At 42.8% G+C, this 72,089-nt stretch overlaps 1 long non-coding RNA gene across 1 annotated transcript; it reads right to left on the bottom strand.

Annotated features, from left to right (window-relative positions):
* Positions 1-44,007: 44,007 nt before the first annotated feature.
* On the bottom strand, positions 44,008-70,807 carry LOC122701040. Its single transcript, XR_006342904.1, has 3 exons — positions 70,657-70,807; positions 45,750-45,906; positions 44,008-44,310 (listed from the first exon to the last, which is right to left on the bottom strand). It is a non-coding gene; the product is annotated as an uncharacterized LOC122701040 (long non-coding RNA).
* Positions 70,808-72,089: the final 1,282 nt, after the last annotated feature.

Raw genomic sequence — 72,089 nt, 5'->3', positions numbered from 1 at the left:
GTGGAACAATAGAGCCCTCGTTCACTGCTGATGTGAATGGAAAATGGTACAGCCACTTGGAAATCACTTGCATGGTTTCTAACAAAGAAACAAAACAAAACATACCCTTACCATAAGATCCTGCAATTATTTTTTTTTGGCATTTATCCAAAGAAATTGAAAATTCATGTCCACAAAAACCTGCACGCAGATGTTTGTAGCAGCTTATCCATAATTGCCAAAACTTGGAAGCAACCAAGATGTCCTCTGTCGGTGGATAGATAAATAAACTGTGCTGTGCCCAGACAATGGAGTATCACTCCATGCTAAACAGAACTGAGCTCTCAGGCCATAAAAAGGGGTGGAAGACACGTAAATGCATGTTACTAAAGTGAAGAAGGCGGCAGGGAAAGGGTCTCAAGATTTACACCAAGTCCAAATGCAGACCTCTGGATGCAACTGTTCTTAATCTAGAGATCTATGAACTAAAACACACAGGATGGCTGACGCCCACACATCTACACACAAGGTGAATACCATCTTTATATGGCATCAATAGCATTCCAACTCCCAGAGTCCAATTCATTCGAAGCTGAGAATGTTTTTCTTGGCATCCTTCGTGCAATAGTAGGAAAATAAAACAAGCAAGCAAAGCTCCATGGCACTCGACTAGCTTCTTTCATTCTACTTTGTTTACATGGGAATTTGCCCTGGTTGTATTGTTCACTGCTACGTGACGTGACAGAACTAAATGCATTTGATAATGCCTGATACCAAACTAGAAGGGCCCTGGGCTATAAATGAGAAAGGTAACATACCAGTTGCCACTTGCTCTGAGGCCCCCAAACAGACTTTCTTGGGAGAGTAATAAAGGTCATGAGAACAGGTATAGAGGTAGCTTTTGGTATTAAGCTAGGGAAGAAAAACTAAAACCTCAAACACTGACATGGATTCTAAATTTCTGGAGAGTAGTTGTGTTTATAAGGACTTTGTTGGACTTCTAAAACTCTGTTTTAACACGAATTTCTTTTAAGAGGAAAGAAAGTATATAGCACAATAGCACCATGGTATAGTTGTTATGTTTAATAGAGGTGCTGTTGCTTGATGTTAGTTGTGGGTTTATTGATCCTTTTCAGTTACTGGTGGTAGCTCTCTGTAAGAAGTTTAGAGTTATTTCCCAATGAAGCTTTGTTCATCCTTTTTTTTTTTTTTTTAACTGCTTCTCAATACAATATACTTTCTAGCAATGAGAATGGGAAATGCTCTTGGAAAAAGAAGACAAAAGCAAGCAGAACTAATTTATCTTCAATAATTATTGGCAAGCAATTGGGTAACAGAGTCAATAACTTCTGTTGAAATTTCTGGTCTTAACCTGGAATTACTTTCTTGCAAAGCTGAAATTCATAAGAATTGTCTTGAACACAAGCTCCATAGTAGTGCACAGGAGAGAAAACTAGTCCTTCTTCTGTAGCAGTCATTCATTCTCTGATGCATGTCTTAGACTGAAATGATCTCTTCTGGATCTCTTTTGTTCCAGAATTACAAGGACTTCTGCTAATAAGAATAAAACATTCTAGTTACAGGGAGAGTTGATGACATTAGAATGGTGAAAATTAAACTAATGCCCCCCCCAAAAAAAAACCTCACCAATCTCTGGACTTTAAAATAATCTAGGTTAATCAACAAAAACACTTTTCAAAATCACATTGAACAAAAAATGAATGACAGGGAATTCCATGGCAGTCCAGTGGTTAGGACTCCAAGCTTCCACTGCAGGGGGCCCACGTTCCATCCCTGACTGGGAACTAAGATCTCAAAAGCTGTACTGTGGAGCCAAAAAAAAATTAGAAAAATATATACCATATATTTATTTGTTAAAACACGTGAAGCTACACACCATTTGTGAATACATGTGCATGGAGATCACATACACCACTTTCAGCTGGGTAGCTATCTCTGAGCAGAGCATACAGCAGTTCTGGGAAGCAGTAAGAAATGGCCTCAACAGAATCGGCAAGATTTTACTTGGTGGGTATAATGGATGTCTGCAATATCATTCTCTATATGCCTCATATATTTCATAAGTTTAAAAACTTACAAAGATTCAGAATCTTTCCAAATAATATGTCAGTCCTGATAGAGGACCTGGCACTGGATATAAACTAACACAGAACCTAACAGAAAAGTTCACAAAAAGTAACGAAAGAAGAATGATGGGGAGAAAATGGGTAAGAATTGAAGAGAAAGTGACTCCCGTAAGCCTGACCCTCTAGGTTTCATCAATTTCTAGGAGTCTTTGCCCATGCTCACCCAAAAATCAGAGAGCAAAACAAGAACATATGTGCCATCATTTTACTTAGCTATTTCACTATTCATTCTGGATTGTCTTGCCTTTAATCAGCTCTCGATTGGATCAGCAGTTGATCTAATTTGCTTGCCTGGCAAGGTGACCCAGACCTTCAATCCTGAGGCTTCAGAGTCCTCGAGTGCTTTTTCCTGGTGTTATGATTGCTATGATTTTCAATGTGTGATTACCACTGAGTTTGAAGGCATCAAAAGATGACTTCGTGAGTCTCCTGCATTTTAAACCTACTTCTTTATCCATATTTGTGTAGTAATAATTCCAGATCCTCACTGGGACCTAATGATAAAGCTCACTGAAATTAAGATGAATTTCCTCTACCGGTTGGGTAATTCCTTTCTTTACTGGTTCAATAGCACGAGGATTCCAAAATGTCCAAATAGGAGTCATGGCCTCAAGTTTGATGGGTCCACTATTGCACCCCTTTATCAGAGCATTACTTCATCAGCCCTGGAAATGAGGGCCTTTAACCCAGCAGATCCTGAGGTTGCATAGATGAGAAACAGTGATGATTCAGGCTTGTCCAGCTGTTATATATGAACTCTGTTGGCTGATGAAGGAAACCACACTGAAACCATAAATGTTTCTTGACACAGGTGACATGGAAATTTGAACAACCTGTTCATGCAATTAACATATCCTGACTCTGCTTAAACATTTCTATCACTGAACAGGGATTCTTCTTCATGTGGTACATTGGGCCGTGCTCTCAGGAAAAGGGGAGTGATGGTAAAAGATGTATTTAGCTCTTAACTCCAGTGCATCAGACCTTATTTAGAAATAAGGTCTCTGCAAATGTAGTCCAGATGAGACTATTAGACTCTCACGCACTATGACCCATGTTCTTATAAAATAGGGAAATTAGGACACAGAGACACAGGCACAGAGAGGATGGCATGTGAAGATTAAGGCAGATATCAGGTGATTCATCTACAAACCAAAAACTCCCAAAGAATGCAGCAAGCCAACAGAAGCTAGGAGAGAGACAAGAAATGGGTTCTTCTTTACAAGCTTTAGAAGGAACCAACACTTCTAACCACCTTATCTCAGATTCCTAGCCACCAGAACTGCAAGACAATACATTTCAGGGTTTAAGTCACCCAGCTTGTAGAGCTTTGTTATGAAAATCCCAGCAAATTCACATGGACCCTGAGGGAAATGGAGGGTGTGGTAAAAACATTTCTTATCTTAATTAGTATGGGGACCCAATGAGTTAAAAACTCATTGAACGCCATACTTAAAATGGTTTCATTTTGTTGAGTATATTATTCTTCAGTAAAGTTGATTTTAGCAGGTAATATTAATGGATGAGTCAATATTTCAAATGTGATTACCGTTAGTCATTTTCAACTTCATGCCAATCACTACTCTGATTACTAATTGCAAATGAACTCTGTCACCAATGATGACTACACAGTGAGGTAGGGAAGAGTCTGTCTGGAGCTCAGTGATTCTCTGAGTGCCTGTTGGCGTTTCCACGTCAAGTGGCAATTCTAGCAAAACAGATCCACTCCCCATCAGTTCTTCATAGACAAACATTTCAGACACACAGAATTCTGGGTAACTACATTTAATTTTTTAAAAATCTCCAGGAATCAGATTGTTGTTCATAAGGTCTAGGATTAGGTTTGAAGGAGGTGATATGAGAGGGTTAGGACAAAGAAGGAATTAGAAATGTTACTTCTTAACTAAAGGCTGGGGATTTATATCTATTCTAAGTCAGGAGTCATAGGCTTTCTTTGAATATAGTAGGAAATCAGGTCTAGTCTTCTTATAAAACTGGGAATAGGGATAACACTGTCCTGCTCCTGAACTTAAAATGTATTTTTCTACCCCTCAGATGTGAGGCAATTACTAAATTACTCTTTATAAATCTTGATTCTTTTGAATTTCTAAAGAAATACTGGTAGAATAGTGAGTATAAATTCTAGTTGGCAGGATGAATAAGTTTCATTTGGGACGTACTGAGTCTAATGAGTGTTTGGGACACCTAAATGTCCCAAATGTCCAGCAGGTTTACCTAGAGCTCCATGAAGAAGAGTGTGGCCTAGAGAGATCCCTTGGGAGCCATGGAGGAGAGGGCTGGGACCGGGTGATATCACTAAAGGAAAACAAGCAGACTAACAGGGACACTGGGCAGAAGTCGGAAGCCTGGGCTTCAGCGACACTTGACAAATGAGGAGGAGCATAGATGGTCAGAGACAGAGGAAGGCGGGAGGGAACAGATGGTGTCACCAGCAGCAAGCACAGAGAGCAGTCTGCACAAGAGAAGTCTGGAAGCTGCAAACTGGAAAAGGTTACTGGGATTCACACCCGGATGCTAGTTCATAATCTTCAAGAGCAGCTTACACAGAGTATGGGAGGCTGAAAGCAAATCATAGCAAATTTAGGAGTAAACGGTGGATAAAAGAATACAGTTAATATTATAGGCAAAGAGAAGTAAGATGGAGTAAGAAATTCACATGAGAAGAGGGTTTGCATAGTGTCAGGTGGGAAACACAGTGTCAAGGTAGGTGGTTGGAGAACAGGATACATTTGGGTCTCTTGAAAGGTGAGGAAAGTGAGCCAGAAGATTAATGGTGTGGGAGACAGAAATGTTTGTAAATAGAATCTCTCTATGGATGAGCAATGAGAGGGATTCAAGGGAATAGATGAAGAAATAAGCTGGGATGAGAAGAGAGGTCCTGATTTTCAAGAATGGGATGAAGCTCTGTCCAAAGGATGTTAAGTACAATGAGCATCTTGGTAGCGAAAAGAGACGTTATCAAAAAAAGGTGTATTGTGTCACTGCAGTAATCAAAGATGGTTGAAAGGCATCAATCCCAAAAGAATGCTTTGCATGACAAAAGTCTATTCCTTTTGTATGAGAGTCATATTACCTCAACCATGCTAAAACCAGCACATTTAGAAAATAATTGTATATAAAATTGTATAATTGTATATAACAAAATAATTCTCAGGGATAAAATCAACCATCACTAAAAGGTCCACATAGGAATACAAAACATGATTTTCTGTCTTTCCCAAAGGGACCTATTTTGATAGAAGATAAAATGTTGGACTGTGGTGAGCCATGTAGCCTCTATCTTAGAAACTTGCTCTTACAGAATAATATCCTTCCTCTGGTTAAATATATCAGATAAGGAGGTGTGTATTCTATGCCAGGGAGCATGAAAGTTGCATGTTCGTGCATGTACACCTGTACAGAAGAAAGACAATGGTCAGAAAAAAGTCCTATCCTACTGTATGTCTGCGTTTCTTACTGCATGGATCACAGCAGAGAGATTCAACTAGAGTCACAGTCATTGCTACAGAAATGGACTCTCCGTTAACTCTTTAAAGAGCTAACTAAAATCCTTCTCTTTCTTGAACTTCTTTAAACCAGATACCTGGTTCCATCCCCTTCACTAGACTGCTCCTGTAATCCCTCTTATAGAGGATGGAGACTTCCTTGTCTGCCCACAGTTAAATATTGTTGCCTATTAATGTAGAATACATACACATTAAACTATATGCCATAAAGGGCAATGAAAACGGTTTATAATGGTTGTTTCTTTGTATTGGCAAGTAGCATTTTTAGTTAATAAAAATGTATTTCCTCACCTCCCTCCCTTTACCTAGTGTGTGACTATTTGACACATTGCTTTTGTTGTTGTTCACTCCGTCGTGTCTGACTCTGCGACTCCATGGACTGCAGCATGCCAGGCCTCCCTGTCCATCACCAACTCCCAGAGTTTACTCAAACTCATGTCCATTGAGTCAGTGATGCCATCCAACCATCTCATCCTGTCGTCCCCTTCTCCTCTTGCCCCCAATCCCTCCCAGCATCAGGGTCTTTTCCAACGAGTCGGCTGTTTGAATCAGGTGGACAAAGTATTGGACCATGTCAGTAAATCAGACAGTTTACTGACCTGATTACGATGTTGAGCCCATCAATTTTACTATTAAGCCCTTTACCCAGATGGGTTGTATATGATGGGGAAAGTTTTAACAGCTAATGTAAAATAAATGTTTCAGCAGGTTAAACACTTGATCCTTCAGTGAAACATCCGTTCCTGCTGTGATGATTGTCTGTAACAATCAACCGTTTAGGTGGGGATCTGGGGAGGCTCTCGTCACCTAACAAGAATGGTACCCAGCTGGTCAAGTCACACTCTGAGTCCCAGCCTGCACGTCTGGGGTTTTCTAGAGCACAGTCTCATATCGCCTTCTGTACCTCCACACACCCAGAGGCAGAAGTTCATTCACACTGGACACCGTTTCCCACAACTCACTGCGGTGAGGGAACCAGGTCTGAAGCCAGTCTCCTGGCCAAGAGTAAAGGCCGCAGCTGCCCACAGAGGGCGGTGAGTCTGCATCGCGGCGCCCTGCCAGAGGGGGCGGAGCCAGCGGCCTTCTCAGAAACGGCGCCCCCCGCCGGCCGGAACCGGCCTCCCGGCGGCCCCTGCGGCCCGGAACCCACCTCCCGGCGCCCCCAGCGGCCCGAACCGGCCTCCCGGAGTCCCCCGCGGCCGGCTGACGTCACCACGAAGGCCAGCTCCAGAGGACTCAGCAGAGTGCAGGAGACGGAATCTGAGTTCTGAAACGTCCAGAGGTAAGCGAAGGCCCCTTTTTTCCATCTCTGGAGCATTTCTAATCACGTTTTTCTTACCTAGATGCTGAAGATGAACCTAACTGAAACTCTAAAAATAGTATCCTTTGAGCTACTTCTCTGTCTTGTGAGGTTCCCAAAGGAAAGTTATGAGTGATTTGCAGCTCACTGCAACCAAATTCTCCACACACGGGGAACTGTTGGGGCTTAAAAAACAACGACAACAACAACCCTGGAAGATGCAGATGGACAGTGTCTGTGGCTGGGGTCTTTGGAGGCAGGCTGCAATGACAGTGAGTCGCTCGGCCTCTGCCTTGTTCAAAGCACTAGAGAAGCGTTTTCTCAGTGTAAGCTGAGAAGGGTAGTGTTCACATTTGTGATCTGGCCCCCTTCCCAGGGGCCGAACAGACTCGCCAGATGAGATAATTAGGGCGGAGCCAACATCTCTGCCTGCTGGAAAGCGAAGCCTCCGAAGGCTTAACCAAAACTGAGGAGCAAGTCGTCCGTTCTACAGTGTTTCCTCTGTCACCATTCATAAAACTGAACCATTTTATTATTCCTGGACTATAATTTATGGGCCATTTATTTCGGAAATAACATATGGGGGCATTAAAGGAGGGGAGAAGGATCTTGTTTCCTTCCCTGTCCTAACTAATTAGCTCTTGGCTTTCCCATTCCTGAAACAAACGAGCATGAGCATGAGAAATCCTTAAATCCACGTTCACTGCTCATTCTTTCCACTGCTCACAGGAACTAGCAAACTGTTAATCGTGTAGCAGTTAGAACGGCATGAACAGAATTTCTAGAGAGTGAGGTCTAGCAGTTTCTGGAGAGGTTGCTAATTATTTTTTAGGGATGGTTTTAAGAAGAACCCTACTACTAACAACATTAAAACTGGATGGGAAATCAACTTCAAGAAGGAGAAAACGGTACTTGTGAAACTTTTAATTAAGAAATCTCCTTATATCAGGAAAGTTAAAAAATGAATATTCTCCTACTGATAGGAATGCAACTTCTCAGAGCATGTGAATGCTTCCTGTGGAACCAGCTTAGCAAGTCTGTCGCTCTACACACTGCTGGCTGTGCTGAGCTGTCTTCAGGCACCATGGATTTGGCACCTTCTCCTCCTCAGCCCACTAGTTCAAAAACAAACAAAAAAAATGGAAACAAACAATGCTTTCCTCATCCACTGTACTGTCCACTATATTTCCCTGCATAGGATATCAACATTTCATTTTCCCAATTAAAAGGATACCCAGTCCAATACCTTTGCAAGGTGGACATCAGGACCATACCTGAGATCTGGTTTCGATAGGCCAAAGGACCAGATGGCATAAGGGTAACTGTTTGGGAAGCACAGATGCCAGACTGTGGGGAAAATGAGAAATAGACAGGAAGTTAAAGAATACTTAAGACAGAGTCTGAGCATCCCTTAAAGTAATCCAAGGCCAGATTTCATGCTAAGGGGAGCTTCTTAGAGAAGTTCTTGGAGCCTAGGCATTTTAGGACTGATCAATCAATCAAACAATCAATCCTAAAGGAAATCAACCCTGAGTATTCATTGGAAGGACTGATGCTGAAGCTGAAGTTCCAGTACTGTGGCCACCTAATGCGAAGAGCTGACTCAAAGGAGAAGACCCTGATGCTGGGAAAGCCTGAAGGCCAAAGGACAAGGGGACAGCAGAGGATGAGATGGTTGGATAGCACCACTGACTCAATGGACGTGAATCTGAGCAAACTCTGGGAAACAGTGAAAGACGGGGAAGCCTGGTGTGCTGCAGTCCACAGGATCAGAGTTGGACATGACTTAGCGACTGAACAGCAAAGGCATTTGTAGTCAGACACATTTTGGTCTAAATCCCATCTTTGTTGTACAGATCTTTAAAATTTGAAGCAATTCATCTAATGTCTCTAATTTTCCTCTTCTGTAGAATGCATATCAGCTACCTGGCCTTTACCGGGTATTTCAGTAAATGATACTCAGTGTAGATACATCACTGGGTCAGAGATGCATAGTTGGGACCTAGAGAAACATTCATATGACATTGACTATTCATTCCTAGAAACAGAGCTTTTTCCCTAAAATTCTTAAAACATTTTGGAATAGTTATTAAAATATCAAACTGAAGTATCCTTCTCTCTGATAGTCATTATGTGAGGAAGATGTCTAGCTTAGGCGGCCCTGTGCAGAAGTATCTAATAGGGTGTTTTGCTTATGGACAGCTTGATCAAGATGGTCTTAACCATCCCCTTAGCCTGACTAAACTTCAGACAGTCATCTTCCTCCCTCTAGGCATCTGACTTTTCTTAGAGCATTTATTTTCAAAAACTGGCCATTGTAAACCCTTTCTCGTCCACTTTGAATTGTATGTAAATCTTTTTCCAGCCTCTTGCCAATTTTACAACCCAGGAAATGCTTTTTTCAAGGACTTATGAAGCATTTTGAAAAGTCAACATTGAAGGATAAAGTGCCCTACTCTCGCAGTTTCTGTGAAGGGTAGCAGTCAACTTTCACGGGTGCCAGTTGGCAAACACAGGCGGCCTAGTCACAGAAAAAAACCTTTGCAAACTCAGGAGTAACTAAGTGTGCTCCGGTACTTTTCCACTGGCTCATCCTCAGGGTTTAAAACCTTCTGCCATTTGTGTCAGTGAGGCTAAGGATCCAGACTTGCTCCGGGCACTCTGCCCTGCTCCTGGCAATAGTGTCAGAATGAAATCAACTTCTGTCTGCTCATCTTATCCTGTGCCCATTTTTTTCTTTATTAAGCTCCACTCTTGCTTTGGAGCACCGTCCCCCCCCCCACCTCCCCCTGGCCATGAGTTCCTCTGTCAACATCTGGTCTTAGTATAGTTTCTAAAAGCTTCAAGGAGTGAGGAAGTGCAGAATGAAGAAACTTGCAGTGGAGGTGAGCTTCAAGGAAATCCATCCACTCTAGGCACCCTTCAAGGTACAGGAGGAAATGTACCATTTTAATGCTCAAAGCCCTTCAAGCGAGGCTTCAACAGTATGTGAACCAAGAACTTCCAGATGTTCAAGCTGAATTTAGAAAAGGCAGAAGAACCAGGGATCAAATTGCCAACATCTGTTGGATCTTAGAGAAAGCAAAGAGGTTCCAGAAAAACATCTACTTCTGCTTCATTGACTACACTGAAGACTTTGACTGTGTGGATCACAACAGACTGTGGAAAATTTTTTAAATGATGGGGATACCAGACCACCTGACCTGACTCCTGAGAAATCTGTATGAAGGTCAAGAAGCAACAGTTAGAACCGCACATGGAAAAATGGACTGGTTTCCATGTTGGGAAGGAGTACGTCAAGGCTGTATATTGTCACCCTGCTTATTTAACTTATATGCAGAGTACATCAGGAGAAATGCCAGGCTGGATGAAGTACAAGCTGGAATCAAGAGAAATATCAATAACCTCAGATATGCAGATGACACCACCCTTATGGCACAAAACGAAGAGAAGCTAAAGAGGCTCTTGATGAAAGTGAAAAAGCTGACTAATTCTCAACATTCACCAAACTAAGATCATGGCATTTGGTCCCATCACTTCATGGCAAATAGATGGGGAAAAAGTAGAAACAGTGACAGGTTTTATTTTCTTGGACTCCAAAATCTCTGGGGATAGTGACTGAAGCCACGAAATTAAAGGATGCTTGCTCTTTGAAAGGAAAGCTATGACAAACCTAGACAGAATATTAAAAAGCAGAGACATTACTTTGCCAACAAAAGTCCATCTAGTCAATGCTATGGTTTTTCCAGTGGTCATGTATGGATGTGAGAGTTGGATCATAAAGAAGACTGAGTGCTGAATAATTGATGCTTTCAAATTGCAGCACTGGAGAAGACCCTTGAGAGTCCCTTGGACTGCAGGGAGATTAAACCAGTCGATGCCAAAGGATATCAACCCTGAATATTCATTGGAAGGACTGATGCTGTAGCTGAAGCTCCAATGCTTTGGGCACCTGATGTGAAAAGTCATCTCATTGGAAAAGATCTGGAGCTGGCAAAGATTGAGGGCAAGAGGAGAAGGGGGCAAAAGAGGATGAGACAGTTGGATGGCATCATCGACACAAGGGACGTGAGTTTGAGGAAACTCCAGGAGATCGGGAAAGGCAGGGAAAGCTGGTTTGCTGCAGTCTGTGGGGTCGCAGTGAGTCAGACACGACTTCGTGACTGAATCACAGCAACAACAAGATACAGGAAGGTCCCTCCCCTAACACCATCCTCTGTGAGGCCCCCTCCTGCCGGCCTCTCAGCTGAACTGGTGAGGCAGAGGATGGTGGTGGCAGCCTCGTCCTGCCTCCTTGTATACACGGCCATTTGCAGCGTGACTGCCGTCTCCCCTGCCGAGTGATGCCACCTTCTCCAGCTCTCGAATTGAATACGGTCTCTTGCCTTGCTTCAGTTAAGGGGACACCAGCCAGTGAACTGGGGGGAGAATCTTGATAAGTGTGCATTCAGGATTGCCCTTTCTTGCATGCTATGGGACCAACCCAAACTGCCTCCAAAACATGAGAAGCCACAGGGAGAGACCCCAGCCCTCCCAGCTCCCCAGCAGAATTCGCAAGCATCTGAATGAGGCCAGTTTAGCCTCAGATGATCAATTACATGCCAGAATGTGTAGCCAGCCTACAGAATCATGATACATACTTATGGTTTTAAGCATCTGAGTTGCACTTAAAATATATATATATATAGCAAAAGTTGATAACAGTAAGATGTTACATTTACCAAGAAAGCATGAATGAGTTCCCAACCAAGAGCAATGATGAGAAATTGGTGGGAATGGAGGGGTATCCAAGGAAACATTCCTTCATATGGTGAGTTGCAAACTTGAAATGTTAGCTGGAGTTTAAAAGAAGTTTTTTTTTTTTAAGTCAATTCGGGATCTCATGGAAAATCAATCTCTCTGTCAGACTAAAAATATCTCCAGCTTTGAACACTTTTCCTTCATTCTTATTAGACTTGAAAGCATGCCCATTGATCTAGCAAGAGCAATTTGCTAATAATTAGACTGGCAAGGCAGGTTCAGGATTGTTACCAAAAGGATGGGTGAGGGGCCCCTTCAGTTCACAAAAGTCATGGTCCTAATGAGAGAGAAAGGATGAAGCAGCAGTAGCCACCACAAATGCCTGTTTGCTAAAGTTCAGGTGAGATTAAACTCTAATGCAGAAAAAGTCACCTCGTGCAGCATCCAGTGGTGTCTGCAGAGGAGAACCAGTCAAGCTCCCCTCCCAGGGGCCCCCCAGCTCTCTCACACGCCTTTCACTGCCTCAGCTCTCCTCCCCCTCCCTCGTCCTCATCTGTCCTTCTCCTCTTCCTCCTTCCTCTCTGCTTCTCTGAGGATAAACAGTGCATGGGTCCACATCTCCCATAGACCTCAAGCTCACTGCGGGCAGGGTCTGTGCTTCACGCACGTTTTCATCTCCTGCAGTACAAGATACCCAGAAGGTGTTCAACACACACATTACAGAAGTGGACGGAAGAGGACGAGCTCTGGGGAACACAGGGAGTCATGTCCTGATAACCCTCTTTCCATTCCCAAAGCCTGAATGGGGAGCTTGGCAAAGAGTGGCCACCTTCTTCACATGAAATAAGCTCATATTACAGAACGCCGTAAGGGCTTCCCTGGTGGCTCAGAGGGTAAAGCGTCTGCCTGCAATGCGGGAGACCCGGGTTTGATCCCTGGATCGGGAAGATCCCCTGGAGAAGGAAATGGCAGCCCACTCCAGTACTCTTCCCTGGAGAATCACATGGACAGAGGAGCCTGGTGGGCTGCAGTCCACGGGGTCGCACAGAGTCGAACGCAGCCGAGTGGCTTCACTTTCACAGAAAGCTGCATAATGCGTGAAATGTGTTGTTTTTCTCCAGATAAGGGTGCCTGGCTTCCACCAGCAATCATGCCATGATCCACCTGTGATTTGTCCCTTTGAACGAATCCCTTTGAGGGCATTCCAGACCCTCTGTGCTGCTATGCCCCGACCTCTTGTTTGGGAGGACAGAGGCCTGAGCAGTGGACAGACTTCACAGTGTGCCAGGGCAGAACCCCCTGAGATAGCACCTGCCGAACAGGTTACATCCTGAGCTAAGTATTTTTTGGAAGCCCAGACTAAAAACAGCATTGTTTGCTTTCAACTGTTTAATAGGGTGAGATTATTTTTACTGCTTCAGTTTGCTTATACCCCAAAAAAGAGAAAAAATCTATCCCTTCCCTTATAAAATATTTATTGTTTTATATTTTAAAAGAAAGAACCAAATCAATTCTGTTTTGAAAGGCACATTAAAAATGTAAGCACAAAGCATGGGGCACATTTCACAGAAGATTGGAACTGCTAACGGTTTTTTTTTTATTTTTTTTTCATCTACAAGAAGAAATCAAATGAAGCCAGCTTGCCTCTGGGGTTTTAAACATCGTTACAATTCATCTTAATAATGAAGTTAAAATTAACTGAAAAAAGACAAAATGGAAAAAAAAACCCTCATATCACTTATATGAGTTTATTCATGGGAAAATGAATAAAAGTAATATCCTTTGGGTACAGTTAAGAAAACAATCAAAATTACCAGTACATAGGTGACCCATGATTGAAGCACACCTCATTTTGTATTTATGGAAACATAAACTAATTCATAACACACACACTTTATACCCACATAAAAACATATGTTCAGAAACACACATACAAACCCAACAAAACCAACAGCTCTTTAAATTATACTCAAAAATGTTACACTCATTATGATCTACTGACCACGGAATTCTGTTCCTGATATCACATATAACTAACCTGGAAGCTCAAGTCAACTCTGCTTTGTGTAATCTTCCCAACTTCTGCATTTGTGGAATCTTTCTGTTGAAGAACAAAAGAGGGGTAGAAAGGTCAGAGGGGACACCTCCACTCCATCAGTTCAGTCGATCAGTTGTGTCTAACTCTTTGCGACCTCATGGACCACAGCACGTCAGGCTTCCTGTCCATCACCAGCTCCTGGAGTCCACCCAAATCCATGTCCATTGAGTTGGTGATGCCATCCAACCATCTCATCCTCTGTCGTCCCCTTCTCCTCCCGCCTTCAATCTTTCCCAGCATCAGGGTCTTTTCTAATGAGTCAGCTCTTCACATCAGGTGGCCAAAGTATTGGAGTTTCAGTTTCAGCATCCTTCCAATGAACACCCAGGACTGATCTCCTTTAAGATGGACTGGTTGGATCTCCTTGCAGTCCAAGGGACTCTCAAGAGTCTTCTCCAACCACAGTTCAAAAGCATCAACACTTCGGCGCTCAGCTTTCTTTATAATCCAACTCTCACACCCATACATGACTACTGGAAAAACCATAGCCTTGACCAGACGGACCTTTGCTGGCAAAGTAACGTCTCTGCTTTTTAATATGCTGTCTAGGTTGGTCATAACTTTTCTTCCAAGGAGCAAGCGTCTTGACTGCAGTCACCATCTACAGTGATTTTGGAGCCCCAAAAAATAAAGTTTGACACTGTTTCCCCATCTATTTGCCATGAAGTGATGGGACCAGATGCCATGATCTTCATTTTCTGAATGTTGAGCTTTAAGCCAACTTTTTCACTCTCCTCTTTCACTTTCACCAAGAGGCTCTTTAGTTCTTCTTCACTTTCTGCCATTAGGGTGGTGTCATCTGCATATCTGAGGTTATTGATATTTCTCCTGGCTATCTTGATTCCAGCTTGTACTTCTTCCAGCCCAGCGTTTCTCATGATGTACTCTGCATATAAGTTAAATAAGCAGGGTAACAATATACAGCCTTGACGTACTCCTTTTCCTACTTGGAACCAGTCTGTTGTTCCACGTCCAGTTCTAAATGTTTCTTCTTGACCTGCATACAGGTTTCTCAGGAGGCAGGTCAGGTGGTCTGGTATTCCCATCTCTTTCAGAATTTTCCAGAGTTTGATGTGATCCACACAGTCAAAGGCTTTGGCATAGTCAATAAAGCAGAAGTAGATGTTTTTCTGGATGTTTTACTTTCCTGCTTTTTCAATGATCCAGTGGATGTTAGCAATTTGATTTCTGGTTCCTCTGCCTTTTCTAAATCCAGCTTGAACATCTGGAAGTTCACTCCATAGGGCCCTTAAAAAATCTCCAGGAGCACTCCTGCTTTGACTTCCATCCTGCTCCTCTGAGAGGAAGAACAAAATAGGTACTTGCTTTTTGGAAATGAACATGGATTCGTTGTAACAAATGAAAACCTTTTCAGAAAACTACAGTTGTCACATTGGGGGTATAATGATGGTAACAATAAGGAAAGGCAGAGGCAATTTATACAGTAGAAGATACAGGGTTTCCTTGGCCTTCAGGTGGGAACTCTGCCAAGTCATTCATTCTTTTCTATGGTCAAGTTTGGAATTCAGTCATTTCTCTTCAAACTAATTAAGTTATTTTTATTTTAATTGAAAAAAAAATACCCTGTAAGTTTCCTGAGTAAGTATGCAAAGCTATAAATTATAGGAATGAGACCATATTTTTTATGTATGGTTTGTTTTTTTTTTTATTCTTTGTTGTTATTCTTGAAACTGGAAGAGGTAATTGATATAACTCAATATATCTTAATATTAAGCTCAGTATTTCTTCAATATTTTGGAAAAATCAAAGATAAATGGCAATGAGCATTAGGAAATGGAGGAAGCCTAAATTCTCTAGTTTTTACCTTTTCAACTAAACAGTTCCAGAAAGGTTGAGGATGAAATCAAGAGTATTTGTTCCTAACACAGAGGGATCATCCTTGCTGTCTGTTAATAACCATCACCTTCAGTTAATCTGAGTTTTCACCCTGTCATTCTGATTCTTTTAAATATTTAGCATCTTCTCACATTATAAATGCAAAATAATAATAATAAGACATTAAAAAGTCACAATTAACACATTATCTATGTTCCAAGATTTTACCATTGGTGACCTGATTATATGGTTAATTCTAAGTATGATTTGAGCAAATGCTCAAAAAGTTACATGCCACCTGTATAACTATGTAATATATATGTAGAAAATAATTACATGCACAGAAAATTTTTCCACAGAGTATTTATTTGCATAATAAAACCACAGATAACTTAGGCAGAGAAATTAACATGATTAGGGGGCTTGATATCTAAGTCAAGATTTTAAATGATTTAATAATACCGTTCCACTGAACAGATAAAGAATCATAGCAAGTGAGCAATTCAGAATATATGTGATGAAAAGCTATAGAATCATAGAGTTCTAACATATATACATAATGGCTTAGATGTCAGCCCCACGTTGAAAAGTGAAAGCATTAGTCACCAGGTCATATCCGACTCTGCAACCCCATGGACTGTAGCCCTCCAGACTCCTCTGTCCGTGGAATTCTCCAGGCAAGAATATTGGAGTGGATTACCATTCCCTTCTCCAGGGGATCTTCCCAACCCAGGGATCAAACCTGTGTCTCCTGCATTATAGGTGAATTCTTTACCCTCCCCCCGCCCCCAACTTAAGAACAAATTTTAAAAGTGCTTTATATTGCTCAGTTGGTTACTTCATAGAACACAATATATTCATTATATTTTCCTGTGGAAGGCAGTTTGCACAGTGGTTATATGCATAGGCTCTGAATTCACACTGCTTATATCTAGATCCTCGTGGCCTGCTAGCTGTCTGATCTTGCACAAATTAACACTGCCTCCTGACATCAGTTTCATTTGTGAATTGGAGAGAATTCTCTCAGCTAGTGTCCAATCAGGAGAGAGGAATTACATAATAATCTGAATGGGAAACGTTTAAAAAAGAAGTGACGATAGCAGGGTACTGGAGTAAGGAAGGAATGACTAATAGAAAGCATAAGGACTCTAAAGGACAGAGGAACAGCACATTTAAGGGGCAGCCTTCAGGCAGAGGTTGAACACCCAAGGAAGCAGTTGCCCTCGGGCTGAGATCCAGACCTCAGGAGAGAGGACACACCGGCGGCTCATGGGATCAAAGAGAAGTCGCTGGATTTGTTACTAGTGTGACTTGCTCAAAATCCGCCATCTGCAACTTATCAAAAACTTAACCTTCTCAGGTTCCAAGGAAAGCTGTTTGTGAAGAGGTGTCTCAATGAAATCAATCCACTAGAAGTTTTCTTTTACATTTTGATCCCACCACTGCATTGAAATTTCTTTAGTTGTAGTCATAATAACTGCATCTTGACAAATCTGCCTTGATCACTTCTGCCTTGATTTTTCTGCTCCTTCAGTACAACTGTTGTGTTTTTCAGTTGCTAAGTCAGGTCTGACTCTCTGGGGGACTGCAGCACACCAGGCTTCCCTGTCCTTCACTATCTCCCCGAGTTTGCTCAAATTCATGTCCATTGAGTCAGTGATGCTATCTAACCATCTCATCCTCTGCCACCCTTTTCTCCTTTTGCCTTCAATCTTTCCCAGCATCAGGGTCTTTTCCAATGAGTCAGCTCTTTGCATCAGCTGGCCAAAGTATTGGAGCTTCAGTATCAGTTCTTCCAATGAATATTCAGGGTTGATCTCCTTTAGGATTGAGTGGTTTGATCCCCTTGCTGTCCAAAGGATACTCAAGAGTCTTTTCCCAGCAACACAGTCCGAAGGCATCAATTCGATACAATGATACCGAACAAAGTGAACACATTTTCTTTCTTGAAAAACGTTCTTCAGTCAGCTTCAAAAATATCAGATTTATATGGACATTTCTCTATTCACTGATTATATTTGATGATGACTCTTTGTCCTAATGTTACAGTGCCCTAACCCTTAATCCTAAAATGGTTATTTCCTACCTAAATAATCTGATCCAATTTCACTATATATACTGATGACCTCCACATGGATATCACCATCATTTACTTCTTCTTTTACTTTCAGACTCATCTATACAGCCCTCTTCTTAGTATTGAAATATTTGGTAGGAAATTCAAAAGGAATTTCTGATTTCTCATACCCCAAACACAAATCTCTGCCTATCCCTGTGTCTGTCTCATCTCAAACACTGGCGCTGCCCTTTAACCACCTGCTGATGTCAAAACTCAGTAATCTTTGAGTTTTCTATTTTCTTATAATCCCATGTCTAATCCATCAGCAAGACAAGGTCCTCTGGACCCTGAACCCACGGCTTCTTCCCACTTCTGCTCTGAGCTCTCTGGCCCCAGAAGCCATCATTCTCTGGCTGTCCTACTTTCTCCCAGCTTCTGTTTTTTCCTTCCACAGTTTCTGGTCCACATGAAGGCTAACAGGAACTTTTCAGTCACCCCACATTCCATAGCAGAGAACAGCTAGTTTGAAAATGTAGCTTTTCTTCTCCCCGCCTTCACAACTGGAGCACATTGTACAGCCTCCCTTGCAGATAGGTTTAGTCGTTAAGGCCTTTTTAGCCAATGAAATACAGAGAGAAGTGATGCTTAGCACGGCCACGTCTAAACCCCAAACCCTTCTCTGTGTGATTCCCCATGCTTATTTTCCTTCCTCCAGCTCGATGCAGTAAGCATGCAACTTGCCTGCATGTGAATGTTACAGGGAACAGCTAAGAATTAATTCTTGTGTCCTACCATTCTCAGCCATCCTGGGTGCAGGGCCTGGGACCGTCAGAACAGACCATCAGAGCCGCACCAAACCACATCCTCCCTTTATCCACACAGCTGCGTCTCTAGGAACACAAGCATTAAGGCTCTCTCTCTTCGCTCATATTGCTTATATCCTTCCCAGGTTTGTAAGGAAGCTTTAGGGGGAGACGTAATGTGGAAATCTCAGGTTTTGTTTCAAACATATTGATGATGTGTGGTCTGGTTGTGAACTTCCAAAGCACTTTGTACCATTTAATAATATTTGAGAGGTACAAGTAAAAATTCTCGATTCAAAATGTTTTATTCTATGTCAGAATACTCCAAAGATGAAAATGAATCTCTACTCTAGGAAGAGAATGATACCAAAAATTGAATTAAATGGGAAAGTAGTGACACGTTTTCACTCTGAAAAAAATGTGTGAGACGAGCTGACAACAGGAGAGCCAGTTCAGATTCTCAGCCCTCCAGTGTTATGACTTAAACTCGGAGTCTAAAATAGGCCTTTAGCTGGCGAACAGGGCAGGAAGAAGGGTCTGCGGCCCCTAATGCCTGCATCTGAGGATGGACCGACATCACTAAAATTAACACTGAACACGAGGTTACCACCAAATTTGGGGATTCTTTTCTTCTTTCAAAGTGAGTAGGCCAGACAAGCAGAAAATTGTGTCTCAGTGGCCCAGAGGCTAAGTGTTGGAAACTTAAAATTACCTCTGATAACGTGAATGTGAGCTTCCCTGATAGCTCGGTTGGTAAAGAATCTGCCTAGAGGGCAGGAGACCCCGGTTCGATTCCTGGGTCGGGAACGTCCCCTGGAGAGGGGACAGGCTCCCCACTCCAGTGTTCTTGGGCTTCCCTGGTGGCCCAGCTGGTAAAGAATCTGCCTGCAATGCGGGAGACCTGGGTTTGATGCCTGGCTTGGGAAGATCCCCTGGAGAAGGGACAGGCTGCCCACCCCAGTGTTCTTGGGCTTCCCTGGTGGCCCAGCTGGTAAAGAATCTGCCTGCAATGCGGGAGACCTGGGTTCGATCCCTGGGTTGGGAAGAGCCCCTGGAGAAGGGACAGGCTGCCCACTGCAGTGTTCTGGCCTGGAGAAGCCCGTGGACTGTATAGTTCACAGGGTCGCAAGGTGTCAGATTCGACTGAGTGCCTTTCACAACATGAATATAAATTATCAAAATTGCTGTGTCTGCACAAAACGTGGAAATTCTCATTTCTCACAATCAAGTGTCCATTGGAGATTGTAAAGCATTTTCATTTTGCTATTAGAAGAAAAATGGAGTCTGACACCTGCCTTCAAGGAAGCCACTAGACAGTGACTGAGGTCTAGAAAACATAATGTTACATCGGCACACTGCAGAAGTAATACCAGGCCTCCAGTGTCTGGAGGGGAGCAGAGTACTACAGCAAAGAAAAAAAAAAAGAAATGTACATTACTTTTGATTTTTGATTTGATTTGGTACTTGGATTTTTTACTCTTTCCACAATTGATTGCAAATGCAGCCAAAGGGGGAGAACGCATCACCTAAGTGGGTGTTTTAGCTGTGCTATAGTATTTGTGTAGGTGAAAAGGAATTGCCAATTAATCAGACAGTAAAAGTTAAACTTTCTCCTCAAGGAAAGAAAATCTATGGACATAAGTCATGATCCAGATCCATGAAAATGAGAAGGAAAGTTAGGCATTAGGGCCTGTTTAAACACATTCTATCTGCAGGGTGAGAGCAAGGCTAGAAAGAGTGTTCCACCTAATAAAAGATTGATGTGCGAACTCTCCTGACTGATAACCACATTAGTTCCTCTCAGAGCTAATTATGTCTTTGAATCATATCCAAAAAGGAAGACAAAAGTTATCTTCGGCAAATGCTTATTCTAATTGTTTAATAGTGAATACTTTTTTGAGCTAATTGACTTATTTTTTCTGAGAGGTATAAAAGCCCATCTGTCCTCAGTAGAATATTGAAGATGAACAATGTTATTCCTTTAGAAGAAAGGTTTAGAATATTGTAAATACCTACATCAAATTGTTTCTGTCAAGAGATCATTTTAAATTGAATTTATTTTGGCCACGAAATTATTCTGTGGAGTTTGTGAATGTACCAAAGCTCAGGAACTAACCTGCTGTTGGGGTCTGTGTCTTCACATGAAAAGAAATGAGGTCTTCTGTAACCTGATTTCTATACACCCATACAGATCAATGGAAAGCTCGGGCTGAGACTGTCCTATCATCTGTTCTTTCTTGGACCGTCAGGAAAATATATACACACGTCAATACCGTTTATAAGAGAGGCTGACATTTTCTAACTACTCTGTGGTATGCCGGGGTGCAACTGATGGCAGTGGGGTATCCGGCAGGGTGGAGTCCTTCGTTACTGAAATGGTCTAGAATTTATGCACGGTGATATTAAACTACAGTCCCGCTTTTAGTAGGTGGTGTTATTTTTACATCCTCCTCGGGCACTGCACCCCCACAAGTGTGCACGGCGACCTACGACCCCCATCTGGGTGTACCATTTAGAGGAACCCCCTGATGTGCAGGATCACTGAGTTCTCTCAGCCAGGGAAAGGAAACTCAGAGGCAAGCAAATGGCCTTACATAGTTACTCAACTAGTAAGCAGATTGTCACAGCTACTCAACATTTTAATCAAGTTACTTGACTAGTAATGGAGAGTCAGGATTAACATGGATTAAAAATCCAGAACTTCCCGATGCCGAGGCCTTTACATCAGCCATAGTTGGGCCCCTCAAATCTGAATCTCCGATCATCTCCTTCTTCATTCCTTACATGTCGCTTTTCCAGTAGAGAAATCCTCAGTCTGACGCAACACTAGCCAAAATGACATTTGCACCCCAGTGTTCCTAGTGATGAGGGAAATGTTTTCTCCTACGAATCTTGTTGCAGGAAATGCTTGTTAGACAGGGAGTGCGCCGCCCTTCCTCCCTCTGCCGAGGTCAGAGCGGCGAGGCAGTGGGCCTGCAGGGACACTGCGAATCCTCAGCCTGTGGCCCCCCACGAAGAGCGCAGCCTCCCCTAATCGAAGGCAGCACAGACCCCTCATTACCGAACCGTCTCAGGCTCAGCCTACTCTCCCTGAAGCGGGGAGGAAAATGCCAGATAAAAGGATACAGTGAATTTTCTCCTTCTCGTACTGTTCACTGGCTTCAAAATTCATTAAAAGATTTTCATACCACAACAAGGATGAGATTCAATAACCACATTTTAAGAAACACGCTTCTGAAGACTTCTATAAATTCTTCATCAGGCTATCTACTAACCAGACCATTCCCAAGTGGGTGGTTTACCTAAAAGGGGACGGGTATGTCTTTGCAGCCTACATGGTGGGAAAGACACGAGGGCTGACGTCTTAGACCGAGGTGGGGAGAAGGCTGCTTCTTTCTCGGGGAGGGGGTGGGTCCAGTCTGCACTCCTCGCTGTGAAAGTGCAAGGCGTGCTCACGGCGCTGGTTAGCGAGCTGCCCGCAGCCCTGCAGGGCTGAGTCAGGAAGGCAGCCCTCTGAGGCCCCTCGCCGAGGCGTGGGCTGCAGTCTGCTGTAGCGGAGTCAGTTAACACACCACACAGCTAATTAGGCCAAGGCACTGCCCGCAGGCGCGCTCCCCTGCAGCCCGTGTCCTTATCACGGATGCGGGCTTCGGGAGGCCGCTTCCTCCTGCTTCTCCTCAGCTAGATTTCCCTGGTGCCCTCGGTGGAGCTCTTCCCCGCACAGCACGCCTGTGTGATAACCGGCTTTAACACCTGCGCTTCTGATCCCGAGACACTGAACAAGCCTTCGTGCACGGCCTTTCTTTGGGTCTCCATTTTCTCTGCTATAAGCTGCAGAAGATTCCCTTTCAAACACTGGAGACCTAAACAGCCTCTCTGGAGAGAGAGTTGACAGTATCAACATAAACAAATACAACCTATAATCCAAACATCTCACTCCTAGCTACAAACTCAAGAGAAATGTGCACTTAGGTTCACCAAAAAGCCTTCACAATAATGTTCATAGCAACACTATTTGTAATCACCAAAAGCTACTGGAAACAATCCAGAGTGAATGGATATATAAAAAGGGTTATATAAAAGTAACGGATTGCTACATAGAAGAATGAGCAAACTACAGCATACAATAACATGGGTGGATCCCATGAATATAAACAGCAAAATTAATAAAGGCAGAAACAAAAGAGTGTATATTGTATGATTTCATTCTTATAATGTATAAATACAGCAAAACTGTTTTTCATGATGTTAGATATCATGGAGATGGTGGTTACCTCGATGGAGAAGGATAAATATTGACTAGAAAGGGGATTAAAAAGGATTTCCTGGTGTGCCGGTAACACTCTGCTGAGAGGGAGGTCTTTTCCATGGGTTTGTTCAGTGTGTGAGCATGTTGTTTTTGTTCAGTCGCTCAGTCGTGTCCAACTCTTTGTGACCTCATGGATTCCAGACCTCCCTGTCCTTCACCATCTTCCAGAGTTTGCTCACACTCATGTCTATTCAGTTCATGACGCCATCCAACTATCTCATCCTCTGTCATCCCCTTCTCCTCCTGCCCTCAGTCTTTCCCAGCATCAGGGTCTTTTCCAATGAGTCAGCTCTTTGCATCAGGTGAATTGTGAATATTCATGGAACTATATGTTTAAGACATGTACACTTTTCTTAAAGTTACTATATGGTGCTACAATACCTGAATTTTAAAAATATACTTAAAACTAATACAATATTATAAATTGACCATATACCAATAAAAATTAAAAATAAATAAAAAAGTACACTTAAGAATGGCAAGATTGGAATCTTACTTACTCTTGCCAATATCCTCCTCCCCACCCCGGTCCTCACCACCTTTCTTTGTTTCTTTTTGTGAGAGTCATAAAAACCCTATGAATAGAGGAGCCTGGCTGACTGCAGTCTGTGGTCTTGCAAGATAACTTAGCGTCTAAGCTGCCACCACCAGGAGACCGAAGGACAGATCCTCTGGAGTGAGGCTTGCTAACCTCCCTGCATGTATAAATCCTGTCCTTAACCAAACTCAGATCCACAGCTGGAATCAGGATATGTCTCACTTTTACTATAGTGAAACATCAGATTCCATGGAGACCACATCTCACTTCCTCAGCTGGAAGTCTAAAGTCAGCTCAACATACCTCCATCCTTAGTCTTTCATTTATTCCTAAGGTTCTTATTAAATTATCCTTTAATTATTTCGGCTATGTTGGGCCTTGCGCACAACTATGGAGACGACACTGGCAGATGCATGCATGGTCCATGTAACATTCCTCCGCCTCCGTTGGTCCCTGAAGCCTCACCGTGCGGGACAGAAGCTGCCCTCACACTGACCCCGGCGTGGCGGGCATCGCTCCGTCCACCACGGCTCCTGACAGGAGGCACAGAGGGGCAGGTGGTCCACAGTGGCCCCGGGGCCTGCAGCGGTCGGTGAAACCCATTTGGAAAGAGGTGAGACAAGCGTGTGAATTGTGTGAGTCCATTATATTATTCTAGGGTGTGTAAATAAAATTCCCTTTAAAAAAGTTAGACCCAGAGATGTACACTTAGTGTCTGCTTGTAATTTATTTTTTCTTATTTAGGAACCATTATGTCCTAAATGCCCAAGCAGTTTTTAAATGTTTTTTTCATCTCATTTCCATGAAGTAGGGAGTCCATTTAAGTGGAATGTAGACTCCAGGAAGCATATTTTTAAGACCTAAAAAAAAGGAGTCCGTAACATTTTTCTGTAGCTTTATCAGCTTCATTAATTAAAAACTTACTCACTGAGTTCAATAATGTCAAGTAATAATACAGCCCATTAACTATGACTTCAGCTTTTCAGAATGACATGCGTAGCTATATATGTACCAATCTTGTGGGCAGAACTCATAAAAGTGATATAATATTGCCCTGTTGCCAGCTTCATTCTCATTCCCAACAAACCTAACAATTGAAAACTTTAAAGATACTTCATATTTGTTGAAAATTTGGACAGTATGTGGCATATCAAGCGTCAAAGCGAATTATAGACATCCTTTTGAACCTAGCACTTTTCAGGCCAGTCTTGGTGATGTCTCTCACTTACATTATAAATAATGTTAGCACAAAAGAATAACCAGACGCAAGACTACAAATTATCTACATTTTTTCCTCCAAGATGCTTTGACATTTCCAGTTAAATACATATTAACTGATGCACTTCTGCCCTTTGCTTAGAAAAGATGCATTTCCAGACATACAAGCCCAGATGACAAAGATGTTACTGCACCTCCGACCTGATCTTTATTTTAAATTCTCTTTATTTAATTAGTGTGAGGAATTTTTAGGCAACCTTACCAAAAATGGTCCCCTCCGCCATCGGTTTCCTTTCCGCCTACTCTGCGTGTTTCCTGTGTCTCAGGCATAGGTGATACAAAGACAGACATGACTCTCTGGCTCCTACCACTGGAAGATTTCTACCCATCTCCCGATTCCAGAACACACGTGTTCCCTTAGCGCTCTGGACCCTGGCTGAGTACTTTCTAATAAGGAATCGGAGCTTCTTTTAGAATGCAGCTTTGTGACAGACCTTGCGTGTTCTTACACGCTGCAGTGAAGCAGTGGGTGAGCGCCCCTCCATCACCTCCTTTCTTTGACCTCCATCTTCTCGTCACTCACCCAAGGACATGCAAGGTCAGGCTACCAAGGCCATTTCACTAGGAATCCCGAACTGCTGCAAAAAGCTATACAGCCTCCTGGAATTCACAGAGTAATTTTTGTGCCAGGATTCTTCAGACAGTTTTCCACAGGTGAAGGCTGGGGATGAGGTGCAAAGCACAGATGACTGATGCTGACACGGGGTGAACCACGCACCCCACTTTGGCGCTTCTCTGCTTAGCCCAAGAACATTTCTGGGGGTCTGTCAGTTTAGAGATATAGTTATGATAGAAACGGCCTCTAATTTCTTACGAATGATAAAATCATGAATATGTTATAACTATCCCGTCTGATTTTTCCCCAATCAATTTTCAACTTGATTTAATTTCAGGGTCAATACTAAGGGTCATTTTATATGCAGCAAATGTCCCTGAACTGAATTTACTGCTCCCAGGCTCTCAGCCAGCTCACTGCTCCTGGATCAGAATGTTAATTGCACTAACATTAAGGGCTATTTTTTGTTTTTTTTTCTTCTGGTTAGGTGGCTGGCAATTAACACTAATAATATGTGAGTTGTGGCATAGCTTTAAATTCTTTGAGTAGATTGATAGCTACCTTAAGGAAAACACAGTAATTCTCTTTTCTTTTTTTGGCTTAAACAAAAGACACTTAGTTTGTCACAGTTCTGTTGGATACAAGTCTAAGATCAAGGCGTCCGCAGTAACGATTCCTCCCGAGGCCTCTCTCCCTGGCCTGTAGGTGACCATCTCCTCCCAGAGTTCTTCCTTCACACGGTCTTCCCTCTGGGCATGTCTATGTCCTAATCCCTCCTTTTTCCTTTCAGCTGAGACCTAACTGACATGTAACACTGTATTAGTTTCAGATGTACAGCATGCTTCAATATTTGTATACACTGCAAGATGGTCACCACAATAAATCTAGCTAACATTCATCACCATACAGAATTACACAGACATCTACTGCTTGTGATGAGAACTTTTAAGATATTCTCTCTTCGGTTCAGTTCAGTTCAGTCGCTCAGTCGTGTCCGACTCTTTGCAACCCCATGAACCGCAGCACGCCAGGCCTCCCTGTCCATCACCAGCTCCCAGAGTTTACTCAAACTCATGTCCATCGAGTCGGTGATGCCATCCAGCCAGCTCATCCTCTGTCATCCCCTTCTCCTCCTGCCCCCAATCCCTCCCAGCATCAGTGTCTTTTCCAATGAGTCAACTCTTCACATGAGGTGGCCAAAGTATTGGAGTTTCAGCTTCAGCATCAGTCCTTCCAATGAACATCCAGGACTTATCTCCTTTAGGATGGACTGGTTGGATCTCCTTGCAGTCCAAGGGATGCTCAGGAGTCTTCTCCAACACCACAGTTCAAAAGTATCAATTTTTCGGCGCTCAGCTTTCTTCACAGTCAAACAAACGGGATCGTCAACTGTCACCACCATGCTGTATCTTATATCTGCGGGACTTAATTACTTTTTAACTGGCTGTTTGTACCTTCTGATCACCTCCATGCATTTCACTAGCTCTCCCCATCCTCCACCCCATCCTTCTGGTAACCACCAATTTGTCTATTGTTATCTACAAGTTCATTTTTGTCTGTAGTTTTTGGTTCAGTAAATCACACAGTATCTGCCTTTCTCTGACGTGTTTCACTCAATGTCTATCCATGTTGTCACCAATGGCAAGGTTTCATTCTGTTTTATAACTGAATAATATTCCATTTTATACACACACACACATCTTCTTTATCCACTCATCCATCAAAGGACACAGGTTGTTTCTATATCTTGGCTATTTTAAATAATGCTGTAGTGAACATGGGGTGGGGAGGGTGGGTGCATATATCTTTTTGAGTGTGTCTTTTCCCTTTCTTCAGATAAATACCCAGAGTGCTATTTATTACCCAGTACAGGGTAATACAGTAGTTTTATTTTTTAATTTTTGGAGGAAACTCCATATTCTTTTCCACAGTGCTTGCACCAATTTACATTCCTACCATCAGTGCACAAGAGTTCCCTTTTCTCCACATCCTCATCAGTATTTGTGATCCCTCATCTGTTTAGTAGCAGCCATTTAACAGACGTGAGTGGATAGCACACTGTGGGCTTGATGGACCTTTCTCTGATGATTAGTGGTGCTGAACATCACTACATGTACCTGTCGGCCACATGTGTGTCTTCTTTGGAAAAATGTCCACTCAGGGCCTTTGCCCTTTTTTAATCAGACCATTTGGGTTTTTTTAATATGAAGGTACATAAGTTCCTTGTGTACTTTGGGTATTAACCCCTTATCAGACACATGGTTTGCAACGGTTATGCTAGCTAACTATACTGTGGTAATCAGTTCTCAATATTTAAATACATCAAATCATAATGTCCACCTTAAACTTATATAAAGTTATATGTTAATTATATCTCAATAAAGCTATAGAAAAGAAAAAAGAAATAGGCATATAGGACAAACAAGGCAAAGTGAATGTACTTGAGAAGCTGTTGCCGTTGTTGTTCAGTCGCTCAGTCGTGTCTGACTCTCTGCGACCCCATGAACCGCCGCACGCCAGGCCTCCCTGTCCTTCACCAACTCCCACAGTTTACTCAAACTCATCTGCACTGAGTCAGTGATGCCATCCAGCCATCTCATCCTCTGTCGTCCCCTTCTCCTCCTGCCCTCAATCTTTCCTAGCATCAGGGTCTTTTATAATTAGTTGGCTCTTCGCATCTGGTGGCCAAAGTATTGTAGCTTCAGCATCAGTCCTTCCAATGAATATTCAGGACTGATTTCCTTTAGGATGGACTGGTTTGATCTCCTTGCAGTCCAAGGGACTCGCAAGAGTCTTCTCCAACACCACAGTTCAAAAGCATCAATTCTTCAGTACTCAGCTTTCTTTATGGTCCAACTCTCACATCCATACATGAGTCCTGGAAAAACCAAAGCTTTGACTATGAGGACTTTTGTCAGTAAAGTAATGTCTCTGCTTTTTAATACACTGACTAGGTTTGTAATAGCTTTTCTTCCAAGGAGCAAGCGTCTTTTAATTTCGTGACTTCAGTAACCAACTGCAGTGATTTTGGAGCCCAAGAAAAGAAAGTCTATCACTGTTCCATTGTTTCCCCATCTATTTGCCATGAAGTCATGGGACTGGATGCCATAATCCTAGTTTGTTGAATGTTGAGTTTTAAGCCAGCTTTTTCACTCTCCTCTTTCACTTTCATCAAGAGGCTCATTAATTCCTCTTCACTTTCTGCCATAAGTGTGGCATCATCTGCATATCTGAGGTTATTGATATTTCTCCCGGCAATCTTGATTCTAGTTTGTGCTTCATCCAGCCCGGCATTTCTCATGATGTACTCTGCATATAAGTTAAATAAGCAGGGTGACAATATACAGCCTTGGTGTACTCCTTTCCCAATTTTGAACCCTCTGTTGTTCCATGTCCAGTTCTAACTGATGATTATCGACCTGCATACAGGTTTCTCAGGAGGCAGTTCTGGTGGTCTGGTATTCCCATCTCTTGAAGAATTTTCTAGAGTTTGTTGTGATCCACACAGTCAAAGGCTTTAGTGTAGTCAATGAAACAGAAGTAGATATTTTTCTGGAACTCTCTTGTTTTCTCTATGATCCAATGTATGTTGGCAATTTGATCTCTGGTTTCTCTGCCTTTTCTAAATCCAGATTGAACATCTGAAAGTTTTTGGTTCACGTACTGTTGTAGCCTCGCTTGGAGAATTTTGAGCATTACTTTGCTAGCATGTGAGATGAATGCAATTGTGCGGTAGTTTAAGCATTCTTTGGCATTGCCTTTCTTTGGGATTGGAATGACAACTGACCTTTTGCAGTCCTGTGACCACTGCTGAGTTTTCCAAATTTGCTGGCATATTGAGAACAGCACTTTCACAACATCATCTTTCAGGATTTGAAATAGCTCAACTGGAATTCCATCACCTCCACTAGCTTTGTTCATAGTGATACTTCCTAAGGTCCACTCATCTTCACACTCCAGGATGTCTGGCTCTAGAGTTATCACACCATGGTGATTATCTGGGTCATTAAGATCTTTTTTGTATATTTCTGTGTATTCTTGTCACCTCTTCTTAATATCTTCTGCTTCAATTAAGTCCATAACATTTCTGTCCTTTATTGAGCCCATCTTTGCATGAAATGTTCCCTTGGTATCTCTAATTTTCTTGAAGAGATCTCTAGTCTTTCCCATTCTATTGTTTTCCTCTATTTCTTTGCATTGTTCACTTAGGAGGGTTTTCTTATCTCTCCTTGCTGTTCTTTGAAAAATGGTAGATTTCAATATAAATAGCAATTATATTACATATAAATGGACTAAGTGCTTCAAACTATAATTTTCAAGTTATAAGAAAAATATGAAAAAAAAAGAAGAAAAAAAAAAAAAAGAAAAATATGACCAGATTACATAAAGAAAATTATAACCCCATGCTATTACAAGACATATCTAAAACATACAGAAAATTGAAAAGAAAAAAATAAGGCCCTATAAATACTAATTGAAAGAAATAGATATAGCTAGATTGATACCAGAGAAATTAGACTATTAAGAGTAAGCATTATTAGGAATACAGAGAAAGATTTCAAAATAATACATTCAATTCTACCAGGAAACTATTTATCTAAAATTATGTCTCCAAAATATACAAATCAAGAATTAACAGTACTAATAAAATGTTTTCTAAAGAAACGGAGAGAGAAAATGTTTTATAGATTGAAGTTCTCAGTATTGTAAAGCTGATGATTTTTTTCCAAGCTGATTTTAAGAATTTATGCATTTATAATCAAAATTCCAACAAGTATTTTCCAGAACTTTACAAGTGGATTTTAAATTTTATGTAGAAATGCATCCATTATCTATAAATGACAAATTTTATTTTTTTCAACGCCATCTTTTATTTATGCACCCATGCCTTAATTTACTGATTTTAATCTTCAAAATGATATTGAATAGAGTTCTACTATACCTCCCTGTTTTGAAACTGACCTCAAAATCAATAACATTAAACAGATGCTTTTAAAAAATTATTTTTTTAAATCAGAGTTAAGGGAGTTATTTTGTGGTCATTGTTTCCCACACTTCCCTATAAATGTATAATCACTTTTTCAAAAGTGTTTCCTCTATCTCTTTAGATTATATGTGATCTTTCTTTTTTACCCTGTTATTGTAATTAATTACATTGATTGGGTTTCTTGTATTATACCAAGGGCTTCCCTGGTGGCTCAGTGGTAAAGAATCCATCTGCCAATGCAGGTCATCCCTGGGTCGGGAAGACCCCCTGGAGAAGGAAATGGCAACCCATTCCAGTAACCTTGCCTGGGAAATCCCATGGATGGGAGCCTGGCCAACTATAGTTCATGGGGTCACAAAAGAGTCAAACATGACTTAGCAATGAAATAACATATTGTATCAACCTTGTTTTCCTAAAGCCAATTCAGTCATGGCATGTCATCATTTTTATGTATTGCTTGATGGGATTTGATAACATGTCATTTTAAAACTTTTACATCCATGTCTAAGGGTGAAATTGATCTATAATTTTTCTTTTAATATCACTGTCAGGTGTTGATATGAAGATTTGCTAGCTTCATAAACTGAGTTGGCAAGTATTTTCTCCCCTTCCTTCACTTTTGTCGTCTCAGAGGTTTTTTTTTTTTTGGCGGCGGGGCAGGGCGGGGGCGGGTGCTGCTGTTATTTCTTAAATATATATTAGAAGAAAAGTGTGTTAAAATATCTCACTGTGAATGTGATTTGTTTATTTTTCCTTTTAGTTTTGTCCACATTTGCTTTATGCAACATATGCATTTAGAATTATTACCCCTTACTAATGAAATTAATATGATATCATTATAAAACTACCTGACTTGTCTTTAATAATGTTTCTTGCCTTTGATATTCATCTAGTAAGATCAGCTTTCTTGTTAGCATTTGTGTTATATATCTTTCCATCCTGTTTGCTTTCAAATGTTCCATGTCTTGTATTTTATGTGCATCACTTGCAAGCAGTATATACTTGCTATCTCTCAATCTAGTCTCACAGTCTTTCTTTCTTGGTTGTATCAGGTAGCTCATTTACATTTAGTATCATGACAGATACATTTATAATTAAATCTACATTTTATTGGATTTTTTTCTATTTATCTTGACCACACTGCATTCCTTCTTCCTTCCTTGCCTAACTTTGGGTTGATTGATTATCTTTTAGTATTCCATTTTTCTCTCTATTAACTCAATAGTCATACACTTTTTTATTCTTTTGTCAGTGATTTCACTAGATTAAACATGCCTCCTAACGTTACCAAAGTCTAATGCTCTTTGCTACTCTCCCTCTTTTCCACAATTGAGGAACCATACAACAGCCACTGTATTTCTTTCTTCTCTTGAGTTACATGTTTTTCTGGCTGTGTTCTATATCTATTGTCAGTGATAGCTGACTTGATTTCATTGCTTTATATAGCAATATTAATTGGATATACCCTTATAGCTACTAGTGGGTAAAGAGGAAACATATCTCAATATAACAAGGGACATATAGGATAAACCCACAACTAACTTAATACTCAACAGTGAAAAGCTGAAAACACTTCCTGTAAAATAAGAAACAAGACAAGGATGCCTACTCCTAGCACATTTATCCAGCATTGTATTGGGTATTCTAGTCATAGCAATAGAACAAGAAAAAAGAATAAAAGGAGTCAAAATTGAAAAGAAAGAAGTAAAACAGTCACCATTTGCAGATGACATGATGCTATCTATAGAAAATCCTAAAAACAGCACAAAAAAAACTACTAGAATAAATGAATTCAGTAAAGTTTCAGGATAAAAAATTAATATATAGAAATCTTATATTTTTATATACTAATAATGAATAGTCAGAAAAAGAAATGAAGAAAACTATCCTACTTAAAATTACAACAAAAAGAATAAAATACCTAGTAATACATCTAACTAAAGAGCTTGAACTCTAAAAACTGTAAGATATTAGTAAAAGAAGTTAAAGATGACACAAATAGAAAGAGACATCGTGATGAGGGAGAAATAACAAACCCTGGAGAGGAGGTGGAGAGAAGGGAGCCCTTCTGCTCTCCTGGTAGGAATGTCAATTGGCACAACCACTATGGACAACAGTGGGGATTTTTAAACAAACTAGGACTAAAACTGCCATATGACTCAGCAGTCCCAGCACTGGGTGTGTACCCCGAGAAAACCATAGTTCAAGAAGACATATGTGCTCCAGTGTTCACTGCAGCACCGCTTACAAGAGTCAGGACATGGAAGCAACCTGGATGTCCATAGACAGATGAATGGATAAAGAAAATACGGTGCATAAATACAGCAGAATATTACACAGCCATAACAGGAACGGATTTTAGTCAGTTGTGGTGAAGTGGATGAACCTAGAGCCTCTTACCCAGAGTGAAGTAAGTCAGAAAAACAAATATCGTTTCTGTGTATGGAATGTGGAGAAATAGAACTGATGAGTCTATTTATAGAGAAGGAGTGGAGACACAGATATAGAGAATAAACCTGTGGGTACAGCAGCGGAAGGAGAAGCGAGGACAAACTGAGAAAGTAGGACTGACGCAAACACACTATCGTGTGTAAAACAGGGAACTAGCGGGAAGCTGTTACATAACAAAGGGAGGTCAGCCTGGTGCTCTGTGACAACCTAGAGAAATGGGGTGGGAAGGGAGGCTTATGAGGGAGGGGAGATAGATACATATACACACATATACATATACACACATATATATAATTATACTGATTTGCACTGATGTTCAGCAGAGAAGGGGGTGACAGAGGATGAGATGGTTGGATGGCATCCACTGACTCTAGACATGAGTCTGAGCAAGCTCCAGGGAATAGTGAAAGACAGGGAAGTCTGACATGATGCAGTCCATGGGGCCACAAAGAGTCAAGACACAACTAAATGACTGAACGACAACAGCAGAGACCACCACAACATTGTAAAGCAATTGTCCTCCAATAAAAAAAAATCATAATGTGAAAATGACCATAGTATTCAAGGTAATCTACAGATTCAATGCAATCTTAATGGTATTTTTCACAGAACTAGAAAAATTAATTCTAAGATTGTATGAAAACACAAAATGTCTCAAATAGCCAAAAGCATCTTGAGTGAAAAGAATAAAGCTGGAGGTATCACATTCCCTGATTTCAAGCTAAACTACAAAGCTACAGTAATCAAAGAAGTATGTGCGTACCAAGTCTCTTTAGTCGTGTCCAGCTCTTTGTAGCCCACCAGCCTCCTCTATGCATGGGGTTCTCCGGGCAAGAATACTGGAGTGGGTTGCCATGCATTTCTCCAGGGGGTCTCGCTGGCCCAGGGATCAAACCCAAGTCTCCTGTGTCTCCTTCACTGGCAGGAAGGTTCTTTACTGCTAGTGCCGCCTGGGAAACCCGAAGGAGAATGGTGCTGGCGCAAAACCAGACAGGTGTGTCAACGGAACAGATAGAGAGTCCAGAAATAAAGCGACACTTAAATGGTCAGCTTATCTAGGACAAATGAAGCAAGAATACACAGTGGGGAAAAGACAAGCTTCTCAGTGAATGGTGTTGGGAAAACCGGACAACTGCGTGCAAAATAATCCATTCAGACTGCTCTCTCATGCCATGTACAAAAATAAACCCACAATGGGGGGGGGGAGGGGGATGAGACCTGAAACCACAGAGCTTGTAGGAGAAAACATAGGCTGAATGTTCTTTGACACCGGCTTAGCAATTATTTCTTTGAATCTATCTCCTCAGGTAAGGGGAACAAAAGCAAAAATAAGCAAATGGGACTCTGTCAAACGAAAAAGCTTTTTTGCAGTGAAGGAAACTATCAACAAACTGTAAAGGCCACCTACTTAATGGGAGAAGACATTTGCAAATGATATATCTGATAAGGAATTAATGTCAAAAATATATATGGTGGATTGAAAAAATATACAAAGAACTTACATGACTCAACATCAGAAAAGCAAACAATCTGTTTTTAAAAATGGGCTGAGGATCTAAATAGACATTTTTCCAAAGAATACATTCATATGGCCAATAGACAAGAAAAAATGCTCAGTATCACTAAGTATTAGGGAAATGCTAATCAAAACCACAGTAATATTACCTCACAGCTGTTAGAAAGGCTGTTAGCAAAATGATAACAAATAACTATTATTGGCAAGGATGTGGAGAAAAGGGAACCCTCATGCACTCTTGGTGGGATTATAAATTGATGAAGCTACTATGGAAAACAGTATGGAAGTTCCTCAAAAAGTTAAAAAATAGAACTCCACATGACCCAACAATTTCACTGCTGGCTATTTATTGAAAGGGGAAAAAAAAAACACTAAAAAATATGCATTCTCATGTTCATTGCAGCATTATTGACAATAGTCAAGACATGGAAGCAATAAGTGCCAATCAGTAAATGAATGGATAAAGATGATGTCACACACACACACACACACACACAGATATGCATACACACAGAGTTGCCTTTTACAATATCATGAATGGATCTGGAGAGCATATGCTAAGTAAAATAAGCCAGATAGAGAAAGACAAACACTGTATGATTTCACTTATATGTGGAATCTGAAAGATACAATGAACAAGGAAAACAGTCATAGTATCTTGAATCTGTGGCTAGGTGTCTTTCATCTTTTCTAGAAAATCCCAAACTATTTTTTCTTTGCTATTGTTCCTGCCTCCATTCTGTCTTCTCTCCTTCTGGAACCTCAGAAATATAAACCTATATGAGAATTTTTTTACACATGTCCATTTCTTTCATACTATTTTCTGTATTTTCCCTCTTTCTGCCTCTGCATGCTTCATTAGGGACACTTCTTTCTGCAATTCCTTATTGTCCACTCAACTCTGAATATTTTTAATTCATCCTTTAAATTCCTAAACTTAAGATGGTGTATTTTTAGTTACAGAAAAATAATTTATAATTTGTGCCTTTTATGTTTCTAGCCCTCTTTCAAAATTACCACTCTTATTTCCTTAAGCATATTGAACAGTTACTTTAGTCTATATCTTATTTTTCCATTATTTGTATCACCTATGTTTCTGTGCATCACCTAAGTTATAGTATGTTAATACTCTTGGATTTTGGGCCACATTTTTTTCTCCTCTCGTGTGTTAGGACATTTTCTGTTTAATGTCACCCACTATATATCCAAAACTGTAGGCACAATTTGAGGCTTAGGATAATGATATTTTTTTTTTTTTATGGAGAAAATAATTTTCCCTGTGGCACAATGGTAGTGGCACGAGCAAATCAAAAACACTCTGAAAAAATTAAAGACTAGAAGGATTCACAACAAGTTTCCAACCCTGAGAGGACAGGACTGTTTACAACTCACTTTGACCCTCAAGGCATAAATGTTGAGTTCTAACCTATGGAGTTCACCAAGATCCAACCATCTTGGAAGGTCTCAAAGCCTCATGAGCCTGTCAAAAAGTCTTCTTAAATGAAAGGGAAATAAGGATACAATGAGGAAAGGAAGAAATAAAAACGCCCCTACTCAAGGACTGCAAGCTGTGTATTAATAGAAAAGCCTGAGGAATCTATAAGAAAGCTCTTATAAAAATCATAAGATAACAGGTAAGCACATAAAAAGCAATGATATACACTAGCTATGTACAATTGGAAAGGTAAAAGTGATACTAATTATAGTTGTAAAAAAAAAATATTAATACTATAAACCTAAAAAAAAATGTATAGGAGCTCTACATGGAAATCTTTAAATCCCCCAATTCATCTATAGACTTAATGGAATAGTTATAAAAATCTTAGAATAATTTTTTATAGATATGAACAAATGGATTCTAAAATTTATATGAAAAGGCAAAGAAAATAGAATAGCTAAAACAATTTTGAAAATAAAAACAGTTGGAGGAAGTGAATTTAACCAAGTACCAAAGACAGTATAGTATTGATAAAGGGATAGTATACAAATCAATGGAATAGAAGAGAAAATCCAGAAATATTTCTACTCAAATATGGCAATACAATTTTTAAAAAGACACAAAAACATAATGATTAAGTATAGTCTTTTCAATAAATGGTGTGGGAGCAACTGCATATCAATGTGCTTGAAAATCTGTGAACTTTGACTGGAACCTCTCATTTTATACAAAAACTAATTCAAAATAGGTTACAAATCTAAATATAGATATAAAATTATAAAACTTTTAGAAGAAAACAGGAAATATATGTATGACCTAGAGTCTGGCTAAGAGCCCATAGACAATATACTAAAAACAAGACTTGTAAAGGAAAAAAATTTTAAATTAGATTTCATCAAAGTTAAAAGCCTTGCCATGAGCAACTGTTGAGAGACTGGGGAGGCAAATCACACTGAGAGAAAGCAGGCAAATCACACTGAGAGAAAGCAAGCAAATCCTGGATGAGACAGAGGACTTGTCTCTAAAGCTCACAGCAAACTCTGCCTTCTCTGCCAGGAGGTGGAGTGAGCAAAGGAGAAAGACTACAAATAGCCCTATTTGGGTTTCCTCCCTGAGGAAGAAGTATCTGCTGCTGACTTTCTCCAGCTTTTTCTTCTCTTGACCACTGAGCTTCATCATTAAGCCCGGGGCCAAAGGAGGCTGGGACTTTCTCTTTCGGGGGAAAAAGCAAACTCTCAGGTCAGAGCCCTGCTCCCACCTTCACAGAACCTCTCTCCTCAGACCAACGCTGAGCTTTTGTGTCTCATCCTAGGACAATCCACAGACAGTTTAAACCCGGCTCCGGCATATCCTGAAATTGACCAGAAAGGGGCATTAAATAAATCAATTCTACTCTGTACACAAGAATGAAAATAAAACTCACTCTCTTTGCTATTTTGGTTCCCAAACTATATCCAGCAACAGTATCCTAGACAGAACATCAGAAATCCAGCAATGAGATTAACTGACAAGACAGAGATACTCCACTAATAAAATGCCAGCATAGAGATGCACCAAAATTGAACACAAACTCCTTCCTATTATTAAATTCCCAGAGAGAAGAGATCAGAGATTAAATTTCCTTGCAAGTTTAAGTCCCCAAAACATTCAAGTCCAAAGGAACTGAGCTCCACAATGAAATTCTCTTGTTCTTGAAAATTAAAAGCTCAAAGTCCGAAGAGCTTCTCCCCTGCTCTCCATTCTGCTCAGTCTCAGTCAGGGGCATCTCAGTGCCCGGGTGCAATTACACGTCATCTTGCATATTCCAGGCAAGATTAGGTGCGCAAAACAGCACTCAGTTCGCCAGACCTCTCTGGAACACAAGGTTATGTAAAAAAAGAAGGTGGAGGGAGAAGGATGTTCATCACTTATAAACACAAACTCAGCCGAGAAAAATCTTGCATCAAATGGTTAATATTGCCACTGTGCCTTTACTGGGCTTCCCTGAGGCTCAGCGGTAAGAATCCTCCTGGCAACGCAGGAGACACGGGTTCGATCCCTGGGTCAAGAAGATCTCCTGGAGGAGGAAACGGCTACCCACTCCAGTATTCTTGCCTGGGAAATCTCGTGGACAGACAAGCCTTGTGGGCTACAGTCCATGGGGTCGCAAAGAGTTGGACACGACTGAGCAACTAAATAATAACAATGCCTTTACCATTATCTGCAGGAGGGGAAGGCATCTATCTATGCATGCATATTGCCTCGCTTCCCAAAGAGTGGCACTTGAGATGTGCTCGCCTTCTGTAAATTTTAATTTACGATACCGAGGTATGTGCATGTGGTAAAGCCCAAGCACTGTCACCGAAGCACGGAGTGGAAAGTTCTCGCCGGACAGAGCATCAGCGTTCCAGAGACAGCCTGCTTGTGTTACTCACGATAGGCTGCTCCCATCAAGAGACGACCAAGTCAGTGGGAGAGAAAACGGGGTGCACAGGCACGCAGAGGTTCCTAAGCTCGCGGGCTGAGAACCGCCTTATTGGAAACAAAGCCTAAATGTCTTTTCTCCTTTGTCAGATCCCTTGAAACTGCACAAACTTTCCTCAACTCTCCAAGCCGTCATCTCCAAGATGAAGCTCCTAAAGGACAAGTTGATTTGCCCTTAATTAACCTCTGCTTTCTTTGCCCGGGTCTCCTTCTTATTCTGGAATCAGTGACACCGGAAAGGGGCCCGCAGTGGAGGCAGCCAGGGCCGGGGCCTGCGGCCAGCAGTCGGCCGGACTCCGCCCAGCCGCTGCGGGTGGCCGGCGCGCACTCTGCACCTGCCGTCTCAGCCCCGCTGCTCCGCTTCGCCAGCCTCTTGGAATGTATGCTGTCCTTCTAGTTTCACTAGCTTAATGTGTTCAGTCTCTCCTAATGAAAACTAATGTATTTTTCTCCTCCATTATATTACATTTTCATTCCGCTAAAAACTATATAATATTGTCAAGTGAAAAGAAATAAGGATTTTAAAAACTGTACAAACCATCAATTTTAATTTAAAAAAATCATTGATTTGTATTGTATTAAATACATGAAACTATGTTATATATATACATATATATTTTTAGTATTTTTCTTCTAATTCAAAAATGTGGTGACTAATTTGTTTTTGAAAATATATTCATGTCTATGTTAAGCTGTAATCAGCCAGTTAAAGAAATCCATAGAATCTGACTGCAAACATTTTGACATAATTTTATAAGTCTTACAATGTATTATCCTAATGCAATTTTATCAAAAGAGAATTCCAGGTATCTCAGTAAAAAAATTACTTTGGTTCTGGATGCCTCTTTACAAAGATCTCTTATGTATACAAATTCTCTTCAGCCTTACAGCAACTCTATGAGCTAGTCTATTATTGTTCCCATTTTATAAATGAGTCAACTGGGATTCAGGGGTAGATTTTCCACACTCTAAGTATTTAATATATGATCAATTTGGACCTAAAAACTAGTCTGAGGACTCCATTCTTTTAGGACTAAAACAACTTTTAGTGCTTTCCTGCAGCAGCAGTAAGACTTAGGGAATTTTAGGGAATCATCATTACCAGTGTATTATTCAACTAACGCCTTAATCATGCCAAGTAACAAGTTCCGGCCGAGGCCTTCTCAGACGCCAACCTGCTGACGCCTCTCTGTTGTGGTGCCCGTTGTCTTTCTGGCACGACGTTTAGCAGCAGCCGAGGCTCCCGTGCCCTGGGGCCATCTGAGGCGGGGAGAAGAGTAGCCACCCAAACACGTCCACCTCCTAATCCCCAGAACCTATGACCACGTTACCTTTGCAGATATGACAAAAGTGTCGGAACGTCACTCTCAGGATCATCTTTCATCTTATAACATTCATCTTAACAGACTGGAGGCAGAGATTCTCCTACTGGCCTTGAAAAGTAATTAGCCAAATGTTGAACCGCCATAGAGTGGGTCACAAAGTAAGGAACCTCATGTGACCTCTAGGACCTGAGATCACTCTCCAGATGACAGCCAGTAAAGCTAAATGAGTTTGGAAGCGGATTCCTCCTTAACCGAGCCTCCAGATGAGAACACGGCCTGACGATACTTTGCAGCCTTGCTGAGATGGCGGAGAACTAAGATAAGCAATGCCTACAGTCTTGCTCCATGGAAATTGTGAGATAAATGTGTGCTGTTTAGTCAAAAACTTTTGTGGCAATTTGTTCCACAACATTAAAAACTAACGCCCCATGACCATGAGTGAGACGGGACTTCGGGCTATTAATGGTGACTCTGTCAGGGAAAGGAAATCAGAGTTAGGTGGTTAGAATAGAAAAAGGAGTCCAAAGTAGAGGCGGCTAGAAGACAGACAAAGAAGGGAAAAGTCCTCGAAAAGGGAGCAAAGGGAGAATCTGCAGACGGGGCCTGGGAACCTCTTGGGAAACACAGGCCCCTTCCTGACTGATGATGGGTGCTAGCCCTGATTTTCTAGGATAGGCTTGGGGGAGGAGACAAAAAATATAAAAGAGGGGCCCATGAGGGTTCGAGGCCACTCCTTCAGGGTCGGCCAGACCTCATGCCTTGGGGGTGTACCATCCTTTGCTTACCAAATAAAACTATGAGGTGTAACCAAGCTGTAAGGCTGGGACCTCATTTGAAATCCTGTGTCAGCGAGACTGAACCGTGGAAATTACGCCCTCTCCCGACATGACATCAGTGTCCGGAGTGTCTACTGCAATGCAAACAACGCACTGCTCGATGACAGAAATGGTCCTGTGCAGCCAGCTGACTGGCTCCCCAGGAGAACAGTGCCCTAACAGGGCTTTCCCTGGTAGCTCAGTCGGTAAAGAGACCGCCTGCAATGCGGGAGAGCCAGGTTCGACCCCTGGAGGAGGGCATGGCTACCCACACCAGTATCCTTGCCTGGAGAATCCCCATGGACAGAGGAGCCTGGCAGGCTACAGCCCACGGGGTCAGAAAGAGTCAGACATGATTCTTTCAACTTCCCGTATATAGAAGAGAAAAGCACTAAATTCCTTAACTTGAGACATCTGGTTTTCTTTAACAGTAACCTTCTGAAGTTCTGACTGCCTTGTCTTTGCTACAAAAATCACTATAGAGCATGATTCCTCCCTTACCTCTTTGGAGCAGTCTCTTAGAGTTATCTGAGATGCTGTGTCCTGGGCTTAAGATCACAGTTTTGTCTCCCAAATAAAATACAATTCTCAGCTTATAGGCTGTGCATTTATTTTTTCCATAGACAGTCTCATCTCCCATTTGTGTAGAAGCCCCCTGAGGTGGTGACTATGTCTCGAATATTCTCCACAGTGCCCAGCACAGCATGCTGTTACTAATGTGTGTGCAAAATTTTATTTTGCATATTAGACTTTACTTCAAGAATTAATTCACATCTTTGCAGTAAACTGACATTCATCTTCAGTGTGAAAATCACAACAATGCTAAATATTTGTATTCCCCTGAAAGTAAACATTACATGAGACTTTCTTTTTTCCTCTTTCACTTGGCTTTGAAACACTTTTTTTCCTTTTTTGTGTTAGAAACAAGAATGCATATTTAGCTTTCTGACGCTATTTAATGCCTGAAGCATTTTAGTTGAATTACAATAGTCCTGGAAGGAACTTTAAAGGGTGAAGTAAAGCACAGCTCTAAATAAGACTGTAATTAACTCTCCCTGGAAAAGTGAATACATTTAGTCTCTTAAGAATTTGCTTTAGAAAAGAACTGGATTAGAAAGGGGAGGTAGAGTAGAAAAACTCAATCTTTTCTTCCCTGATTACTTCCTCCTGTTCCAATAGTTCCAACAGGCTTTATACTGATCAACTCTGTAAGACCTTTTGTTGTTCTCAAGGCAAATATGCTTGAGGAGAATACAATTTATTTTTATTTTTTCTGATCATTTTGGTTGCGGTCTCCCCTCCTCAAAATTTAGAGAATGACATTCTCTTTATATTCTTTTAAAAAGTTCCCTGGATCAATACATTTATCTCTAATAAGCATCAATGATTAGGTGGCAGCAATTTTTCATTTGGAGTAAAGTCACTTCATAGAACCACCACTGAAGTAAGGTGAAATATTAAAAAAGCCTTAGGGCTCTAAGAGGTCTTCTAATTCATTCCTCTGACTTCAGGTATGAACACACAATCCATCACAAGGGAGACTCTCCCATGTTTCAAGATTTCAGGGGGAAAAAATCCAGTCTCCATTGTTAACTGATTTCTAACTTCATTGGGTTTTATGCCTCAAGTCACTATGCTATTTTCTGATGGTGATGGTGCTGTTATGCTTTAATCTGGCTCCAAACTAGATTCAGATGTTATGATCTCCAGTGAATGATAACCACTGTCTCTTCTGTGTTCCCACTGCTCTTCACATTTACCTGTATTCAGTCAGTTCAGTTCAGTTGCTCAGTCGTGTCTGACTCTTTGCAACCCCATGGACCACAGCACGCCAGGCCTCCCTGTCCATTGCCAACTCCCGGAGTCTACCCAAACTCATGTCCATTGAGTTGGTGATGCCATCCAGCCATCTCATCTTCTGTTGTCCCCTTCTCCTCCCACCTTCAATCTTTCCCAGCATCAGGGTATTTTCCAATGAGTCAGCTCTTCGCATCAGGTGGCCAAAGTACTGGAGTTTCAGCTTCAGCATCAGTCCTTCCAATGAACACCCAGGACTGATTTCCTTTAGGATGGACTGGTTGGATCTCCTTGCAGTCCAAAGAACTCTCAAGAGTCTTCTCCAACACCACAGTTCAAAAGCATCAATTCTTTGGCACTCAGCTTTCTTTATAGTCCAACTCTCACATCCATACATGACCACTGGAAAAACCATAGCCTTGACTAGACGAACCTTTGTTAGATTACATATATATTTTAGACACATATGTGTTTTTTATACGTGTTAAAATACAGTCAGAGTTGAAACTAGGAAAATACCTGTTTAGGTTAAAGGACAAATGTGAAAAAGCAAAGGATGCAAGGAAGAAAGAAAACTCATTTAGAACTGGGAGAGATCACAGAGATCATCAAGTGTAAGCATACTTCACAAACAAAGGAAGACTGATCAGTCAGGTGAGCCGGCGCCGGATGCCTCAGGAGAGGCCGACAGCAGAGGTTGTGAGCTTGGAGGCACCAAGAGCTTGTTCCCCATTCATTTGGTCAGAGCGCCCTGGGTTTAGATCCTGGCCCTTCCAGAACTTCCACGCGAGCTCTTAAGAGAAGAGGCGCGTCCTGTCTGCTGGTGTTGAGCCTGGGAGGAGTCGCTGCAGGAGCTGCTGGCGGCCAGCGCGCCACCATCTGGAGCGCCAGGAGGAGGTCTGCACAGAGCAGACAGAGCAAGCTTGGGGGCTGTAGAGAGGCCGGGTGCTCTGTGCCCCTGAAACCCTGCAGAGCGGGTCCCTCTCCTTTTTAACTGCAGTGTGACTGGGCCTTTCTGACCTGGTCCTGACGAAAGTCCTGCAGAGCTTGAACTTAAGGACACGTCGTCTAACTCGTCACCTGTGTCCTTTTCACTGCCTCAGCATTGTCTGCTCCCCTCCCCATCTCTCTTTCCTTTTCCCTCATCAGTCAAAGGACAAATCTTCTCCAGCAGTGAGGCCCTGAGGCGGGAAGCCTCCAGCTCTTAAAGACCACCTGGGTAGTTTGCATGACCCTGCACCTGATGGTCAAAGGATTACCTTGTCATTACCACGTGGCTAGATCCCTCTTTATCCATTCCCCAAGCACATCTGCCGTTTAAGAAATAAAAGCACCTTCAATATTACCAGACCTTCAGTCTCATTTCAAATGTGTTCCAGTTTCTGTTTATTCAGAGCTGGAAACCAGGGCCCTGGGGAACCCTGAGTTCTGGCACATACATATGTATGACCTTATCAGTGCAGAGGCAGAAATTCCACGCACTGAGAAGGCCCTGAGTCAGAGGTGGTTCCTCAGCATTGTTGGAATTCATTTCCTTAGGCCTTCAAGCTGACCTCACCACCGCAGCAGAAAGGGTCATATTTGCTCAATGACGAATCTAGTGGCCATGTGGAAAAACACCTCAAACTTTTGCCTTCCCTGGTGAGGCTGGTAACAGCTAAACTAAACCACAGAGAAATCCCACATTCAGGAAGCAGCACTGTACTCTGACATACAGTTAATATTTCAAAAATAAAATATAATTAAGTCTGCCAAAGTTTTCTGCTGAGCCTAGGAGAAATTTGCAACCATAGAAGAGGAGAGATGTGAGAAGCAATTTACATCATGGCAGTTTAAGCTCTAAAAATACTTTCCACAATAAGAGATACATACAATGTTCATTCCAACATTTCAGGAGCCAGTGAGTCAAAAGAGACTAAATCCCCACCAGTGGGAAGCTGGTTAAATTATGATACAAACATACCTCAGTGTACTTCTATAAAGCTATTAGAAGAAAGACTGGTCTCTATGTCCTAATATGAAATTGTCTCTAAGACATATTATTAAGTAAAGAAAACCAAGGAGCAAGAGAATGTGTATAGAATGCAACTATTTATGTTTAAAAAAAGGAAGTCAAAGCGCAGTGAAGATGCCTGTGCATAAACACACATGTACAGGCACACACACGCTTGGACATGCAGAGGATATCATCTCTGGAAGGATGCACGGGAAACTGACATCAGAGGTATCTTCAGAAGCTCAGGGAAGGGGCACTGCAGTCCTGGTGGGCAGGGTTGGAAGGGAGAATAACTTTTCAGTATATTTCCTTTTGTGCCGTTTGAATCTGTATTACCATGTCTCCACATTGCCTATTAAAAATAAAAATAAAGAACAATATTCCAAGGTCTGACTTTGGTTTAGAGTTTAAAAATGAAAACATTAAGATCTTTCTATTCCGTTTTTCCCTTTAGGCAATAGCAGGCCCCTTCCATCTTTGCTACTTGCTTTTGAACAAATAGGCCGCAGTATTTTTAGACTTTCTCCCCGGAGTCCAAAGCTCACAGTGTTAAAGTAACCAGGGAAATAGAGAAGGGCTGGAGTCCAGGTTCTGTGTCCTGAATGTTTTTCAGTCATGGAGAAACAAGCTTTTTCCCCCTAATACTGCTATTTACACCAGCAGGAGCATGCACTGAGGTAATTCTTCTTTTCTGGTAGATTAAAGAAAGGGGCCTTTTTCTTTTCTTTCTTTCTCTTGCAGAAGGTTCTGTTGTTCTTTTCCTCAAAGTGCACACACATCTGCAAACAGCTCTAGTGCATTTCTGCTGGAGAAGGAAGAAGCTATTAACAGCGGCGCTTGAGGCTGTCGTGCGAGTCCATTACTTCAGAAATAGATTAAGGCCAGTCTGCAGAAACGCGTTCCCCCAGCCTTATCATTCTTACCTGAAAGAACGCGGCTCCTATTTAGCAGGAGACAGATGTTCTGATCACATTTCCCTGACAAATTAACAGGAAATAAAGAAAGACAAAAAAAATTCTCACCTCCTGAGAATTTACACTGCCTCGTTCATTTTGAATCGTAGATTTTGGTTAGTGATGTTTTCTTTTTTTCTCCCCAACCCCGCACCTCCTCTGAGGTTCTCAACGGCCTCAGCCTGGGGCAGCGGTTCTGAAACAGCCGGCCTGGGTTCATTCCCTGGCATGAGGAAGGGGATCAGAGGGAGAAAGACCGAGCCCAGGACCTGTGGCTTCTGAAGCCATTGGCATCAACCCCAGTTTCTCATCCCAAAGCTGCTCATTAGGCAGAAAACTTGACAAACCCACTGTCCATTGCAAACAGCCTCTCAGGTAACGAGACGGTCTAGGCAGAAACGGACTTGCTCTGCTGCTCTCTCCTCTCCCTGCCTTCTCTCCCCCTTTCTCTCTGACCTCCTAACACCGCAGGGCTCCAGAGGGCAACGGGAAGTCCCACTGCGCCCTGCTCAGCGCTTTCAAGAGGGTTGAGAGAGGGTAAAGGGTGTTCACGTTGATCTCTTTTGCCAAAGATACACAGCTCTCAGGAAGTTCATTGCAACAGTTGTGCCAGAGGCGGTTTCCACTTAATATACGGGAAGGGAAAACGGGCATCCGGACTAGGCGGGACATGCGTGGAGCTGAATAAGGTGACACGGACAGCCCCCTGCAGACCCGATCCTTGTGCGCACCACCCCTCAGGCGGTGAGAGGGGACATCCTGGCAAGCATAAGGAATATTACGACTTGAGATCAAGAATACAGTGAGGTTTCCTTGTCCTCAGATCACCAGTTCTCACCTCTGCCCTCATGTCCGTTTCAAATGCCCAGTGTTTCCCCCAGAAGCTCTGCTTGGGTGATAGTGAGGCTGGCCCAGGAATCGGATCACTGTAGGAGTTCATGCTGCAGCTGTGACTGAGCACATTCGAGGCCTAGGACCAGCCTGATGTCAGCTCCCTGGCCAAAAGGACAGATCAGAAAAAACCTGGTAATTAATCAGCATTTGTATTGATTAGTATTTTTCTGGAAGTGAAGTGAAAGTTGCTCAGGTGTGTCCAACTCTTTGAAACCCCATGGACTGCAGCCCGCCAGGCTCCTCTGTCCATGGAATTCTCCAGGCAAGAATACTGGAGTGGGTTGCCATTCCCTTCTCCAGGGGATCTTCTCCACCCAAGGGTGGAGCCTGGGTCTCCTGCCTTGCAGGCAGATTCTTTTCCTGCAGTATACGCTCATCACAGTCCTGCAGGGTTAGCAAGACAGGATCTTCATCACCATCTTCCAGATGAGGAAACTGAAGATCTAAGAGATGTGCCAAAGGCCAGATGCCTCTTTCAGAGCCTGGCAGCCAAAGGCTTCAAGTCTAAGACAAGCAGCCTAGGAGCTGGTGACCAATTTACTTTCTAGAACCAAAGAAAAAAGCATGAAACCCACACTAGAGCCAAAAGGTACAGCCACCTAATTGCGTACGTAAGGAAACTGAAGCACAGTGACTTGCCCAAAATCACACAGTCCGTCTGTGGCAAGAAAAATACGCAGCAGCAGGACTGCAATTACTGTGGACCCAAAACAGAGCAAGATGTCGGGGAACTCGGTATCTCCTGCCTGGGGTTTCAAAGAAGGCAAAGTGATTACTGCATAAAGAGCTGCTGTGGATTTGGAAGACTGCCCAAGGCATTGAGAAATGGACCACGGCCAGGGGTAGCCACACAAATCACCGAGGTCACCTTGCTGGTCTCTATGAGTGTACCAGCCTGCCTGTGCCCCTGCGAGCATGCTTGAGTGTGACTGTTGGTTAGTTGCCAGGGGGATGCTCAAACAAGCAGGAACCTATATACATTTGGCAAAGCTAAAGAACAAAAAAATTCTCCCTGGGAAATGCTAGCCTAATTATATAGCCAGTCTGCTCCTTACCTGGAGGTAATTGCAGCCTCCACTATCCCTGTTGGTCGTGATAATCATTCATGATACAGGAGTGTGTGGGGGAGAGGTGCCCCCTCTCTGACTTCATCTAATTTCCCTAACCCTCTGGCATAGCTGGAGATTAACCCAACTCCTATAAAGCAGAAACAAACTTCAAATCCATGTCAGGGCCCGCCGGAGAGCGTGATTTACAAAGTGCCAGCAGAACCTGCTGTAAACAAGATAATGCACGTTAATTCCCAGCAAGTCAATTAACATTCAGCCACTCCGAAAGGACCCGACCTTGCTGCTGGAGGATCTAAACAGAAGGGAGCTGCTGCTTAAAGGAAAATGCCACCTCTCCCACTCCAGCCGGCAGGTCTCTAGGGTTCAAAGGCTCAAGAAGCTCTCTCCCTCGGAAGGACGCACAGAGGGACAGACCCGCCTCAGCACAGCCCCTGTATTCCAGAGCTGACTTCTCTTTGCCTTTGAGCCCGCAAACACTTTGATGACTCTCACCTTTGATCTAAGTGTCTGAAGAATCTAAGTGTGAAGTCGCATTCCTGAGGCATCTCTCCCTTCAAGACCTCGGAGGGTTAAAAAGACTCACAGCGCAGAATCGCCCATGTTTATTTGTCTATTTCTTCGATCGCTAACTCAGAGAAGAAACACCCATGTTTATCTGTCTATTTCACCCATGTTTCTTTGTCTCTCTCTTCGATCGCTAACTCAGAGAAGAATCACCATGTTTATCTGTCTGTTTCACCCATGTTTCGTTGTCTCTCTCTTCGATCGCTAACTCAGAGAAGGGGTTTACTCGTAATGGCTGTGCTGATTAGCGTTCTCTGTGCTTACTGAGGATGCGTTCCCTTGAATTTTGGGAAATGATCTACCACAGTCTTTCACGGTGTTCCGCAACTCCCAGCATCCAGAAAAGGGGCGTGACCCATTTGAGTCCAGGGAAACAGAGTTGTTCAAATTCTCCTGTGCCTCTGAGATCCCTGGGACCTCAGAGAGGGAGATTCTGATTCAGTTGGTCTGGAAGGAAACCTGAGCATCTGCCTATCTCGTAAGTGCCCAGGTGGCACTGACGCTGTGGTCCAGGTCTGCCCGAAGGACCTGTCCAAGGAGCTCCTTCTACAGAACGAGAGGCCCTTTAAACAGGGGGCTTCTAGGATTACCAGACTCAGCCGTCAGGAACAAGACACGTGACTAAGCAATATTTCAGGTCCAGGGCCTCGGGCTTGTCCATCATGCACCTAGACATGCAGGTTTAGAAGAAGCCCCCCAACACCAGTTCTGTGGTCCCCACAGCCCCCTTAGGGAAACGGGTGTTCCACAGCTTCTTGGCGCATTGTTTGCAGACTTCACAGTTGTCCACGGTGGAGGTGAGTTTGACGGAGACCACACAAATCCCTGCGGCATTAGTGGCCCGTACTTGTGTCGGACGACCAAGCGACAGAGAAAACACATCCGAAGCCAGCAGAGCTGTACTCCCCCTATCTCGGTGGCTACAGGATCAGCTGCCTCGGTCCTGGCTGTGTGCAAAACAGATTCTTCATTAGACACAAAGCTGTTGGCTTCCAGGGAGAAATCTGTTTGGTACCAAACAATGTTCTCGATAGAGGCCTTCTCGAGTGTGCTCAACAGACACGGCCCAGGCAGCGCTTTACCGCATTTCTAGTCTCTCCTTCACACACACACACACACACACACACACTGTCCTAGGCAATGACCCTGGAATCACTCGGAAGAGTCTGGGGCTCATGTGTCTCTTCCATCCACTTCCCATCCCTTCCCAGGATTTCAGGCCAATAGTGACAATAAATAACAATAACAATAAAAATAATAATAATCACTGTTTTAATCCTCATTACAACCATTTGAGATAGGCACTGTTATTATTCTCATTTTATGGATGAGGACTCTAGGGCATAGAGAGCAATTTGCCCAAGGTCACACATCTAATAAACAGGGATACAAACACAAACAGTCTGGCACCAGAACCCAGGATCTTAACTCTACACGAGACTTATCCATAGCTGCTAAATCACTGTATAAAAAAACAAGAGAGAGAGAGAGAGAAAGCCTTATTATCCTCTTTATATTTTACAGTGGATGGCTCATTAAAACCAGAGCCAAAATAATTAGCAACCAAATAAATTGGTTTTCTTTCCAAGAGAGTGTTTTCAAACACTCCCCTGAGGTGAGGGAAAATATTTGCATTCAGCCCCTGTTGGTGGGGTGTGTGCAGTGAAGTGCATTCTTCTAGAATGGGGGGATCCTTATAAGGAAGCAAATGAGAAGAAAAACAGACAGCTGCTTCCATGGTAAAGTCTATTGATTCTTCTCATCCCCTTACACTTAAGGTTTAGCCTCTCTCAGGGCCTTCAGGTTGCACCGCCTTTGGGAAACTTCCTTCATTTACACCAACCCCTGACCTCTCTCATCTTTTAAAAAGAACTGTGGCCAGTGTTATTAGACTCTGTCTGCATGCCAATTGAGCATATGCATTATATGGTTTTCCTTGTCTTACAGGTATTATCCTGGTCTCTTCCACTTGATTCTAAGCATTTTGGTGTAAACACGTATTCCTAGAACACTGTGTAATAATTTTGGCTCTTATATTGAGTAATGAGTAGTTCTCGCTTTGTTGGGTAACTACTGCTGCTGTCCTTTTATAACACAAGCTGACATAGTTATATAACTAGTTCAGGCGGTTAGCGCATCGGCTGAGCTGCGCTGTCCTCCAGATAACCTGTACCACGAGAGAGTTACCCACGATACCGCCAAACCCAGCTAAACAGTTCATGCCAGGGCATGATGGTCATAAGGAGACCACTGGGCAAGTGGTGTGCACTAGAGCGGAGCAGACTTGGGAACTGCAGTCCTGAGGAAGTGAAGCCAGAGTTCAGGCCGAGTGGAGAACGGCTCAGAGGAGTCACTGCATATACAAAAGGCAACGTTTTCTGTCAGAGCTTTGATCTATGCCGTGAGGAAATCTTTCCCTGGAGACAGAATCGGAAGCCCAAGAGCACACATGAAGCAAATGGCAGAGTCAGGACTGAAACCCAAGCAGACAGACTCCACATCCATCACTTCCAACAGCCAAGCTCTACACCCCACTTGTAAAAAATGTGTGTGTGTGTGTGTATATATATATATATAAAATATTTAATGAACCCTTCCCAGTTTCTCAGCGGTAAAGAATCCGCCTTCAGTGCAAGACATGTGGGTTTAATTCCTGGTCAGGAAGATTCCTGGGAGTAGGAAATGGCCACCCGCCCCAGAATTCTCGCCTGGAAAATCCCGTGGGCGGAGGAGCCTGGCGGTCTCCAGTCCATGAGGTCACAGGAGAGTCAGACACGAATTAGTGACTCAACAACAACAAGCCATCCATAAAACCAAGCTTCTTCAGAGTCTTCTATGTAGTTTCTTCCTGCATGTGATCCCCGTTTACAACTTACAATTTTTTTCACTCAGTTTTCCATACTGTAGAATAGTGGTTTTCTTCCTTGGTTGCATATCCGATTTATCTGGGGAACTTTGGAAAATCCTGACGCCCAGCTGTGCTTCAGAGCGAGTTCATCAGAATCCCAGGGGTAGGGCCTTAGCAGCACCATTTCCAAGAAGTCCTTGTGATTTCAAATGCAGCTGAATTTAAGTACTTGTGCTTTATAATTTATTCAAAATGGCTACATACAATTTCTGCCTCCACCTATTTGTACATGTTATTCCCCACTATTTAGAGTATTCCATCTCCATTCAAATTTTAGGATTATTTTTTTTTTTACTTCTGTGAAAAACAGCACTGGAACTTTAATAGGAATTGCACTGAATCTGCGGATAGCTTTGGGCCATATGGACATTTTAATAATGCTAATTTTTCTAATCCATGAGCATGGGAGAATATTCCATTTAGTTGTGTCAATGGGAGAAAGATATTCTCTTTAGTAAACACTGTTGGGAAACCAGGATATGCACATGCAAAAGAATGAAATTGGACCCTTATCACATACACAAAAATTAATTCAAAACAAATTGAAAGCTTAAAAATAAGAATTAAAACTGAAAAACTACTAGAAGAAAACAGAGGAAAAGCTTCCTAATATTGGTCTTGGCAATGATTTTTTGGATATAACACTGAGAGTATAGGTAACAAAAGCAAAAACAAACAAATGAGACTACATCACACTGAAGAGTTTCTGCACAGCAAAGGAAACCATCAATGAAATGTAAAGGCAGCCTATGGAATGGCAGAAAATATCTGCAAAGCACATATCAATAGAGGGCTAGGATCTAAAATATATAGGAGTCCCATACAACCCAAGAGCAAAAACCACAAATAATCTGATTTTAAAATGGGCAAAGAACTTGAACAGACATTTTTTCAAAGAAAGCAAACAACGCGGAATCCAAAAAAATGTTACAAATGAACTTATTTACAAAACAGAAATAGACTTACAGATACAGAAAATAAACTTATGGTTTCCAAAGAAGAAAGGGGGGGGGAAGGGAGGGATAAATTATGAGTTTGGGATTAAAGATACACACTACTATATTTAAGATAAACAATAACAATCTACTGTATAGCACAGGGAACTGTATTCAATGCCTTGTATTAATAATAACCTATAATGGAAAAGAATCTGAAAAGAGTGTATGTGTCTGTGTGTGTGTGTGTGTGTGTGTGTATATATATGACTGAGTCATTTTGCTGCACACTTGAAACTAATATGACATTGTAAATCAATTATAGTTCAGCTTAAAAAATGAATGAGTGCATTAATAAATTAATAAATGAATGAAGGCATACAAATGGCCAAGATGAAAAAGGTGTCCAGCATGACTAATAATTAGAGACATGGAAATCAAAACCCCAGTGAGGGGTTTCTCCAGTGGTCCAGTGGTTAAGAATCCGCCCGCCAGTGCAGGTCACCTGGGTTTGATCCCTGGTCCGAGAAGATCTCACCTGCCCCAGAGCTACTACATCCATTCACCACAACCCCTAAGCCAGAGCTCTGGAGCCCACGAGCTGCAGCCTCCAAAGCCTGCACACCTAGAGCCCATGCTCTGCAGCAAGAGAACCCACCACGACGAGCAGCCTGCAACACAGCTAGGGAGCAGCCGCTGCTTGCTGCACCTAGGGAAAGCCCATGACAGCCACGGAGACCAGTGAAGCCAAGACATGCATAAACAATCAATCAATGAATCTTAAAAAAAAAACCCACAATGAGATATCGCTTTAGGCCTGTTCAGATGGCTATCATCAAAAAGTCAAAAATTAGTAAGTGATGGTCAGGATGTGGAGAAATTGGATTACCATCGGTGGGGCTGGTGATGGTCAGGATGTGGAGAAATTGGATTACCATCGGTGGGGCTGTAAACTGGTACAAAGACTAGGAAAAAAACAGAGCTTCCTCAAAAAGTTAAGACTATAACTACCATATGACTCAGCAACCTCACTTCACATCCAAAGAAAATGAAAGCAGTATCTTGAAGAGCTATCTGTGCCCCCATGGGCCTGCAGTCTTGTTCACAACAGCCAATACACGGCGACAGCCTACGTGTCCGTCCATGGATGAACGGACAAAGAAAACCAGAGGTTTTCTTTAAACAGGTACACCTGTGTGGTGTGCCTACACAGCAACAACTCAGCCTTAAGAAGAAGAAAATCCTGCAGTCTGCAGCAACAGCAACTAGACGAGGGGACATGGTGCTAGGAGAAATACGCCAGACCAAGAAAAACAAACACTGTAGGATCTCAACTGCGTCTGTAATCTAGAAAAGTCAAACTCATAGAAACAAACAGCAGTGATCACCAGGGGCTGGAGACGTAAGGGAATGGGAAGATACTGGTCAAAGGTACAGGCTTTCAGCTATAAGACGAACAGGTCCTGAGATCCAATGTGCACACGGAGACCACAGTGTATAATGTATAGTGCACCTGAAATTCGCTGAGAGAGGAGGAGAACTTAGGAGTCCTCACCACAAAACAGAAGGTAAACAGGTTAATTACCTTGACCGGGGGAATCATTCCACAGTGTATACATGTATTAAACACCATGTTGAACACCTTAAGTATATGTAACATTTACTTTTCAATCATACCTCATGAATGCAGGAGGGGAAGAAACAACCTGTGGTCTTACTCCTTAGCAAAATGAGACTCTTTGGAGGGTTTAAAGCAATGGTGTGAAGTGGGTTAGAACTGTACTTTGTTAGGATGATGAGGCTGGGGTGTGGGACAAGAGTTTGAGAACAAGTCAGAACAGGAGCGGAAAACCAAATGGGAGATTGTGACAGAGTGCAGTGCAGGGGGGTGTTCCATGGGTCCCCAAAGTAGCCATGGGATAGACACAAGACAGAAGCATTGACAAATATTCATAAGGAAGAATTGGGAAAGGATTATTGGATGGCATTTGATCTAGTTTAATGTGAAATTGCCAACAGACATAATGTGAAGCACATTCACCCTTGTTTTACAGTTCTTGGAGTAAGACAGACACAACAACTCAGTCATCAATTGCAGTCTGCCTTTGTAGGTGACAGTTTGAAGATGTTTGGACTGAATATGAGCCTACATTGCCCATTTTATGAATAAAAACAGCCCATGCTTCTAAAATTCAGGAAGATGAAGTAAAAAAGGAAAGTATTATTCTCCCTCAAGTGAAAAAGCAAACCTCACTTAGTTATAGATTTAAAACCTTTTATTTTTCCATTGAAAAGGTGTTGCTTTTGAAAATTTGATTTTGGTTAACCAAAAGTGTCATTGCCAAAATAAAGTCTTTGATACCTGAAGGAGTTTGAAGAATGCACTGCTCTTTTAAGAGCAGAGCAGTTAAATGCCACTTTTTCAATAGTACCCAGAGTTTTGGGGAATTAACCAGCTCCAAAAAATATCTTATGTGCTCTCAGAAGGAAAACTAAAGCACCAGTCAAAATTGTTGGGGAGCATTAGTACCTTCCCGAATTGCACACGTGCTGTGTTCATGGTCCCCGCAGGCCTGAAGCCAGTAACCCACAAACTACCCTCAACACAAGCCAGCAAACTAGGGCGGTTGGACGGGCAGCTCCCTGGAGGCGCACCGCGATCCCCTCCTGCAAGCCTCTCACGCAGCAGCCCCTGGCCCGCCTGCACAGAGACGTCAGCGCTCCTTGCTGCTCTGGGAGCTCACTCCCCCTCCCCTCCCACTTGCCCTCATGGCAGCTTTGCTGTTCCTTACACCTGCCAGTCACACACCAGAGATGGCGTTGGGAGTGAGTGTGATTTGGTTCAAAGGCAGATTTACACGCGGCCTTTCGTAAATAATTTAAGCTCCAAAGGTGATGCAGAAAGACAGCCAGGTGTGTGCCCTCTTTAGAGTTGCGGAGTACACAGTCATGCACCGGCTCTGTAACACACAGTCAGGGCTCATCAGAGCATAATGCTCACATAAGCAGCTCCTCTCTCTCTACCCGACAATCACAGCTGTCCATTTCTATCTTCACAGGCAGCACTCACAGATCCATCCACTCAGCTCACACCTATTAAAGCCATACTATGTACAAGGCACTGTACTGGGTTCAGTGAGAAAATTCAAGATGAAGAAGACCCCGCTTTCTAATAGAAGAGCTGACAGTATAGCTGCTGCCAAATCGCTTCAGTCGTGTCCGACTCTGTGTGACCCCACAGACGGCAGCCCACCAGGCTCCCCCGTCCCTGGGATTCTCCAGGCAAGAACACTGGAGTGGGCTGCCATTGCCTTCTCCATTACAGTATAGTGTAGAGGCTAAATCCCTTGACTTCTGGAGGGAAAACAGTCTAAGGATCAAGTCTGGTTGTTAACCCTGGTAAATCTGTAAGTCTCTCAGAACCCTGCTTTCCTTGCCCGTAACAGGACTACAGTAATAGTATAAACCAAACAGGGCAGACATGCAGAGGAGCAGACACGGAGCCAGAGCCCAGCACAGAAAGTGGAAAACCCAGATCAACCTGCCTTCAGGGTCACCAGGAGAGCACCAGCCAAGAGCCGTCTGGAAATGCGACTGGGATGAGACTACGCATGGCCTTGGACACCAGGTGGGTGCGGGCCTCTAGGGTACCCCGGGAGTCTTTTTTGTGCAGGAAGAGATGGATAAATCCATACTTCAGATGAATAACCTCATGTGCAATATGACAAAGAAAGAAGACCGAAACAAAGTCAGTCAAAGCGTAAGTAAGACACAAAAGCTCAGGCAAATCACAATGGATACTATCAACATAATCCTGAAAACGGTGAGAGAAACCTAGAAACTGACATGAAGGGATAGTCTACAAAAGAATTGGCTCATACTCTCCAAAAGCGTCAAGGTCATAAAAAATAAGGAAAGATCGAGAAAGTGCCACATATTATTGAGAATCAAGGATTCATGGTAACTAAATGCAAGGCAGATCCTGGTACACATCAAGGACATTCATGGGAAAACTGGTGAAATTCAAATAAAGACTATAGCTCAGTAAGTGCTATGGTACAGATGTTAGTTTACTGATAAATGTGTCATGGTTAGGTGAGATGTCAACATTAGCGAAGCTAAGTGAAGGGAATAAGAACTTTCTGTGTTATTTATGCAAACTTTTTCAAACAAAAGGGTGTTAAATCTAGGCAAGAGAAGATAAGGGTCTGAACCAGAGCAGAGGTTCTAAGAACTGGAAGAAGATGAAGCAGAACTGCTGAGGTGGAGGCTGACTGGCATTGGCAGGGTGATGGAGGAATCACTGAAGACCTGGCTCAAGTCTCAGTGACTGAACTGCGTTATTATTTTATGGAAGTCTAGGGAAGAGACAGGTGTTAAAGGAGGGGTAATGAGGTCTCTCTTGCACATGCTGAGTCGTGGATGTTGAAAGATTTACTGTAGACGTTGACAGGAAATCATATGAAAGACAAGGGGAAAGGTGAGCCTGGTTATGGACTTGGTCTACAACATCCATGTACACCCAACACACAGGCAGGAAATGGATCTACAGGAGTGAACACGCTTAACAACACGCTAAACAGGGCAGTGAAGGAGGGAGAAAAATACGTGAACAGACACTTCTGATGTTAGGAAATATCCACATTTAAGGAGATAGAAAGAGACTAACCACATTACAGCTCCATTTCTTTCATTAGGAAAAAACTAATTCTAAAAAATATAACAAATTTAGGGTAAAACTAGGTTTCAGAAGACATCAGTCTGTACCGTCACAATGGAGGTAATGAAAGAGAAAAATAAGAGAGAAAACTGAGGGTCATATACCAGTTCTTTCAAATAAATACAAACCTTTCAAGAACTACGTTAATGGAGAAATCCAGCTGGGATCTGGAATCTCAGTAGCGTGTTTTAAAAGAATTTGACTGTGCTTTTTACCACTAACCTTAAAAGGTAAAACCCTAACTCTGCAAACATACCTTTTTCCTGTAGAATTCTACTATTCATTTAAGAGAATAAGAGATTGAAAATGAGATGAGCTTGATTGTCATGCAGTTTAGGAAAATTTGCTCAAGAAGAGTATGATGTTTTAAGTTTTCCAAAAAAGAGGTCCTTCACAAATATTTTAAACGTGTTTGCCTATGTCTAAGGCTCATAAATCATAAGTTTACACTCTGGTGAGCCTGTTCTGAAAATGGATGGCCTCTGGTTTGGCAGCTTCCTGATGCAACTGGAGAGTGGCCTGTCTACAAACCCTTCATTTCAGAGAGCTGTTCCTCCTCGGGTTTTGTCATGTTCCCATGCCCTTGTCTCCTGCGCCTCTCCCTTGGGATTTGAAATGGTCACTGAGAAAATTATGTAGAGTCTGTGGCAATGAAAACTAGAAGTTGCAATACTTTAAAGTGTCAGCAGCCATGTTTTTAGGCAAGTCTATATTTAAAAATAATAATAAAGCCAAAATATAGACTATTTTGTGATTGGAAATGACCCAAAGACATTGTGGTTCCAGCTGTTGCTGAAGCACAGAAATATCCCTGTCCCTTTTCAGTTCTATGCAGGAGCATATTATCTACTCCAAGAACCTTGCAACAGACTCCCCCTTTTTCGCCCAAGGTAGTGACAGAGGACGATTTCTGTCGGATGCAGCTGTAACATTTGAGACTAACACTCCTAAGGATGATGCCTGGCTAAGAGGACTCTTAGTCTTCTTACAAACTTAGGCCACTATGAACAGAGCCAGGGGATGTGATGAAATTCTAGCTGAGCTATTTCAAAACTATTTCAATCCTAAAAGATGATGCTGTTGAAGTGTTGCACTCAATCTGCCAGTAAATTTGGAAAAATTGCAGTGGCTATAAGAATGGAAAAGGAGTCAGTTTTCATTCCAATCCCAAAGAACGGCAATGCCAAAGAATGCTCAGACTACCACACAATTGCACTCATCTCACACATTAGCAAAGTAATGCTCAAAATTCTCCAAGCCAGGCTTCAACAGTACATGAACCAAGAACTTCCAGATGTTCAAGCTGGATTTAGAAAAGGCAGAGGAACCAGAGATTAAATTACCAACATCCGTTGGATCATTGAAAAAGCAAGAGAGTTCCAGAAAATCATCTACTTCTGCTTTATTGACTATGCCAAAGCCTTTGACTGTGTGGATCATAATAAGCTGGAAAATTCTCAATGAGATGGGAATACCAGACCACCTGACCTGCCTCCTGAGAAACCTGTACACAGGTCAGGAAGCAACAGTTAGAACTGGACATGGAACAACAGACTGGTTCCAAATTGGAAAAAGAGTATGTCAAGGTTGTATACTGTCACCCTGCTTATTTAACTTATATGCAGAGTACATCATGTGAAATGTTGGACTGGATGAAGCACAAGGTGGAATCAAGATTGCTGGGAGAAATATCAATAACCTCAGATATGCAGATGACACCACCCTTATGGCAGAAAGTGAAGAGGAGCTAAAGAGCCTCTTGAAGAACATGAAAGAGGAGAGTGAAAAAGTTGGCTTAATACTCAACATTCAAGGAAACAAAGATCATGGCATCTGGACCCATCACTTCAATGCAAATAGATGGGGAAACAGTGAGAGAATTTTTATTTTCTTTGGCTCCAAAATCACTGCAGATAGTGACTACAGCCACGAAATTAAAAGACACTTGCTCCTTGGAAGAAAAGCTATGACAAACTTAGACAGCATATTCAAAAGCAGAGACATTACTTTGCCAACAAAGGTCCATCTAGTCAAGGCTGTGGTTTTTCTAGTAGTCATGTATGAATGTGAGAATTGGACCATAAAGAAGGCTGACCACCAAAAAAAATTGATGCTTATAAACTGTGGTGTTGGAGAAGACTCTTGAGAGTCCCTTGGACTGCAAGGAGATCCAACCAGTCCATCCTAAAGGAAATCAGTCCTGAATATTCACTGGAAGGACTGATGCTAAAGGTGAAGCTCCAAAACTTTGGCCACCTGATGGGAAGAGCTTAGTAATTAGAAAAGACCCTGATGCTGGGAAAGATTGAAGGCAGGAGGAGAAGGGGACAACAGAGGATAAGATGGTTGGATGGCATCACTGACTCAGTGGACATGAGTTTGAGCAAGTTCTGGGACATGGTGATAGACAGGGAGGCCTGGCATGCTGTGGTCCATGGGGTTGCAAAGAGTTGGACATGACTGAGCAATTGAACAACAAAGAGGACTCTGCTCTGGATTATTCTTTTAAACCATTTCTAATGAGTCCTTGTGCCCAAGGATAGGATTTCTTTGTTAAATCTGGACTCCTAAAGACAGGGGCTTCCTTCCTCTTTCCTGTCTTTTTTGGTTGGTGTTGGGGTTAAATACATCATCTGATATCTAATTTGGATCATGGAAGCATTCCTCTGTCTCTAGCATGACTCTGCACGTTGGGTTTGATTTTCTGAAGAAACTGTCTTATTTTTAAAGATGAAAAAAACAATTTGTGATACAACAAGAAAAACAAGAGAGAGAGAGAGAGACAGTTTTGGGGCCAACCAAAATTGTATGTGAATCTCTCCTCTGCCACACACTAACTTGGTGACCTTGAATAAATTGCTTAACCTTTCTGAACTTGTAATAATAACTGGCACTGAGCCGTTTTCAACGTTTACAAGGCAGCTACTATTCACCCCCATTTTACAGATGAGGAAACTGAGGTTTAGAGCAGTTTCCACTTGCCAATGGACACTGCATGGTGAACTCCAAATCTTATACTTAACCACCAGCTGACATCACAGGACAATGTCTGTCTCATAAGAATTGTAAAAATTAAGAAGATGTTGCAGGTACTGTGCCTGGCATTCTAAATGTGACGGTAGTCATTATGATTTATTCTGAAGAACCAAGTCTATGTTTTTCTCTTTTCCTTTTTGTGTGTCCAACGCTAGGCTGCAGGAATCAAATGTTGATTATTTTGAAAAACAGAGCTACCTGCAACAAAATCAGGTGCTCCTTGGGCACGGTATGTTTGCTGTTGTTTTGTTTTAATGTTCACATCAAGAAGCAACAGTCAAATTAACCCTTCTGCAGACAGCATCTACCCACTAAATGTGGGTTAACCAACAGGGTCACTAGCTAACCACCAGTGGGTAGTATAGCCCGTGGGCTGGGTGTTGACCTTCTCGATTCAGAAAGACCACAGAAGCCAGACAGGTGGATGAGGCCCATTTTGGCGGCTCAAGAGATCTATCCTCAGCGTCCCTGAGTTGCCCTCACACTGCCCCCATCTTATCTCTTCATCCGTTGGGTTTGTTACTCCAGCCCCTGTTCCTCTGCGCCCAGAGAATCCTGGGCTTGCCTTGGAAACAGACATCTTGCCACAGCTAACCAGACGAGCAAAGCAAAGATATGGTACGTGATCACGTAACCAGGCAGCTGGTCTCTCTGATGACATGAACAAGTTTCATGACAAAATCCACTTGTTCCTTACAGACTAAATCGTACCTTCTTCTTCCTATCTTGCTCAGCATTTTCCCCTCAGCCGTACTCTTGGTATAAGTGAGAATTTAAAAAATCTTCTTTCCAACACTCAATATCAAATACTTCCTCTCTGTGCTCAGATCTTTGGGACAAAGTTTCACTCTTGCCTGATTTCACACCCAAAAGCTGTCCGTATTTTCCTTCCCAAAGAAGTGAAATGTAATTATCTGTCTGTCACAGCGTCTACAGCACAACGTTAGCTCACCGTTACTGTCACGGCAGCACCATTGCATTTCAGCAGCGACCGCAGCGACGACAGGGCAAAAATGTCCCTCATTCTTCCTGCCCTTTTCAAAAACAACTTGTCATGTAGAGCCTATGTTTTTATTAAAAGAATTCGTCTCTTTTTTGACTTTCTATGTCAAATGAATCACTGTAATTGGACAATGACATTTTTTTGGCCAATCCACTATGGACTCAGACAGGCTAGTTAAATAAAAATTAACTGGAGAAACAGAAGTTATTTTATTATATAGTACTACTCCAAGAGATAGTGAGGGCCAGGGACGCCTGGCGGGCTGCAGTCCACAGGGTCGCAAACAGTCGGACATGACTTAGCAACCGAACAACAGCAACTGCTCATCCTACGTGAATGCTAATGGAAGCCCGAAACATAAACTCAGATGTTTTGGCCGTGCCAGACCTTATTCGTAACTGTGTTTACATGAATGTATCTGTGTTCGCATCAGACAATGCATCCAGTGTCTGAGGCAGCACCATAGACCAAAATACTGTAGTCGGTCTAGGGGATGAGAGACAGCCTCTCCATTTATGAAACTGGGATGATAGTGGCTCCATAGATTTAACATCAAGATTAGAGTTCATAGATATAACATACCCCAAGGCATTCAGTATTTAGGGAGTGTTAGCTCTTGATATCGGAGAAGGCAATGGCACCCCACTCCAGTACTCTTGCCTGGAAAATCCCATGAACGGAGGAGCCTGGTAGGCTTCGGTCCATGGGGTCGCTAAGAGTCGGACACAACTGAGCGACTTCACTTTCACTTTTCACTTTCCTGCTTTGGAGAAGGAAATGGCAACCCACTCCAGTGTTCTTGCCTGGAGAATCCCAGGGACGGGGGAGCCTGGTGGGCTGCCGTCTATGGGGTCACAGAGTCAGACAGGAGAAGTGACTTAGCGGCAGCAGCAGCTCTTGATAAATGGCATATGTCTATGTTTGTTAATACTACACACACACACACACACACACACACACACACACACACACACACACACACACACACACACACACACACACCACTTACTAAATCATCTAAAGGACATCCTCAGAGATTCAAATGTGGAATTACTGACTCAACCAAACCTCAGAAAATTATTCAAGGTCACTTAAGAGATGCTTTGGGGTCACCACGTCTGCAAACAGCCATTCTCCTAGAAGGCAGTGGTAAGACTCAGTGAGGCTTCGAGGACTGGGGGCTGATGACCTGGAGAAGCAAAGAGCAGCAGCGCAGACACTCGCCAGCTTCGTGCTGCCTGCCTCCAGGCAGAACTCACGGAGCTGTTGGCTCTGAGTGACCCGACACAGTTCTCTGCGTTTGGATAGAGCCTGCGCAGCCATCAAATCGACCCTCTGGGAAGAAAGGGGAGAACAAGTCAGCAACAGGCAAGGCTCTGTCAGCTTCTGTCAGTTTCAGCGACCGCAGCCTTTCCATTACTGGTCTCCAGGAGAACATGTGACTCGGTGGGCAGATAACTAATTTGAGAGTCACAGCAGTTAACGGCACTTTTCAGTATTTCCTTCAAATTTGCTCCTAGAAGAGCGTCACGGGTAATGGGGTGAGTTTTTAAAGCAAAAACACTTAAATTGGAATCCCAAGTGGACATCTCATGGATTGAGCAAATTCAGAAAAGTTACACAACTTTCTGAATGCCAATTTCCTCATCAGAAATATTTCCTACCACAAAGGCTTGTTTTCACAAGTTCATATTCACATGTGCAAAGCACCTAGTGTAGGCCTGGCAAACGGGTGCCAGTTGATAACAGCTTATTTTCTATAAAATACTACTAGCATTTCCATCTACTCTCTGACACTGTTCTAGGTAACTGGTGAATCTAGCAATGTTCTGATCTAACGGAACAAAGGCATGAAAAGGTAAATGTCCTCAGAAAGGAACACTGACTGCAAATTTATGAATCAGAGATGGTGTTCACACAGCTATTTAGGAAATCATGATTTTTGCATGCTCTAAAGTCATCTATATTTACTTATATTATACAAAATATTCAGCAAATGTTTTACTTAGATTTTACTAATAAGAGGACTTCTTACACATCTGCTTTGCTTACATGATAGTCAAGTATAGCTAATAATTTCAAAAAAAGGTAGCTTGCAATTAAAGATCAATTTTCATGTCTTTAATACAGGGATAGTAGTGCTTATCTAATAGGGTTGTTTTGAAACTTAAGAGAATGTCCCAAAAGTGCAAAATAAAACTTATAGAATACTGTAAGTTGTGTTTTTTTTTTTTTTACTATTAAGTCAACAATGATCATTCTTTGCAAAGCAAATTACCCAATTAGTAATTTGCTAATCGTTCTTCCAAATGATTACATTGACTATTTATGCATGACATTTTAAGTAGTTAAAACAAGTCACAACAATAAACCTCCCTAAAATGATAAAATATAGCAAAACAATCTCCCATATTTCAGAGGACATCCTAGTTTCTAAAAAGTCAAAGTTATACAATGAACAAAAATAGCTAGACTTATAAAAAAGTAGACCAATGTCTGGTGGTGAATCAAATCCTTTTGTTATGCAGTATTTATATGTGCAATGTGTTGAGCAATCACTTCTTACACAAAGCCCCAGATGCCTGATGAAATGTGTAAACAAGCTTCTCTCTGCTCTGCTGAATAGAAACTCTTGCACAACCATTTGGTGTGTCCTTTTGGTCCTAAAGTTTGTCCACATTTGGCTTGTGGGTATAATCTGATGTCTAAAATTTGCCAATTTAATCAAACACATCCCCATATTTACTCAAATTAACAGGAGTGATACTTTTAATTATACGAGGCTTATTCCCTGGACCTATCTGAAAATGCGATGAAAGCTGTGGGTTTTCTCTGCATATTACATGCACACACGCAAGATTTTGAAGGCTGCTTCAGGAATCATCCAGTCACACAGCAGAGATTAAGCACCCTTGATGCAGACGGAACAGGTGTGTCCTTGAGAGTTCGGGGAGGGCAGGTGGTGAGCCCAGTCTGTGTGGGTCACACTTGTCTCTGTATTTGTCCCCGTCTGTGTGGGTCACACTTGTCTCTGTATACCTTGTGAGTAGCACGGTGTCTTGATGACATAGGTTCTCAGCAAATATTGAATCGATGAAAGAAGGTGTGAAAAATGAAGTATAAAGAACAGGCAGAGAACAGTAGAGGAGCCCTGATGTTCTGTTTTATAAAAGCATAACCAAACTCCCCTTCCAAATACCCACTCCCTGGAGACAGGCGTTCTGTTCAGCTCTACTAGCACGGCCGCCTTACTCCAGGGGCCTGGAAGAGTCAGCGGTTTCACAGAGTGGCCGATTCACAGCCAAGAAGGAACCGTGTCTGGGACGAGTGGGCCTCACGACCGCAGGCTTTCCTCGCTGAGCTCAGCGACCTGTGCCTCGCCTCATTCACAGGGAACACCTCGTCTGCTGGGCGCTGACATCACAGCCGTTCACTGCAAACCGCAGAGGACGAGCCGTCCCGCGCACCAGGCCTGTCTGACAGCTTCTGCAGGTGTGCGAGGAAGCCGCTCGCCGCTCAGCATCCCCTCTCTGGGGCAGGACATTTCCTGAGAGGAAATTCTAACCGCGCTGGCTGTGACACACACCGAACTGTGTGCTGACCGCACCCAGCCCTAGAATCTGCCAGCTCTTTCTATCGGTCCTCCAAGGACACCCCGAGCCCTAGAGAAGGCGTGGACAGGCTCTCGTTCACAAATGTCTACTGTGCACGGCTGTGAACGTGAGGAGACGGCTCAAAAGGAAGAAGCCTCCGGAGAGTGGGAGAGAGTCAAGTTTCCCGACGCGCCACCATGGAAGCGGCCCTCACCACCCTGCATCTTTCTCCTCTTTTCCAACACAAAAGTGTCCCTATTTCTAAGTCTCCCAATACTTTTGGCTACCAGAGACTACCAGGACAAATCAAGCAAACAGCAGTAGGAGGAAATAAGGCAGCAATTGGGCTGATTGTTGAATTGTACTTCTCAGTTCTATGCAAGAGTAGCAGCGTTCCTTTCATACCCTCAAAATTCCATGAGAAGGGCTTCCGAAAGCCTAACTGATACAAAGCACAAGTTGACAACTTTTGTGATGAAATATTAAAAGTAGAAACAACTTCTCCCTCTTGTTGACTTTTCATATTCCTTTTTTTCCCCTTTTGCAAATACCCAGATTCATTAAGTTTTCTCCAGGTATTAATATCCACCCATCTAATTGTATTTAAAATGGAACAGGACTAAAAATGCTTGTTTTTCCCTGTCTCTATGGAATCTCTACCACCACCTAACTCCCAAATGGCACAAGGCGAAAAAAATAAGCAAGTCAAAGGACTGTGCCACTTCTTAGCAATTGTCACTTTCCCTTTCATTTAAGATGCAATGTAACAGCTGAAAGTGAAAACTGAGAATGAGAACTTTATCTATCCTGGACTCCGTAGGAACAAAGGGGCGTCCCTGGTGGCTCAGAGGTTAAAGCGTCTGCCTCCAGTGCAGGAAACCCGGGTTCCATCCCTGGGTCGGGAAGATCCCCTGGAGAAGGAAATGGCAACCCACTCCAGTCCTCTTGCCTGGAGAATCCCATGGACGGAGGAGCTTGGTAGGCTACAGTCCACGGGGTCGCAAAGAGTTGGACACGACTGAGTGACTTCACTTCACTTTCTGTAGGAACAGAACATTGGGGGGCTGCCCTGAGGAGACACAGTGAGCCTATTCACTGTGAGAGGCGGCGCCAAGACTGCTGGGAACAAACTGCAGAACCTGGGTGCTCCTCCAGCCTTAGACTGTTACGATTTTAGTGTGACGATACTCCCTTCCCTCCAAGTCCACAGACCCGTGTGGACTCCGTACACGATGTCACCAAGAGGGACTGTATCTGGTAGCCCAGTTCACAGGGTCTGGAGGGTTAATTTGATTCCCTTTCATTTGACAACAGAAGGAAGCTCTGACTACAAGGTCAATATGAAGTGGTCTGAGCTGTGTCAGTGATCACACTGCTATTCTAACGATGATAGTTCTGAGGCTCCTTGGACTCGGGCATCACCGCCAGGCCGTGGGGACAGGCCACAGATGACCTTGGCTTGGGTCAGTGTCCGGAGCAGGCATCCTCAAGGTGCACCCTTGGGTTTGTTGCCCTTATTCCCTAGGGTCCTCACGTGAACCCTGGCTGCATAACCCTGACCTGCTGCAGAGACAGAGGGGATTCCGTCAATAAATCTCATCATACGTCAATACCTGAGGATGTCTCAGCAGACAAGCTGAAGAGCAAGTTCAGAATTCCAAAGACATGCTTCCTGAGTCTATAATTACAGATGATGGTGAAGTCACAGAAGGCTTCTGGCAAGCAGGGAGGAACTTAAGTAAAAGAGTATGCTTTTGGTTATAAAATATGGCTGACTGCAGCTGGGCGATCCCAATTTGGAAGATAAAAAAATACACTTAAAAGCACAGATTCCTGGCTTCATATTTGGCATGTCCAGAGAAACAAATTCATAGTAGACCAATCAAAGATATTCAGAGAAAGCAGACTATTCAAACATGGCTTCTCTAACCTCGCCCAGCTAGCAATGACCGTTTTATTAAACAAACCTGTTACACTGAATGGACACTAAGTAACATACACTGTACTGAACACTAAGCATATGGAAATAAAGATCAAAATCCAGACCTCAACAGATCAAAAAAAAAAAAGAAGGATAGCAGTTTGGTGTTTAGTGGTTGCCTAGAATTAGGGGGAACAAAAGGGTATCATAGGGACTTCCCTGGCGGCTCAGACGGTAAAGCGTCTGCCTACAAGGTGGGAGACCTGGCTCAGTCCCTGGGTTGGCAAGATCCCCTGGAGAAGGAAATGGCAACCCACTCCAATACTCTTGCCTGGAAAAATCCCATGGACTGAGGATCCTGGTTGGCTATAGTCCGTGGGGTTGCCAAGAGCCTGACACAACTGAGCAACTTCACTTTCACTTTCAGGGAGTGAAAATAGTGAGTGACCATTAAGCAAAGTAGTATAAGGTTTCCCTGGAGCAGAATGAACGTGTTCTAAAATTAAGGTTGACAGACATACACCTCTATATATAAACTAAAACCCATTGAATTGTGCACCCTAAACATGTGACCATTATAGTGTATAAATTATATCCCAATAAGGCTATTTCTATTCACTAAAAAATCCAGACATCAAAAGTTCAGTATATAGTTTGAAAGACAAACAAATAAATACAAACTTGCAATATAAAATGCACCAAATCTGTCAAAGCTTCTATGAAATCATCCCCATTGACTGAATAAATATATTATACTCTATACTTAAAGATAAGATATATTGAGCTAAATGATTTATGGAAAAGACTTGCTAATGAGGAAAAATGAATACACCAAGCCTCTGATATGATATTACAAGCCAAAGAATAGAGGATATTCTGAGAAAAGCGCAAGATTCTAATCACATTACCAGTATTTCTTCAACATTTTGGCCATATCTTTTAATATTTCTGGCTTTTTTCAGCCCTTAAACTGTTACAAAATATTTCTAAAGGGTTGAAAAATGAAGATGAAATGAAAGTTGCTCATTCGTGTCCGACTCTGCGACCCCATAGACTATACAGTTCATGGGATTCTCCAGGCCAGAATACTGGAGTGGGGAGCCATTCCCCTCTCCAGGAGATCTTCCCAACCCAGGGGTCGCACCCAGGTCTCCCGCATTGCAGGAGGATTCTCTACCAGCTGAGTCACAATGGAAGCTAGAACTAAAATAATATATCAATATTGTGTATGAAAAAATGTTTCACATCTTGGGACTTCCCTGGCAGTGCCGTGGTTAAGCCTCCTTGCAGCCAATGCAGAGGAACTGAACCCTGGACAGGAACTAAGACTCCACATGCTGTGTGGCGTGGCCAAAATATATATTTATATTTCAAAGTTCACATCTTAAAATTTCACCATATGAGATTTAATCCTTTAATGATTCAGAAGGTTAGTTATCACTGTAATGTCAATATATAGATGAATGGTGTTCAGTGTACACTGAGACTTTGGTTCATTTCATTTGTTACCGTGTTGTGGTGCTAAGCAATGGTATTGGCCAGGGACTCAGGAAACAAGCAGCACACCCACAGTGGGATTTGCCGAGGAAGGTCCAAAGGCCGTTCAGAAAGCTGCTGGTCGGTGTGGAAGAACCACAAAGGATAGTGCAGTAACAAGAAGAAAGAGGGCTTACCAAACCCACGAGAACAGAGCTTATTAAAGGAGGCCTCTCCCAGTCAAGGGACACAAACAGCCTGAGCCAATCCTACAGGGGCTCCCACTGACCGAACCTGACTGGAATGCATGGCCTTCTGAGGCAGAGGCGGGCATAGAGAATGATGAAGAAGATCTGGAATGCAATAGGAAGGTATCTAGTGTGGCCAACCAGGCTTTAAACTCCAGTACCACCTCATCCCTTATCCAGATGTAACCTGTATCAGTTATGGAAAAGTGGGATGGCTTTAAAAATGGTAGCGACCTAGCAGATGCTGAGGAGATCAAGAAGAGGTGGAAAGAATACACAGGAAGAACTGGTTAAAAAAGATTTTAATGAACCAGATTACTACGATGGCATGGTCAGTCACCCAGAGCCAGACATTCTGCAGTGCAAAGTCAAGTGGGCCTTAAGAAGCACTGCTGTTAATAAAGCTAGTGGATGCGATAAAATTCCAGCAGAACTATTCAGATCCCTAGAGGAGGATGCCGTCAAGGTTTTGTATTCATTATGTCAGCAAATCTGAACACCCAGCAGTGGCCACAGGACTAGAAAGGTCAATCCTCATCCCAATTCCCAAGAAGGGCAGTACCAAAGTTAGTGCCAACCATCGGACAGTTGAACTCATCTCCCATGCTAGTAGGGCCATGCTTAAAATCTTGCATGTTAGTCTTCAGCATAGTTCGAACCAAGAACTTCCAGATAACCAAGCTGGGTTTAGAAAAGGAAGAGGAACTAGAGATCAAATTGCCAACATTCGCTGGATTATAGAGAAAGCAAGGGAATTTCAGAAAAACATCTATCTCTGTTTCATCAACTACACTGAAGCCTTTGACTGTGTGGATAGTGGCAAACTGTGGAAAGCTAATAGAGAGATGGGAATACCAGACCATCTTGCCTGTCTCCTGAGAAACCTGTATGCAGGTCAAGAAGCAACAATTAGAACCCCGTATGGAAAAACTGATTGTTCAAGATCGAGAAAGGAGTATGGCAGGGCTGTCTACTGTCAGCCTGTTTGCTTAATCTATATGCCGAGCACATTATGAGAAATGCCAGGCTGGATGAGTTACAAGCAAGAATCAAGACAGGCTGGAGACACATCAACAACCTCAGATACACAGGTGATAACACTCTAATGGTAGAAAGCCAAGAGCAACTAAAGAGCCTCTCAATGAGGGTGAAGGAGGAGAGTGAAAGAGCAGGCTTAAGACTAAATATTAAAAAGTCTAAGATCATGGCATCCAGCCCCATGGCAAATAGATGGGGAAAAGAAGGTAGTAGTAACAGACTTCCTCTTCTTGGGCTCCAAATTCACTGCAGACAGTAACTGCAGCCATGAAATCAGAAGGCAATTGCTTCTTGGCAAGAAAGCGATGACAAACCTAAACAGTGTGCTGAAAAGCAGAGACATTACTCTGCCAACAAAGGTCTATATAGTCAAGGCTACAGTCTTCCCAGTGGTCATCCACGGTTGTGAGAGCTGGACCACAAAGAAGGCAGAACACGAAAGAACTGATGCCTTCGAACTGTGGTGCTGGAGAAGACTCCTGAAGAGTCCCTTGGCCAGCAAGGAGATCAAACCAGTCAATCTAAAGGGAGATCAACCCTGAATATTCACTGGAAGGACTGATGCTGAAGCTCCAGTATTTTGGTCATCTGAAGCGAACAGATGACTCATTGGAAACATCCCTGAAGCTGGGAAAGACTGAGGGAAGAAGAAGAGGGCATCAGAGGATGAGATGGCTGGATAGCATCACCAATGCGATGAATTTGAACTTGGGCAAACTCTGGAGATGGAGATAGACAGGGAGGCCTGGCATGCTGCAGTCCATGGGGTCACAGAGAGTTAGACACGACTGGGCCACTGAACAACAACAACAACTATCTTATTTATCAAGATATAAAGTATGTTAGCTGTGGAAAAGTAGGGTGTCCTGCAAAAGTGAAGAATAGAGCTACCACATGATCCAGCAATTCCACTTCTGCTTTTATAGCTGAAGGAATTGAAATCAGTTATCTCACAGGGATATCTGCACACCCATGCTCACTGAAGCATTATTCACAACATTCAAGATATGAAAACAACATAAAGAATAAGTTCTGGAGTCCTAATACACACGGTGACTATACTTAATAATATTTATATACTTGAAAATTGCTAAGAGTAGGTATTAAACATTCTCACCACATGTAATAAAGGAATTAATTATGTGAAGTGATAGGTGTGTTAATTACCTTGATTTTGGTAATCAATCGATGTATATGCATTTTGGATCACCACAATGGAGAATTTAAATATACATATAAATACTTGTCAATTATTCCTTAGTGAAGTTTAAATTTTTAAAAAGTTTTCTTAAAAGAGTAACATGTCCCCACTATAGAGGTTACACAACATCTCACTAGTTGATGTATTACAACAGTCGATGTAATCAGCTCTCACATCACCATCTGTGTCCATCATGAGAAAGAATAGAAAAATACTTAAGGAAAATGATAGAATAAAACATAACTGCTGCAGCTAGTCACCACAGTCGTCTACCACCCTGTCCCGTGTTCCTAACATCTCCACCAAGACCTCAGCTAGACAAATACTTCACCAAGTGGTGTGGTCCAGACTTTCTACAAAATTTAAGACTTCAATAGTCTTACGGAGAAGGCAATGGCACCCACTCCAGCACTCTTGTCTGGGAAATCCTATGGATGGAGGAGCTTTGTGGGCTGCAGTCCATGGGGTTGCTAAGAGATGGACTGAGCAACTTCACTTTCACATTCCACTTTCATGCATTGGAGAAGGAAATGACAACCCACTCCAGTGTTCTTGCCTAGAGAATCCCAGGAACCGGGGAGCCTGATGAGCTGCCATCTATGTGGTCACACAGAGTTGGACACGACTGAAGCGACTTAGCAGCAGCAGCAGCAGCAGTCTTATCTTAATTGCATTTCTGTAGTTTTCCATAGACCAGGACTACTGAGTACAGCCTATTCAGTACACAAGTAAGATATTCTATTAAATCCTCTGGTCCCCTGCTACTCTTGGCTCCCATTGAGCAGCATAAATCATATTTCTTCCTGGTAACTGGGGTAATCACCCCATACAAAACAGTGACCCCCTTCTCTGCCACAAGGAGCCCAAAATGACCAGAGTACCAAGCAGAATAATGACTGCTCTCTGATAAAGTAATTCCTCCTTTTATCGCTAAGTCCTCCCAGACCACCAAAGCCAAAACTGTAGATATGAGAAGCAAACGCTTCCCAAGTGGGCTGTTTAGTGGAATAGTGAGAGAGGTCACTCACATTCTTGTGCCAGAAGGCACGGACTCTGGCTAGCAGAGAAATGAATATATATGAGAGACTAGCTCAGAGAAATGTTTGTTCAGGATAGCCCACATCCTGCCACGCAATACCTCAGTCTCCCAAGGTGTCTTCTAAGCCGGAAACAGAGCCCAGCTGTCAGAAGTCTGACCCAGCGGGCTGCTGAGCCAACACTTCCCAGCGATGAAACACACGCCAAGGCCACACTTCCGCTGCTGTAACACGTGCCCCGTGCCCGGAAGGGGCGCCACGCCGGGGACCGGGACCGAAGAGAGTGCTCCACACTTCCGCTGCTGTAACACGTGCCGCTTGCCCAGAGAGGGCACCATGCCGGGGACCGGGACTGAAGAGAATGCTCCACACTTGTAACACGTGCCCCGTGCCCGGAAGGGGCGCCATGCACGGGACCGGGACTGAAGAGGACGCTCCGCACTTCCGCTGCTGTAACACGGACCGCCTGTCCGGAGGGGGCGCCATGCCGGGGACCGGGACTGAAGAGGACGCTCCGCAGACACACGCGCTGGTAGGTGAGCGTTTCTGGAACGGGCACCGCAGCCCTGTGGGGACTGAGCTCCGCCTCCCTCTCTGGAGACGGTCCGGTCCGACACAGCCAGCACAGCGCCAGGTCACTGGCTGGTCCTCGCTGGAAACGGGAGCCGTGTCGGGAGCTGGTCTGCGCTGTCGGTGGTTCGCACAGGTAGGAGCGGCAGTGGCCGCCTGAAGGAAAGGCCACGAGTGTGAAACCCTGCCGAGCGTCTGTCCCTGCTACTCTGGACGCTCTGCCCCTGGGCTCACTGGAACAGAAGCAGCTGGGTTGGGGGAAACTGCACCCACAGGAAAGGGCGTCGTCATCTCTGCCCTGAGTGTCTTCTGACGGCCATAGGTGGAAAGATGAGTGTCTCACACACGTACCCACCCTGAGAGATCCATGCATGCACCTCACTTTCGGTCACACTTACAACCGGATTTTCGACTTTGTTTTTTCCAAGTCCCCAACCAGTCGGCCAGCCCTTTAGCTATGGCCCCTGAGTCACTGTAGGTATGACTTTCCACACCACGCATAGGACCAGATGGTCTGGGAAGAGCTCCGCTCACATGGAGGACTCCTGTTAACCAACGTTTTCATCCTGAGTCCACAGCAGTGCAGCAGCCGGTCTGTTCTTGCTGGTATACCGACATACCACACAGAAAACCTATGAACTGGGCTGGTGCCTTCTTCTCCTCCATCCACGACTCAGGAAACCAATACGGAAGTTTTATTTCCAATTACTAAGCATATTACTAAGCGTTGGAAATAAGACTTACATATAAGCATGCTCTAGGGGCTGGCTACCTACTCCAGTGTTCTTGCCTGGAGAATTCCATGGATGGAGGAGCCTGGTGGGCTACAGTCCACAGGGTCACAAAGAATCGGACATGACTGAGCAACCCCACTTTCTTTCAGGGGCTTCCCAGGGGTGCTAGTGGTAAAGAAAGTGAAAGTGAAGTCACTCAGTCTTGTCTGACTCCTTGTGACCCCATGGAC

This window comes from Cervus elaphus, chromosome 9 (assembly GCF_910594005.1).
Source record: "Cervus elaphus chromosome 9, mCerEla1.1, whole genome shotgun sequence".
NCBI lineage: Eukaryota > Metazoa > Chordata > Mammalia > Artiodactyla > Cervidae > Cervus > Cervus elaphus.
This window is presented reverse-complemented; position numbering and strand designations above follow the sequence as displayed.